Raw genomic sequence first — 70,262 nt, 5'->3', positions numbered from 1 at the left:
CCAGATTCAAGGGGATCTGCACAGATCTCTTCTCTCAATGGGGCTGTTGAAGAACTTTGGGTGGCATCCTACAACTTCCACAGCACTTAAAACAGCTCAATAAGTTAGAGGCATTCTTCTCAGAAGGGAAGACACAAGATACCAGCAGAGGATGTCACCCCACTTCCAGCTCCAGGATGGGGGGAGGGGTCAGGTAGGCAGTGCCCCCTATGGCATACTGTGGAAAGTGATTGTTTGTTCACCCACACACTGACCTCTTCTTCCTGCTTTCAAGTATGGAGTTTTGTGTAAGATTTATTTTGAAGACAGACCTCCCCAGGGTAGCCCTACCCCTCAAAAAATCCACTTTGAAAATGACCAGAGAGTCCATAGTACCTGTTGTATTTGGAACACTGGCAGGTTAGATCCAGATACAGGGGACGGGAGTGTAGCAATCCCCAGAGCAGAGTGGCTTGCAAGAGCAGGAGCCTGTGGGGGAGGGCAGATGGCAATGTGTGGCCATACTCCTGAGGAATAAAAAGAAGAGGTGCAGGGAAGGACCCTGTTTTGCACCTTTGGCCAAAATACAAAAAGCTTCATTATCTCATACTGGTATCTCATATTTGGCCCTGGTTCCTTAAAACCCAGTGCACTTTTCTCAAGCTTGGCCAGCAGGAGTGCTGGGATCTATGACTGATGTCTGCGGTGGGTGTGGGTGTGAATGGGGAGCTGGATTTGCCCCATTTTTACTATCCCCTGGACCTGATTATGGTTTTCTAAACGCTGCTCTCCTCTGACATTTTATCTTCTCACCAATATCCCTCTTCACCAAATGTAAGCTGTTACGGTTTCAGCCACACAGGCTCTTTTCCTGGGGAGCTGACCCTCAGCCTTTCTTGCTTGCAGCCTGGGTCATCATGTTTCTTTCCCCTGCTGCGGCACCTGAGAGCAGGTCTGTGTGTGTCACTGGAGGGGAACCAGGGCGGCCAAATGATGGCTGAAGGACGACAGCAGGGCCAACCTACAGAAGCTGTGGCAGGATCCCTCCCCTCAGAGTCTAGGGGGGTTGGCTCCCCCACTTCCTGGCAGCTCAGGGGCTGGGGGCTGGGTTGGGGAGGGTGTGGTGTGAACAGCGTCATCTTGGCTCCTTTGCTGGAGGTAAGGTACAGTCATCCCCTGGTATCTGTGTGACTGTTTCCAGGAGCTGCTGTAGACACCAAAACCCACTGACGCACAAGTCCCTCGTAAGAAATTGTGTCATACAGTCGGCCTTCTGTACCGATGGGTGATGCATCCTGTAGTCAAAATTCTCAGTTGGTTGAACCCAGGGATGGTGAAGAATCAGCAGGTGTGGACGGCCAACCCATAATTCAGGAAGCCGGCAGGGTTCTAGGGGCAGAGACTGGGGTCCCAGTGACCACTTCACCTCTGCCTGGGTCTGGAGCCTTGAACAAGCCGGTCACGCCTTCTGAGAGCCCCGTTTCATCTGTAAGTCGCCCATCTGCTGGTGCAGGTAAGGCACTCTCAAAAGTTGGAGCTGTCGTCTGCTGGGATGTGCAGTCCTGGCCTTGGGGAGCCCCCAGTCCAGACGACCCAGGTGTGAGACAGGGGCAGAAGTGGGCAGAGACCTGAAGTGACCATCTGTACCAGGCTCAGCGCTGCCAGAACTGGCTGTGGGGCCAGGTGGGGGGACCACTGCCCCCAGGTGGCCCTACTCTTCTCATGTGCGGAAATGGGTAGAACGCTGTGCACTGCTCCACAGCTGAGACAGTGTCTGCTGGGGCCCGGGCCCACAGAGAACACGCGACACGTGTACTTGTCTGCGCTGGGGGCCAGACTCCAAGAACTAGGATGGCCACGCTCACCAGCACGTACCGAGGGGCCACTAAGCGCTACCCTGAGCAGCCCAGAAGCCGGTTTTAGACACAGGAGACACATGCTGTAATACTCCAAAAATTATGTAAGTAATACTAAATAAAACCGTCCATGCATAGTGACAGATTTTAGAGAAAACATATAGAAATCACAATGCAGAAAACACAAGGGTTAGCCTGGAGAAGCGCCCAGAAGACAGCTCATCCTGGAGGGCTCGTATGGATTCCAAGGGGGATGAAGGAATAAACTCTCCCTTAAATTCAAGGTCTTGTCCATCCCTTCCTAACCCAACATTAGAAAACATTCTATTATCTCCAAATTCCTTTACATTTATTTTTATGTTTAGATATTTAATTAGCCTGGAATTTATTTTTACACGTGGCATGATTTAGCATAACCGACATAATGCACATGAATTTGAGCAAACTCCGGGAGACAGTGAAGGGCAGGGAAGGCTGGTGTGCTGCAGTCCATGGGATCGCAAAGAGTTGGACACGACTTAGTGACTGAACAACAATGATTTAGAAATCCAAGCTGCTTTGTGTCACCCTTCAAAACAACAAATCTAGAGGCGATCCCGTCACTATGTCCATTCACAGCTGAGCCCGTGGAAGCTCAGAGAGGAGGTACCTGGCAGCGGTAACATGGATGCTCTTGGCTGAATCTGTGTAGTTCTGAAGCACACGTGTTAATGCTAGCTGTGTTTTAACACTGTGCAGGGGAAAGACCAGAGGTAACTAAGAGGCAGTGTCAAGGCTGCTTATGCGGTGGGGTGAAGGATGACACCCTGTGTACAATACTTCTGACAGCCCCAGACTTCCAGAATGGAAAAATCTAAGTGATGGTGAGCAGTGAACCTCAAAAGAAACAGAATGTTAGAACTGGCCGGGCCTTAGAAACAACACGCTCGACCCTCTCGCTATAAAGCCGAGGACACAAGTGCCCAGAGAGGCTCCACGACGCGGCCACATCATAGGAACTGAGAGCGGAGATGGCAGAGCCCCAGGACCTGGCCCCCATGCAGAGCTGAGGCTGGGTTTCTGGAGGGGTGCTGCTCCGGGCATGGTCGAGTCTCCTCGCATCGCAGGCAGAGCTGCACCGCTGCTCGGGAAACAGGATGGGACCCAGGAGTCACGGCAGAGCCACTTAAAAAGGTTCACGCAGTCTCAGCAACTTGTCAAGTGCTCATTTTCCATTATTCTCTTATTACGTGAATTACACAATAATGACACTGACAAATACTCAAGAACCCTAGCAACAAAAACCGGGTCCCTGGTGCCCCTCCTGGCAGGGCTGAGAACTCTGACTCCAGGGCTGCCTGAGGCAGATGGAGGGGAGGCACGCACATGACACATCTGGGGGGCTGCTATTTCAGGCCCCTGGTCCTGTCTCCCACCTACTAACCTACTGTCTCAGATATGAAGACGATGAATACATTATCTGTGTATCAACACACCTGGGTTCTCCTGGCTAAAAGTGACAGGAAGCCCACAGGGGTCATCCCTGACATGCAAAGATCAGCAGTCTGAGGAGCTGGCTCCAGGCTCACCAGACACCCGACCCCAGGAGTGAGACATGGACACAGCCTGCCCCTCGGCTCTGACTGATGGGTGGCGGAGAGTACAGGCAGGGACAGGCTCACTTCCTATCCTCCCAGGGCGCTGCTCCAATGGTGGCAAACTGACAATAAAAACATCAACAAAAACTGAGCATGTCAAACACAAGAGGTGTTCTGGGAAAAGGGGGAAACTCAAGGGCAGTGAGGAGTTCAGATACCAGGCCGCTACTCTGGATTGGGCGGTCAGCTGGTCTAGAATGGCCAAGCTGAACACAAGTGACCCAATGAAACCAGCTGAGGGACAGGGGCATAGGGTCAGGCAGAGAAAGGTGAGCCCAGATGCTTGACAGCCTGGCCTGCGTTAAGATATTCTACTCCCTGATTTTGTCCACGAAAGTGTGGAAAGAGGCGGCATTTAACGAGCAAATCTAAGGGTCAATTCTCTTCCCAAAGTCTCCACCAATGAGAAAATGCTTTTTCAAAGAGAGACTCAGTGCCTTGAGAACATTTTCTTCAAAGTGAGGGTAAGGCCTGCCCCCTTGAGGAGTATTGATGGGTTCAAACCATGCTCAGTGAGACCTTCTGGTGAAAAAATAAACACTTCCAATGAATATACATTAAAAAAAAAAAATCTCCACTTAAATGCTTATCTTGACTTTTCAGGCAGGATCAACTGCAGAAGCGCTTCTGTTTACAAAGCACAGTTCAGCCAAAGTCCAGCTTGATTTTTAGGAACAGAGAAATGGAGGGAAAGATGCAGAGAACACACAGCAGTGGGCAAATGAGTGTGAGAGCATCTGTTTGGCCTCGTCTGTGACACAGGCCGGGACCACTCACTTTTCAAAGCCAGGATCTCCTAGAGGCAGAGCTTCCTGCTGTGTCGGGGCAGCTGGCCGACAGCAGGGGTGGGGCGGGGGGTTGTTCACCCAGAGGGAGGAGCCCGGCTGCGACGGTGAGGAGGGGACAGAGGTGAGACCACAGGGCCAGGGGGCCCCGCCGGACTGGCCGCCACCTCCAGCACCAGGGCTGAGATGAGACGCGCAGACTGTGGCCCAGCGCCTGGACTGAACCCCCTGCTTCTCTGGGTTGACTGCACCTTTTCCCCTCCAGCAGTGCGAGGCCAAGAAGTTAGGAACACAAGGGTCACTTCTGGTTCCACCCTGCTGTGCCTCTGCGCTGGTCCCTGCCAAGGCCTCTCCTGGCAGACTCTTCCGTCCACCTCCTCTTAATCCCCCATGCCTCTCAAGTTCAGAACACAGACCCCCTAGACTGCTGTCAGAATTTACTCCTGCTCGTTTATTGCCCACTCAGTCCCCTCAACCAAGAAACCAGCAGGGCTGTGACATTCCACAGGCTGAAGGACCAGGATGCGCAGAAGCCTGAATATGAACTTCCTGCCTCCCAAGAGACTTCAAGTGCCTCACGGGCTGACTTCCTGCCCCCAGGAGACACTGGGCAGCAACTGAAGCTCTGACTTCCCAGAAAGGACCAAACTCAACAGCAGCTCAGGCAGCAACGGCTCCACCATGCCCTGCTGTGCTGGGCGGAAGTTCGCTGGGGATCATAGCAGGACGTCGTCATGGGCCAGCAACGGCCGATGGTCAGGGAGTGGCTCTGCGGTGTGGCCGCCCCCAAGGTCACCGGCCCTCTGCTGCCTGGCTAGCACCACCCTCACTGTGCTGGCGCCCAGGCGGAAGCCCTGCAGGCAGGCGATGGCCTGCTGGGCCTCGGCCGGGTCCCGGTAGTGGAGGAAGGCCCTGTGCTGCGGCCCCTGCCAGGTGAGCCGCGAGGGCACCACGCCCAGTGCGCTGAGGGCCCGCTTTAGCTGGCTCACCCTGACATCCCGGGGGAGGTTCCCAATCTCAACAGAGCTGGGAGGCACGGAGCCCGATTCTGGTGGGGCCGGGTCCTGAGGGCTTCTGGCGGTGCTGGGGGCGGCCTGGGCGCCTGGAGTGCTCCGGGGCCCATCTCGGAGGGTGACGTCCTTCCCAGCCTGCTCCTCTCGGTGGCGCAGGCTTCTGAGGATAGGTATCTTCTCCATCATCTCACAGCTGATCTGAAAAAGCAAAGCAGTTCCAGCTATTCTTGGGGCATCCAGGAGGGACCACGGCTCGGTCACAGGGAAGAAGCATCAGTCATGCAGCGGCCTCTGCCACACGTGCTCGCAGAAGACTCAGCACCCTCAGGCCAGCCGTCTCCCTCTGCCACTCTGAGTCTGCCCAACAGGACACGGCACCTGGTAGGAGCTGGATGGCCTTCTCCATTTTCCTGGGGGCACAGAAGGCAGACAATGAGGCGTCCTACGCAGAAGTGGAGCTAAGATCACTGGTATGAGGGTTACAGGGCTGTAAATGGCAACTGCCCTGGCAATGCCACAGGATTACAGGGCACTTTCTACCTCCATATCTGTTCTCTCCCCTGACCTACGCCTTGGGTGGGGTGAGGTCTTTAACGGGGCTGTGGGGATCTCCTCCTCCTCCTAAGGGCCAAACCCATCTAGGCATCATTGAAAAAGCACAATCAGGGCAAATGTGGAACAGAATGCTACACTGAGAACACTTTCTAGCAATGGGTCATCAGGCTACAAAACAATGGATTGCACACACAATGTTATATCTCAGCCAGTAGGACTTTCATACAAAGGACACTTTCGGCTTTTTGACTAAGTTGATCAAAGAGCACTTGTAGCAATGGAGGTGACAGAAGAGCCCCAATACTCGAGGCGGAGGCCCTGTGCTGTGCGCCGGGGACACTGGGGGCTGAGCAGAGGCAGAACTGGTCTCATGGGTCTTAAGGAACCACACGGCAGAGAAGGAACAGAAAGATATGCTCAGGTCTTTTTGACAAACCATTCTTTAGAGGTGCATTCTGGCTTCTGTGGGCACAGAGCACGTAAACAATCAGTCACCAAGGGAATTCCCTGGTGGTTCTGTAGTTAGGACTCCTCGCTTTCATTGCTGAGGGTGCAGGGTCAATTCCTGGTCAGGGAACTAAGATCCCGCAAAAAAAAAAAAAAAAAAAGTTCAGTCACCAAGAGGCAAGCAACGGTTCTAATGCAGGCTTCCAAGAGACATGAGTATCTCATCACGGATCAGCACACAAGATGAACAGGTCTAATTTTTCTACAAAAATAAATAGTTCAAATAGTACCAGAGTTCTCAGTATATTCAGAATCACATGTGACTTAGGGCAATAGTTCTTATCCTTGGCAGGTGTCAGAGACCCTGGAGAGAAGCTGAGGTTCCCCCCCACAAAGGAATCCCCTACAGCTGTGTACAGTCTCCCAATACCCGTGCATGGACCTCCAAACTGCAAGAGGCACACAGGTCCCAGGTTGAGAATCAATGGATTAGGGTAAGAGTGAGAAGAAATGAGAACACCCAAGCTTGTCAAACGCCCTCCCAGAGACCTAGAGGCTTCTAGTCCCCACTGGCTCCCACTGCTATGCAGGTAGGTGACTCCACCGCAGCAGAGCCTCCCGGGGGATTAGCGCCTCCCCAGCCAGACGCTGTCCTTGTCGCTGGCACAGCTGAGTCAGGAGCCATGCGAGTCTTCAGAACAGAGCACAGAGAAAAACTCCCTCCTCCTCACATTTCCCACTGAAGTGAAGTGAAGTGAAAGTTGCTCAGCTGTGTCCAACTCTTTGGGACCCCGTGGACTATACAGTCCTCGGAATTCCCCAGGCCAGAATACTGGAGTGGGTAGCCTTTCCCTTCTCCAGGAGATCTTACCAACCCAGGGATCAAACCCAGGTCTTCCACAAAACAGGTGGATTCTTTACCAGTTGAGCCACAGGGAAGCCCAAGAATATTGGAGTGGGTAAACTATCCCTTCTCCAGCGGATCTTCCTGACCCAGGAATCGAACTGGGGTCTCCTGTATTGTAGGTGGATTCTTTACCAACTGAGCTATCAGGGAAGCCCCACTGCTGAGATGCAAAAAGAAAACAAAAACCATGTCTATGCCATGAAGACACCCATAAGATGGGGCTATGCTTCCTGATCAAAGGGCATTTTCCTCCACTAGAGGCTCTGAGTCCCAAAGAATCCCAAAGACATCCTGAGTCCAGCCAACTCACTCCCTCCCACATCCCTGGTCTGCGTTCTTAAGGAGTTCAAATTCTTGCATTCTTTTGAAGTGTTTAGCAGCAAATTTAAACTGGTCATATTTAGAGTCTTAAGGATTTTTTAAGTTACTGGATCATTTAGAAAGGATGATCAAATTTAAAACAGTAATCACAGTCAGATGAAAAGTGTGTCTATGTCCCTGTATGGAAGAACGAAACGTTGCCCCAGTCCCCGCACCAGCAGTGGGAGCCACCAAGGCCACACCTCCTGGTAAACACCGTGTATCCACTGGGCCCGCTGTGGGGCCGTCTCGGCTGGAAGACTGCCCCTTAAGTGCTGAAACTCCCGTGATTTCTGCCCAGTGGATCCACAGGGCTGCCTCGGGTAGACATGCACGTTCTCAAGAAGCCTGGCCCCGTGGGGCAAGGCTCCACACTCACACAGCAGATATCCATCCTAGAACGTGTGTGAAGCACACACGCATCCTTCTGTGCACGTCCCCGGAACTCCCTGACCCGAGCTGGCACTCGGACAGACTGCAATCAGCGGCAGGGCAAGGAATGCCCTCCAGCACACCGCAAACCGACCGAGTCCACAGCATCGCGATGCTGGCACACACTAAGGGGTCTTGGGAAGGGAAGTGCAGAAATGCGAGCCTTTTATGTAAAACTGCTCATTTTGAGAGCGCTGTGTTCTTTAGGACAGCAAAGCTCAAAGTTAGTGCCCTCTCTGCAGCCCTGCCGCCCCACGCCCCACGAGTTCTAAAGGCAAAGCCTCTCTGACGCAGGGGCCTCTGCTACTTCCCGTCCCAAGCCCTCTGCCCGCACTGTGCTCCTTGCAGAATGGCACATGTGGGCTGATGGAGGCCTAGAGCGGATGGCCTCTGAGAGCCCAGTTGACAGGCTGGATTCCCACATGGGGACCCGCAGGGGTGCTATTTTTCCTGGCTGGCAATTAGGAACATTTGTTAGGTTTTTTGTCAATTTGCCATGTGAAATAAAAGATTGTGCTTGTTAATTAAACAGGAAAAAAAAATTATGCCTTCTGTAACGAATCACTCCATTTAAAAAGCTGGTATAAAGCAAAATTTTTTTTTTTTGTATGCCCCAATCACTTCTTGCTGAAGCATGCAGATGGCGGTCATTTATTAATGCATGTTCCCTTTAGGGATTAACTTTAAAACCTGTCCCCTAGAAATGCATGCTAAGCCCAACACAATCAGAAATCTCACTCTCGAGGCGTCTGCTGCCAACCCAAGACGACACTGGCTCTAACCTCACCCCCGGCCCACACTGGGGTCACGTGAGTCTATGTGGGGAGCATCACAGAAGGATCAGGATCTATCTGTATGTGCCCAGCAGCCAACCCGAAATAGCACTACAAGCAGCACTGAGCTGCCCCCACCACCTCCCCGTCCCCAAGGTGCCCTGGCTGCACTCACTGCAAGGCCAGGGCAAGACTCCGGGGGCCAGAAAGTCCCCACCCTCACAGGACCCACCCACACAGAGGGACGACCAGCTGGTGGCAGAACTGAGAACTCAGGACCCACGGTGAGGGGTTCTCGCCATGGCCTCATTGACGACTAGCACCCCCCAGGAAGACGGTGAGTGAGCCCAGGTCCCGGCAAGCAGGCGTTGGTGTGGCTGAGGGGGTCTCAGGAAACTGGCTGGACTGTTTCTCTCTAAGAGGGATTATATTCATCTAACACAACAGATAACCTAACTTGTTCCTGTTTTCATATTTTTCTTACTAAATTACGGGTATTCTCCGAGGCAACCATCTCCTCTCCCTGGCGAGGCCCCCGGAACCCGCCCTCCCCACACTGCAGCTGGCCCTCAGCTATGAAGAGCGGCCCCGCTGGCGCATCCTCCCAGACCACACGCTCAGCTCTGAGCACAGCCACCGCGCTCCCACGGCCACTGTCTCGGCCACCACTCATCTAAAGGGAGCCTGTGGGCCCGGATCCCAAGGAGCCCTGAGTTCTAAACACCCTGAGCAATGTCTCAACAGTCATGAAGGATGCTGCACCTTCTCCCTGCTCTCACCAGGGGTGAGTCCAGCAGGGGCGCAGGTGTTCTGCAGGGAGGCCCTCGGGGCGGGGCGAGAGCACAGGCTGTCCCCTCTGGGCCATCCGTGGCAGTGGACACTGCTGATTCCCACGCCCAGGGGAGAGCAGCCTTCCAGCCCTGGATGGCTCAAGTGTAAGGAATGTGAAACATGGACAAACGTGCTAATTTGACCAAGAGTTTCAATCCAACTGGAGCACAACTTCTCCAGCTTTCTCAGTAACTCTGGCTATTTTCCAGCAGACAGCATCATACCTAGAGGCTGGCTTCTGGCGTCAAACTTCTATTGCAGACCAGCCTGTGATACATGCTACTGCCTACTCTGGAGATAAAGTCACCATGGCATCAGCATGTGAAGCTGTGGGTTCTGCCTCCCACCCTATTCAGTTCTGCACGGAGATGCAGATGGCACTGAGAAAATCTGGGCTTACAAAAGGAAAGCCTGATGATTAGGACCATGTGTGGCTGGGATGGCAGAAGACAGCTCTTACAGACGAAAACCAGCTGGCAAGTAGAGTCAAGGCATTGGCTCTCCTGGTGGAGCTGGTCGCCCCCTGCCACCACCGCTGGTGTCATGTGCAGACCTTGGCTCCTGCCTGCTTGTAGGAACTGGTGGGCTCCTTAAGTATGTTCTCCAGGCCACGCCTGGAGACTGATTCAGAAGCTGAATTGTTCAAAAGCTCACGGGTGGCTCTAACACACAGCCACGCAGGCCTGGGAACAGCAGTCCTGACAGACAGACAACACAGGGAGAGAGGAGGTGTCTGTGAGCCAGGGGCCAGCACTGGCCTCCCTCCACGTCACGGTGACCCACCTTGGACCATGCGATTCCCGCTGGCTTGGGGCGCTCACACCCTGTGGTGATGACTCGAGTTGGAGTAAGGATATAGTCCACAGTGAGGTCGTGGTCCTCGAGGAGTGCTTCAGGTATGTCAACAACCTGGTTGAACAGAAGCAGGTGAGGGAGCTAGTGGGGATACAGCCCCGGCCGCGTTCGCCACACCGCTTGATGGAAGGACGATGTCCCCCAAACCTGTCCTGCTCAAGGCTAAGCTGCTGCACCACCAAGCGCATCCGGCCCGGCCGAGCCACACCTGACGTGGCGCAGAGTGAAGGCAGAGACCCAGCTGCCCCGCCCCGGCCCCCACGCTCCATGCCCAGTGGTGGCTCTGCTTGGCCTGTTCCCAGGAAGCACCTGGCAGTCATGGACGATGGTGACCACTGGCGTCCCCTGGCTGACTGCTCCCATCGACACCATCATGGCGTATTCAAGGTCGGCATAGCCTTCTCCCTTCCCAATTCTCCAGCCTAAGAGGCAATGCAGAGAAGCAGCACGTGTGGGTTCTGGGGAATCAGGCAGGAGCACACTTCTCATCGTGGACTTGGAGGAGTTCAAGGGGAAGCACCACGCGGGACGGGTACCGCGGTTAACACACAGTCAAGGAACTTGGCACCCTGTGCACCTTTACAAAGGAAGTGGAGCTAGCACTTACATGAGCTTTATGTTAACAGACTCACATTTAAAAGGGATGAAAGAGTAGTTTTTAGAGCACTAAAAACAAGTTCTTACTAAAGGCAAATCTTTGTCATTGTGCAGGGAAAGCAGGAAGTCTGCATCAGGGACCCAGATGTGAGTTGGCTCAGCCTTGCCTGTAAGGCACTAAGGAGGGACCTCCATGGTGGTCCGGTGCTTCGGACTCTGCGCATCCACTGCGGGGGGCGCCGGTTCAGGCCCTAGTCAGGGAACTAAGATCACAGCCCCACAACTTGGAAGGAGGCGGTTTAAGCAGGGCTATGTTGCAAATTCACACATGCGGCACAAGAAAAGGATCTGTTACCTGAAGCTCAAGGACAAACTAAGCAGGGGGAAAGGACGCAAGACAGTGGACGTGAGCGTGCTGTGAGCTCCCAGCCAAGTCCAGTCACTCCTCTCAGTAGGACGCCCAGGCCAGCCAGGAGTTCTGACGTCAGCACCATTATCGAGCTCGGAAGCACCATCACTCAGGCATCCTTCTAAGAGTCAGACCTGACTGTGCCACATTTACAATGAGAAGTCTTCAATCATACATGCAAAGAAGTGAAAGACAGTTCAATAGCAAAGCAGCAAAGGGTACGAACAGACCAGAGAGACGGGTGACAGTGTTCACAGGAGAAACGTTCAAGCTCACCCAAAGCAGATGTAAATCAAGAGGCAACTCAAAATACCATTGCTCACTATCAGACACAAAAAGTGAGGTGGGATAATCCTAGTTATCAACAGGGGAAGAGGGAGAGAGGTAAGGCAGATGGTGTGCAAGGATGTGAGGTGGGCACCCCTGCTGCAGTGTAACTTGGCGACATCAGGATTTAAAAACCCACTGGAAAAAAAAAAAAAAACAACCCATTGGTCCGGTAATTTCTCTCCAAGAAGTCATCCCACAGATAGTCCTCAAAGGCTCCCCTACACCACAGGACATGACTACACTACACCCTCTGTGTGTCTGCACGCAGAGGGTACCCTGAGGACACAGGTAAAGCATCTGTAACAGGAACACGTGGAAAACAAGGAACCCACAATTTTAACATCCACTCCTAAGCATCTCACACAGTAGCTCAGAGCAGGAGCAGGGAAGAGAGTAAATTTAGGGTGATAATATTAAAGGCTGACACTGAGAAACACAATGCTCAGGCCTGGGAAGCAGACTTGGAGCACTTCTCACCAACGCTTTACTGGGAACCTACTGAACGAAGAGGCTTTGGCTGATTAACTTCCAAAGAGAGATTTGGGGATGAGCATCTCTGGACATTCTCTTGGCGGGAAAGAAGAAAGAGATGGCTTTCCTGGTGGCAGGGGCCCCAATGGTACACACAGGTTCAAGTCTGTAATGTGCTGACCCCACTCCAAAAGCAGCAGCTTGTTCCCAGACAGCACCAAGCCAAGCCTGGAGTGGGCAGGGCAGAGGGGAAGAGGCCCCAGGGACGAGTCCAAGGGCAGCTCAGCCCAGCACACAGGCTGGCGGGGAGAAGCCTCAGGCCCCACAGGCAGGCTCAGGACACCCCACACTGACCACGAGGCTATTGCTGCACAAGACAAAAGAGGTTCAGAACCCAGTGTTTCTCCGTTTACTGGAGGCTCTCCAACACCAACTATTTACTGACACACTGCAAATAAATCCAGCCCCAGTTCCAGTTAACTTAAGAACAGAGAGGAAATCTTTCACCACCTGAAAAGAGATGACCTCATGTCCTTTCTCCTGTTAAGAAAAAGTGGAAATGCTGTAAAGGTGTTGAGTGGGGATAAGAGTGGGAGGGACTGAGTTAATTCTTCAACATGAGTGATAGATGCAGTGGTTTCGAAGCCAGGCATGCATCCAGAAAGCTGAAATTACTCACTGTCAACATCTCTAAGGCAACCGGAGCGCTGGGGGAACAGCAGGCTGCAGAGTCAGTGGTCACATCTCAGAGTTTCTGTTCTTAATCTTACCTTTTTCAGAAACAGCCACGGACCCCACCACAACCAAGTCCACAAGGACCTTGGAGTCCAAGCCCACGGGAGTGCTGTAGTTCCTCACGCCCTGTGAACAGACACGCGGCCTGAGAGCTCCTGCCTGCCTCAAAACCCACGGAGATGCACGATCAGGGTCTCAACCTCCTGCGGGAAGCAAGTGGGCCACCCCACAGCAAACGACGCAGCACCGCGGAAGCAGTAGCTCAGGAAACCATGGATCAGAACCATTTTAAGGCAGTTCCCACAATCCTTCACCAGGGGGAACTGACAGCAAAATGAATAGGATATTCATTTCATAATATTCAGCAAATCATTTTCCCCCAGGAGGCAGGAGAGCGCAGTGATTAGAACCCAGGGTCGGGAGTCACAGAAACGGGTCCAGACCCCTCCTCTGCGGCCTCAGCAGAGGAAGCTCTCTGAACATCAGTCTCTTCCTCCGTGACACAGGGACAACAGTCCTGCCTCGCCCTGCACACTGGAATGAGACGACAGAGTGCAGGCAAAGCGTCCAGCAGGTAAGACACGGCCGTTAAGCATGTGGGACATTTTAGCTCACCGTGAACACTGGAGGCCTCTCTGCATGAACAGCCAATCATTCAACCAAAGACCACCCAAAGCACACCCAGTTATCCTAACGAGGCCTGAGTGGGGGCACAGGGAGGCCACTGCGGCCATGACTCTGATGACAGGCACGGGGGAAATCTAGGGAACTAGAGTCAGACACTGCGTGGCCCAGTACCCCGCAGGAGTGGTCACCAGGCAAACGACAAGTCCACGACAAGTGACTGGTCCAAGGACCAGTACTATGATTAGCTTGGGGCCTCCCAACAGTCAAACCACAGTCATTGGCCCCAGGTGCCCACACTGGGGGAAAGCCTGTCTTTCCTTAAGCTCACCACACCCAGGCAGCCAGGCGTTTCTCGCCCATGGCTGGCATCTTCAAGCCTGTTTCAGGGGGCTCAGCGCCTGGCAGCCTTGGGGAGCAGACACCGGCATCAGGTTTTCTGTGCTGTAACCTGTCTGTCAGGCCCCCCTTCTCTCAGTGGTCAGCCTCACCAGACAGAGCGCGAGCAACCAGGAGTCTCCCTGACACGCCAAAGTCCTGTTCTATTTAACCAAGAGTCACCAGAGGGGCAGAGGGACTTAGGCAGTTAACAGACACTTCTGCCTTCCCCCTGGAGTGGTTCCCAGAACACTCCTGAGTCAAAGAGTAAACGCAGAGACAATGAGGGCAGACACAGGTGGCTGGGGCATGACAGTGGCAGGAGGCTGAGGCACAAACTCAGAGACTTGCCTGCCTTGAAGTGAGGTGACATCACAGTCTCCTCAAGCGATATGCACGGTGGCAGCATTTCACCACTAAGCTTTGGCCACCTAAATAATCGTACTAAATCTGCATCTGCATTAGACGTGTCTTTATGACTCTCTATTTGCCATTTTCCTCTACCACAGAGAAAACAACACTCTCTTTGAGGTTCATGACCCTGGATCTCTGATTTCTAGCCAGTATCTCATGATATAAAAGAGCCCAAACACTGTCCAATTTGCACTTAAGCTCAGTCGTGAGAGCTGGCCTGGCTTTACTCTGGCCAGGCCATACTTTCAGGAGTGCCCGTGAGAGACCGGCCAGTGCTGGCGTGTCACAGAGCCTCCCGGGAACGAGCCGAGTGTTGGTCACCTTTCACAGGGGAGGGGGATGCTGTGGAGGGGGATGCTGTGAAGGGGGACACAGCCACATCTGACCTGGACTTCAGTATGAGGAAAAGGACTGCTCTTACTGTCCAGAACCCATGATTATAACTGACAAGATTCCCTGCCGGCCCTCAGAAGTGTGGGGTTGGGTCTGTGGCCACGTCCACCAACTGCAGGGGAGCATATGGTGGGCACTTTGAACACTGACCAGAATCAGGGTCATCTCTTATATTCTCACACTTGTTATCCCTTTATTTTTTTCCCCACATGTTTTGTTATCTTCCTTTATTGTATGTATTTTTGTATGTCATGCCAAATTCTGTTTTTGCAATAAGACAGGTTATCAATAAACGACAATAAAGCATTCACTTGTCATACACTAGACTTAAGTGGAAAATCCCTTTTAGAAAGGTATTTCTTAATGTTCCATTTCTCCTTTCCACCAGATTAGGAATCAAATGACCTGGGGTCAACTCTAGAACTCTGAAAAAAGTCACCAAATTCTATTTCTTTGTCTATAAAATACCAGACAAATTTCATTATAAGGCACCCTAATGTAATGTTTACAGTATACTGGTTTCATGGCATTAGGAGGCAGTTAAAAGAAAACATATTGCTAAATTACTAAAGCCTTTATTGCTTCAGTACTTGGTGAGACAATTTCCAATTGAACATATTTTGGAAATTCTGCCACTGTTTCTGGTGGCATCTGAGAAAATGCTCTAGGACACTGAACAGCATCAAAAAGTAACTCTAGAGGGCGCCAGAGTACCAGAGAATTCGCTTTTCCTTCTCTCTTTCTTACTGGGAATTTACTATTTGTCACCTTGGTGCAAAATAAAAACCAAGTGCTTGGCAGCTTTTCTGCTGGGCTCCTGTAACGACAAGATTGCTGAATACCTCACACCACTCTTCATTTGGTTTTGCTAAACCAGGCTTCAACCCTATGGCAGAGTCACACTGTTCTAACTCACCAGAGGGCACGGCTGAGAGTGGTTCTTCCCTGCGGCTGGCGCTGCTTCTCAAACTCACCTGAGAGGTGGCACATTTTCTCAAGATGTCTTTAGTTGCCCCAGGGGGTGGAGTGATCTTATTAAACAACCCCGTTCTCAGTCGCGGTGTTGGAACCAATAATGTTTTTTTGCTCTTTTAAAAGAAAAGACAGTGAATCAATTACAAAATTTAACATGGGAACTTTCTTATGTATCATTTTAACATTTCAGGAACAGAAGCAAGCTACTATTACCTGTATTTTGGGGTATGTGTCAAGAAGATGAGCTGCTTTGCAAACTCAACTGAATAATACTTGGCCACGATTTTACTTAAGAGCAGTTATACTACCCTGACTCAGAATAAAGGGGTGAGGGTTTGTAAAACTGGCTGATTCTATTCTACTTGCCATTCAAAGTTGTTCTGAGTGAAAATGATGATGCAAATCCAAAAGAAGTCTGTCCTGAAGAAAATTCCAACCATACCTTGCTGTGCCTTACGCTCCTGGCATTAAGCCCTATCCAGGTACAATGATGTTTTATTTTGAAGCCACGTTAAGACATTACCCCATCAAGCACTTATATCTAGTTTGCTGCTCAGTAAATCAGTCTGAGAGATCAGTACTCATTACAATCAATATTTTATACTGACTTGTGTCAATAGCCGTTTTCTTCTATTTAATTCTCAAATGTTTATTGCAAGACCTAGAGCAGAGGTTTTCAGAGTGAGGGCCCCTGGGCACTGTTTGACATGACCAGAAGCTGTGGGGTGGGGTCCAGCAGCCTGGTGTAATAGGCCTAGTCAGTATTCCTGATGCACAGGGTAAGTTTGAGAACCACGGCCAAGGACACTGCTGCAGATTATACAGGGGTGGGCCATGAGGCAATTATGAAATTTATAAGCTCTTTTATGTAAAAAATAGCAGATTTTACTTTTTGAGCAGGAGATGACAGCCTAAGACCAATAAAAGTCCTATAAAATTACAGTTTGGCTTTCTTAAATAATGGTTTTCAACCCCAAGAAGAGTATTTCAACAGAAGTAACGACAGAGGTGGGTGACTTTGTTTGTAGTCTCCAGACTCTGGTGTACTGCCTGACACTCTGCTAACCCATTGGTTGTAAACTAGAGGTCCTTGGGGAGCTCTGAGGCTCACCAAAGTCTGGGTCCACTTAAGCCTGACTCAGACCTGGACATCAGCAACAGTCTTTCAAAGCTCCCCGGCAGGTGCTAACTTACAGATAAGGAGCTCAGACCTGGAGATCTCATAGCTTCATCAGTGAGTTTACTATGACCAATTTCTAGTAATAGCACCAGATGAGGATCTGGGGTTGAGCCTGGGAAGCTGTGCCCCCAGGCATGCTCTGCGGCCGTGTGCATCACCATCCTAGCCTGATCGAGTATGCACCCCCCCACCAAGGACGGAAGGTGCCTGCAGAGCAAGGCTTCTCAGGGAAACTGAGAAGGGAAGTAGGGAAACTGAGCTTCAAGATGTCTTGAAGCACCTGAAGCCCAGCAGCATACGGCAGGATCCCACAGACCCCACACTGCCCCAACATCAACCATTACATGAAATAAAGGCTGTCACCTGAATGTTACTGCTTTTATAGTTTTGTTTATATTTACATGTGTATTTTGATTTTATAATCACACTGGAGGTACGAAATTAAAATTTATCTCAAGTTTTATATTTATGCTATTAAATGAAATTATAAATTAAGGCAACCCTGGGGAGAATTTTTCTTCTTGAAAAGGGGCCTATTATATCTAAGTTAAGAAACACTGCTCTAATTCATGTGTTTGGGGGACACATTTATCAGATTTTTAACTCGTAAGTCATCAAGTTTCAAAGAATTATAGTATCACAAATGTAGTAGAAGAAATATACATATTGAAATCGTTCTCTTCTGGAGAGTACATCAACGCCTTTTCTCTTTGAATTCAGACACGTTCAGGACTTCTGACTGACTGACGACGAAAAAGTTCTAAATGTCCTGGGAAAAACAACTCCACGGACACATTCTGCATGGAGGGAGTCAGAACCCTCCCTCCAAATGCAGGATGGTGCCCACTCGCCAGCCACCTGAAGAGGGCAGGCTGGCCAGCAGCCAGGGCTCTGGCTCACGGAATGGGATTACCTGCAGCGCCAGCAACCGGACGCCTTCCAGTGGTTTATCAGGGTCCACTTTAAGTTCCTGCGTTCTGGCAAAAACCTCGAGGTCTCTGATGTTTTGGCAAGCCAGATAAGAGCCCTGGTTAGGTACAAAGACAGAGGTGCACTTACTTCAAGGACGAAGAAACGGGCATTTTTCTGGGGAGCATCAGGGTTGACTTTAATGGTTCTGGCCATTTTGAACGCCTGCAAACCTGGGAAATGCTCAGCGGCCCGAGAAGCACCCTGTTTTTAAATGCAAGTGCAGGTTACCAAGAGGCCACTGCCCTGAGCCACCTGCAGCCTGACGCTCCAGCACCACCCCCTCACAAGCACGGGGGCCAGTTCTGAGACCAGGTCTGGGGTCACCCGAGACATGTCTAAGGGGGCAGCCAGGGTACAAAGGTCTTAGAAGCCAGCCCCACTGGCTGGGGCTCCTTCTCAGAGTACGTTGGCCCTTAGGAGCCAGCTGTGTGAAAAGGCACCACAAGGATCAAGGCTTCCAGCCGGGAGAAATATTCCACTCTGTAGCAAATGGGAAGCAGTAGCCTCAGTACCACCTCAGGGCAAGATGCAACCCAACCACCAATTCTGCACAGAAAGGCAAGAGAGCTTGAGAGTAAGTGTTAAGTATTAATAACATGATGAAGGACATCTCTAAGAATAGAGACAGCCTGGCCAGCTGGTTCAGATTTCACACCACTCACTGTTCACCGAGTTCAAATTCACCGTGAAGCGGGATGATAACTGTCTTACTACTGTTACTCATTCAGGAATATCCCAATTTCCTTGTGAATGCTCCAGGAATGCTTCAGTACCTTGAAGTTGGGAATCCTGTGATGAACAGGCCGGGGAAAATCAGCTAAATTTTGTGACTCCATGTAGTCCCAAATCTGCTCTCGAATGTCCTGTTTGGAAACACCTATGGCAATAAAGGGTGTGACTGATAAACATACAGACAGGAACCCCACAGCGCAGCAGTCTCAGGGCCCAGAGCCTGCCTGCTCCCACTGCACCCTCAGCTCTGCCATGCCAGACAGAATCTAGGGCTCCTGACCCCTACGTCGAAAAACCAAGGTCGGTGACGTCCTACACCTCAACAAATTGTTATAGTCCAAACACAGTGTACATTTAACATAACCCAAGTGCTTAATGAAGCCTATTCTATGAACCTGTAGGGGCAGCACAAACACCACTCAAGCCACAGACCCAAGCATTCCTAAGTCCTTTTTTGGAGACACGAGTTCTGCTCAGTCAAGGCTCTGTAATCTCACTCTCAGTCTGTCAGTCTTGAGATAGCTATGACTACTTCTCTCCTTCTGCAAGGCCTGTTTGCTTGCCTGAGTGATGTGTAAGCCAGCTGCTACTTTGGATTACTTACTACAATCCACTTTATTGCAAGACTCTTTATTCTAGATCTCACTTTGGAAATGAATTTTCAGGCAACAAATACTCCTTCATTATTTGATTAGGGAAAGCCCTTAGAAACCCTGCATTAACCACATGCTCCTCTTGAAATGGAGAACTACAAAAAGCAGTTTCCAGTCGAGTGGGAAAAAAAGTGGCACATTCATATAAATGCATTTATATGGAGTTTTGTTTTTCTTAGTCCAAAAGGCTATCTTTGCACCTATGCAGAAGTTTGTGCCAAATCACTCTGCTGTGACATGGCACCTCTCAACACCTGGGCGGGAAAGAGAGGCAGCTTCACCCTCTCAAGTCCTCAGTCTCCCTTGAGTGAGCAAAGGCTGCTCAAAAGTGACACAGGGCAGCAGTCCCACAGCAGAGACCTGGAGCCACCAACCCAGGCAGTGGGATGTGACTGGTGGCTGGCTTCTCACCATAAACATTTATGAATTATGTGACTTTAAATCTTGTGAATAAATTATAAATAACTTTTTGGTAAATGTACTTTTAAAACACACAAAGGCATCTATATAATGAAGAGCATCACTGTCTACTGAGTACCAGGTCCCTTCCCCTCAGATAGTCAGTTGTATCCATTTGTTCTGATGAATTTTTCCCCAGGCATCTCAGGCTTCTCACAGGAGACCCTCCACTCTTGTCCCTCATCCTCTTTCCCTAAAAGGGTACCCGAGACAAGCAGCTACAGATACTGCTTTGAGTTCTGTTGCTGTTTACTTATTATCCTGCAGATTGGCCCATATGGTATAGAAAAAGTACCCTCATACTTTTCTGCAGTTGCATAGTATTCCACGATGCAGGCAGGTCAAATTTTACTCAAGCAGCCCTTGACTGATGGCAGGGGGGTTTCCAACCTTGCTACTGACGTATACCTTTACAGACCTCACCAATTTTATAATGATTTGTTAAACTTTTACATGTAGTTTTACCATGTTAAGGGCCAGAGCCAAAGGTTTCCAGTGCTTATGCCCTCAGGTTAGACACAGATCCCCTAGGAATACCACTCATACCAGGCCCTTCACAGGTAGACCCCAGAGCGTTCTGGAGCCCACTGCAAACACTCTGGTGCCTCTTGACCCTAGCTGTGCTTCTGAACCACAGCAGAAATCAAGACTGCAGATTCATGTGTATTTAGGGAACAAGCATCTCCGAGGATGCAGGACTATAGTGCTGTCAGCCTGGTTAAGGCCATGCAGGCAGTTTCCAGGACTTGGCTTGTTTCTTTCCTGCTGGGAGCTCTGCATTTTCTGGTCTCTGCTGGAAGTCTGTTCTACTCCCTGTCTGTCAGTCAAACCCTGACTCTTCAAGGCCCAGCTTCAGCACCCCCTCCAGGAAGTCTCCAGTGCTCTGAGGATCCCTGGACACAGAGTGTGGAATGAACTGCAAAGCCCTGCTGTCCACTTCAGCCTCATCTCCTGTCACCCCCCACCATGAATTTAAAAAGTGGCCCAATGTTGGTCCCTGGCCCCACACACTCTGTACCCCTGTCTTTTTCGGGTCTTTGTACCTCCTCTCCTCCCTTCTCCGGTTCACCCCTCCTCTCCTGTCAGGGCTAGCTGAGACAGACATTCCTCCTTTGGGACCCTTGATTCTTGAGGAACCCCAAACACCCTCAGTTTTTTTTTTTTTTCAAAACAGAAACCATTAAAACAAATTCCCTGGTGGCGCACTGGTAAAGAATCTGCCTGCCAATGCAGGAGACACAGGTTCGATTCCCCGTCCATGAAGATCCCACATGCCGAGAGACAACTAAGTCCAGGAGCCACAACTATTGAGTCTGTGCTCTAGAGCGGGGGAGCCACAACTACTGAAGCCTGAACGTTCTGCAGCCTGTGCGCTACAAGGAAAGCAGCCTTAGGCCTGTGTCCAGCATCTAGAGAGTAGCCCCTACTTGCCACAACTAGAGAAAAACCCCTGCAAACAACGAAGACCCAGCACAGCCAAATAAATATACAATTTTTTTAAAAAGCTATGACATTACTTTTCCTAACAACTCAGAGGTCTAACAATATCCCCCAGCACTGTGCAGGACGCTGTGTGGGACCCAGGAATTGTAGGAATTGTGGCCCTTGCTCCAGAGTCAATTAATCATTACATCTGAGTGACTCCCATTTAGAAAGCAGTGGGCTAATTGCAAGGGGAGGGAGAGAATAAAAGGGCAGGTCTCTGCCCTTGGAAAGTTACCAAAACATGGGAAATAATTAGGATAATAAAAGGTGACATATATTAATGTGAGAAATGCATGAACCCTGTTCTGTAACTGCCCGTCAGGTCAGCCTGGGTCTCCCTCCTCCTTCTACCTCTAGCCTGGAGCGCAGTCCTGGCACTTGGCAGGCGTCTCCAAAGGTCTTTGTTACTATTCCACTGAGCTACCAGCACCTGTTTCCTGTGCTGTTTCCATACTGCCCGGGCAGTAACGGAGGAGGGGATTTATTCACATTTCTCGAACTCGGCTTTAATAGACCGTGGGGCAGCGAGAGCCTCAGTACCATCTTTGCCAGGCAATGCTGCAATCAATCACCGAAGCTCAGGGGCTCTGGGGGCGAGCCTCCTCAGGGCCTGGGGCAGACGACACAGGAGGCAGCTCTCACGGTGGGGAAAGGGGTCCGGAAACTGACACCACCACCTACCCAGAAGGCAGTCCCACTTCTTCTTCTACCTACTCCACCGACAGCGTCCCAACCCCGCTCAGAACCTTCGAAGACCCCGCCCGTCCATGTCCCCCCTTCTGTCTCTGGCGGTTTCTCTGCCCAATCCCCGGGGACTCCTCCGCGACCCCTTGCCCGTCCCTCACGTGGCCCCTCCGTGACCCCCGGTTAGTCTCTCAGGCGGCCCCTCAGTGACCACCGGTCCGTCTCTCAGGCGGCCCCTTCGCGACCCCCGGTCGGTCTCTCAGGCGGCCCCTCAGCCTTCCCTGGCCCGTCTCTCAGGTAGCCTTCAGCGTTCCCTGCCCGACTCTCATGAGGCCCCTCCGTGTTCCCCGCGCGTTTCTCAGGTGGTGCCCGGGGCGGCCCCTCACCCGCCCTCGGCTCCATGGCGACGCTGTCAGTCCGCGACGCCTCCCTCGGCGAAGTCCCGCACGAAGTGACGTCACCGGTGCGCGCACTTCCCGCGCCTGCGCACTGGTCTGGACCGGGGTGGGTTGGGGCACGGTGGCCTCGCCGCAGAGGCCTGGTGGGAACGCCCCGCTGTACGCATGCGCGTGCGACTCCGCGCGCCGCGAGGAGGGCGGTGCGTGTGGCCCTTGAAGGTTTATTCTCAATCAGGCCGGCACTGAGCGCTAGGTGTGACGGGCGTTTGCCAGGAGCTGGGTGGGCAGAAGAGGGGGCAACCGAGTGAACACCCGTAGCCTGTCCGAGCCCACCGCCAGTTCAAACACACCCACCTCCACTTTTAGTCCCCAGAGGCCCCCTACTCCGGGAAGCCGACCGGGGTTGCTCCTCCATGACTCAATTCCTCTCTTGTGAGACTCTACAGATGTTAAATGGCACGGTCTGTTTTCTGCTCCCTCTCTTCTCTCCCCACCATCTTCACACAAACACCTCCTGAAGTGCTAAAAAGTAAATAAATAGAATAATAAATAATTCTAATAACAACAGAAGCTAGCTCCCGAGAAGCTAGATTCCCTTCCCCCTGGGGAGTGAGTCACTCTGATTCGTTTAGTCCTTTGTAGGCCCCTAGGATCTCCCTCTCTTATGGTCACCGTGAGACCCAGTGGTCACTTTGAGGGAGAGTGGTGATTCTAAGCCTGATGTATTTCCTGGAGCTCAGAATACCCAACCCACAGTCTGCAGACTCGGTGAAAAACAGCTTCCTCACCTCTTTCTTTCCCTGCCCTGTCCAACAATCAAAGCCCTGTCTGCACCTCCCAGGGAGCAGTCTGCTTTTTCTGGGCTCTGATACTGAATCCTTTTACCCCACAGGGTTAATTACAGGCTTGTAAGTTGGTGGTATAAAAAACTAAAATGTCATAGACATTGAGTCATGTGTTCAGAAGTCATGCCTTCACGCATACACTCTTGACTGTGTATATATATAGTCATGAAATTATATAAATGTATGTTTCCACATAGACTATTTACATAGAAGTTTGTATTTTAACTTTTTAAGTTGTCTCTAATTTCCAAGACACTAACCCTAATCTTAAAGAGGCAACAAAGTAATGAGTTAAGAGATCCCAATTCCCTCACTTGTAGCTGAAAATTTGGGGTTACTTAAAATCTCTAGACCTACGTTTCCTCACCTTTAAAATGGTGATATTAACAGTACCTACCCCAAAAGAGGATTAAATGAGATGTCACAGGCAGAACATCTTGGTACATAGTGGGCATGCATTATATTTTCTCTTTATTTATTAGGGAGAAAAGTCTTGGAAAAGTCATACATTCATACAATAAACACTTCCTGTCCACCTGCTCCAAGGTACCCTACAAGGCACTAGGGCTGCAGAGAAACAAGACAGAGTTGCCACTGCCTGGAGAGGTAGTACTTGTGTAGCAGACATGAGGTTGCTGAACAAAAGTCAGCTCATCATCTGCCTGGGCCCAGGGAAGACTGAACTTCCCGTCCCTGGGCTGTGTTGGGGCCGTGTGATCAGCTCAGTGAGTTGCAAATGGAAGAGACGTGTCACTTGGACAGTTAATTCCCAGGGCAGAATCTCCCTCTCTTGCCCCTGCCGAGGTGACAGGAGAGGCAGCCTTTGAAAACCCAGGCTCCTGAGTGACACCCTGCTGTTGGCTCAAGATTATGAAGTCAGTGAGACTTGGGTTATCAATGCAGCATATACCAGCCTCAACTGACTGATACACTGTGTAAGCAAACCAACTATACAGCAACAAGGAAAAGGCCAACTATAAAGGACTGGCATGCATTTAGCTCTCTTTAAGAAGAAACCCTGGTGCTTGGAAAGATTGAAGGCAGGAGGAGAAGGAGATGATAGAGGACAAGATGGTTGGATGGCATCACCGACTCAATGGACATGACTCTGAGCAAACTGGGAGATAGTGAAGGACAGGGAAGCCCAGTATGCTGAAGTCCATGGGGTCACAAAGAGTCAGACATGACTGAGTGATGGAACAACAACAAGAAGAGCATATGTATATCTTTAATACTCTGTTTTGGAAACATCTACAGTACTCTATTAGATTTCTCCAATGTTGATTGTGCTAATTGGGGCAGTTCTTGAATTAAAAGATAGATAAGCTCCTTAGGGGCTGCCCTGGTGACTCAGATGCTAAAGAATCTGCCTGCAATGCAGGAGATCCAGATTCGATCCCTGGACCGGGAAGATCCCTTGGAGAAGGTAATGGCGACCCATTCCAGTATTCTTGCCTGGAGAATTTCATGGCTTGAGGAGCCTGGTGGGTTGCAGTCTATGGGGTTGAAAAGAGTTGGACATGACTATATTTTTGAGGTCAAATCAGTGGATCCTAAAGGTAATCAACCCTGAATATTCACTGGAATGACTGATGCTGAAGCTGAAGCTCCAATACTTTGGTCACCTGATGGAAAGATCCAACTCATTGGAAAAGACCCTGATGCTGGGAAAGATTGAAGGCAAAAGGAGAAGGGGGCGGCAGAGGATGAGACAGTTAGGAAGCCTCACTGACTGAATGGACATGAATTTGAGCAAACTCCGGGAGATAGTGGAGGGCAGCGAAGCCTGGTGTGCTACAGTCCATAGGCTGCCAAAAACTCAGACACACTTAATGACCGAACAACAACAACAAGGCTCCTTAGACAGTCAGCTTTAAACAAACAAACAAACAGAACAACCACAAGTTAACGTGATAAAATCCATGGTTGTTCAAGATTGTTTTTCAGAAACTTGGAGAACACAAGGAGAAGAGACACTGGGGCCAGTTGGGCCCCCACAGTAGTGTTTGCAATATGGAAACCCTAATTTCCTTCCATGGAAAGATGTTTGCTCTGTGTCACATCCCTTTTTAATTTCCAAAATAACAGAAGTGGTTTCCTCCCATTTGTTTTTAATTTTGAGAATTCTCAAAGTTAGAGAAAAATTGCAAAATCAATAAACAATGAATACCCACATACCATGGGTCCAGCAATTGGCCTCATTTTAGATAAATTTCTCTTTCCATCTCCTCTCTATACACACCCTCCCTCTTAGTTGAATCTTTTAAAAGTTGCAGAGATGATTAATGTCAGCTCTAAATATTTTGACACGCATCTTTTAAAAACAAGACATGCTCTTACTTGATCACATATAATTATCACACTCAAGAATTTCAACCTTGATATAAGACTACTACTGAATATGAAGCCAGATTAAAATTTCTCCAGGTATTCACAACCCTATCCTGTATTAGTGTTTTTTAAAATTTTCTCCATCTAGGATTAAGTACTGCACTCAGTTGTCAAGTTTCTTTAATATTTTAGTGAAGAATAGTCTTTACCCCTGTTATTTTGTTGTTCATGGTGCTACCTTTTATGAACAGTGGTTTGGAAAAGTTTCTAGCAGTGACCCACTTTTTGCCCTGGAAAACATTTCTAGGTGCTGGACTGCAGTGGATTTTTAAGAAACAGCATTGACTGTGATGAACCCAAGGGTTCATCAGATCCCACGTAGCTTTTGGAAGCCTGAGACTGCTCTCATTCCTGGACCCTTTCCCTAAAACCTGGAGAGCCCAAGAGAAAAATGTACTGAAAATAGTGAGAAGAGACACAAAACTCCTTTCACTTGTCCAATCTTTGAGTTCTCTGTTGTGCCTCAAAAGCAGAAGTGGTTGCAGAGATGTTTAAGTCTCTTTTAACTTTGGTTAAGGTTATGGGTTGTTACTGCCAATGTCAGGCACACACATGCAGCAAAAACATTTTTGATGAATTCCCTGAAACTCACGCTACACATGGGGCAGAAAGACAGCTGCCGCGGGGAGACACGGAGGAGAGCAATTTGTTAACAGCCCTGGAAAAAATATTGCCAGACTTGTAGACACCTAAGAGGAGCAGGTTTTATTTGCTTAAAACCTCAGCAAGTCTCCCTAGAGAGGATTTCTTGCTCCCCAAGCAGTTTCAAAGACATTTCTGTTTTCCAACACATCATGTTCTTGACACATTGCAAAACTATGGAAAATGTTTTGTTTTTTCTTGATCCACGCTCGCACAGTTTATTTAGCCTCTCTCTACTTTATTCCTGCCATGCAATGCTAAGGTGCCTCCATAAGGTGTCAGCACCTCCATTGTAACCAAAACGGTTGACTCCCCCTCCGCCCAACACACACACACCTCCCCCCAACTATTTTAAGGGTAGTTCCCTAGTAGGCCTCAAGGTGGCGCCGACACCACGGGGCCGCCCCAGCTGCCTCCAGGTGCAGGAGCCCGAGGCGCCCAGACTAGGGCTCCATGCCGGGTGGCGGGGGATTGACTTGGTATCTTCTGCCGTTATCGTCGCTTATTATTCTAGTGATGCACGGGGCCCTCTGGGGCCCGATTAGGCTTTCAGCTCACTGACAGCAAGGTCAAGAAAGGAAGAAATCAGCAGCCTCCAATCCAAAATACTTTGGCAGGAAAAAGAAAAGATCGGAAACATGGTTTTTGCAAAGTCCAGGTGTGTGGAAGGTGTTGTTTTAATAACCTGAACAAACATCTCTCCCGGAGTCCTACTGAGCGGAGAAGAAACCTAATTCCAGGGGCAAAGGAAAATGTCTCTCTCACCTCTTCTGTCTTGATTATAAGGAATTTTTCCCTCCCACCCCACTTTTTTTTTTTTGCATTGGGGGGATAATTTAGGCAGTTCAGCCTAGTTCTTTTCAGATGTCATCGGTTTAAACCTGGACACCCTTGTAAATAGAAACTCAGGCAGAAACTGCCATTTGGGGATTTATTTTCCGTGGTCCTTAGCTATTTTGGTTTTTGCCCTGTGATGTGATAAGGCTTTAAAAATTTTTTTTAAACGCACCTCATAAAAGCAGAGTAAATAATATTCCTGCAGGAAGTCTACAGATTGAGGGGTGTTTCCTGATCAATAGTTTGCATTTCCAGTAAAATTGTGAGAACTCGGGCTGCCTGTCACGTAGTCGAGGAGAAAGACACTTTTTGCTAAAGGTTTTTTTTTTTTTTTTTTTAATAGATGTGAAAATACTAGAGGTATGAAAAAATAATAAGGTTGTAATGGAAGCTGAGGGGTGGGAGTTCAAACCATTCACCTGTGAGCTGAAGAGTGGGCAGCCTCATTTTACTTCGTTGCCCCCCTAAAATTCAAATTAGAGAAAGAACCCGGGGCGCCCATAAAAAATGGAGTGAATGTTTCAGAAGCAGAATATTCTAGGTAATAGGAACCTATTTTGTACTAAATGCTTTCCCTTTGATTTTTAATTTATCAGGACATAATACCATTCATCGGTAACGAACATAAGTATTTTTTTTTTGTTCCGTTTTTGAAAATGAATTAAGTGTCCCCAGCGTGTTCTATTCACCTCTCCAAAAGCTAAGACTGACAGTAGATTCTCGAAAACCCTTTTCTTGGGAACCTAATAAACAACTGACGGGGACATTGAGGAGGGGGAAAGGAATCCTGAAATACAAAAGTTTTATCCGAGGTCTTCTTCCCTACCCAACCGGATAGACAACTTCAGAAGAATTCTGACCAGCGTTTAGCCCGTCACAGAGTGTCCTGCCCCTTCGGGGAAGCGAGCGAAAGGGGACCTGATTATTCGAGGTGTTGAAGAAATAAATACTCAGTGCACAAATAAACAAACTTCCCGGGATTCCTCGAGAGAAGGAGAAAGCTCTGAAGGGCGAAGACCTCCGAGTCGCTCCAGGTTCGTATCCAGAATAATACCGTCTCCCGAGGTGTCTTGAACCATTTGCAATCGCTTATCCCATCCTCACACGGAGCCCGGGTGCCCAGACCACCTTATCAAACCGCAGCCAAACAAAAAAGACTAACAGACAGAAAATCAACGCGGGGACTCCCTCAGGGGCTTCGCCAGGAGCGGGAGGCGGGGGCTGCGCGCGGGGCTGCGGGTTCCTGCCGGCGGGGCCGCGGTCGGGAGCCCGCGCTACGGACGCGCGTCCCCGGCGAAGCCCCCGCCGACTGCGGCTCGGGTTTCTCCTCGCGGGCAGGGGAGCCCGGCTTTGCCGCAGGGCCGGGTGGCTGGTGCATTGTTCCCGGCTTCGGGGAGCGCGGGAGTCAGCCTGTCAAAGGGAATTTATCTCTGGGAAAACGGAGCTACGCGGCGAGGCTGGGGTTGGTGGGCTGCGAGCGTCTACGCGGGAGGGCAGAGGGGGAGGTGAGCTGAATTATTTCCCTCTCTTCCCCAAACCCCACAACACCGCAACCGATGTCGGGGATGCTTTACCGAATCCACGGCGAGTTTAGAGGATTATATTCTGTAGGCATCGCTACGTTCCCCGCTTCGCTATCTGCCTATCCCCTATAGACGCCTGGGCCTCCCTCCTCAGATGGGGGTGAGGGGCACTCGGTTTCTATAATTCGCCTCTTAAACATTTATAGGTTATTCTTGACGGCCCTGAACCTGGAAACTCCCCGTTGATTATTAATTATTTGCTTAAATAATGACCAAATCCAGAGGAGGCCTCTCCATTCCAATTCAGCACATTTACTTGGAATCCATTACACCTGGGCCCCCACAATTAGGAAATCTAATTATTCGCCTCATCACTCATTAATAAGAAAAATAGTCCCAGGTTCTTTGCTACTTACAAGGTCTTTGGGGAGATATTGGACTACATTAATCAATTCGGTTTTATATCTCAAACTCACTTTTATCTGCAAAGGAGCGCTAGTTGTTTTTTTTTTTTTTTTTGCTCTGGGCACGTGGGCCCATTAACCAAAATGTGATAATAAAATAAATTTTAATAAGATATAACTCTTTTTAAGAAAAAAAAATCTTTTCAAGTTAAGACTGGGCTGCAGGAAAGTCTGGTTCTGCGCGGCTGGGTCTTAGAGCCGACGGATTCCGGCGCTCGTCGTCCTGATTGGTGCCAAGTCCCCACAGAGGCCGCCTTATTGGTCCAAAGTTCCCGGAGGGGGCGTGGCCGGGGGAAAGTAAAACCTCGCTTTCAGCAAGAAGACTTTTGAAACTTTTCCCATTCCCTAAAAGGGACTTTGCCTCTTTTTCCGGGCTCGGCAGGGCAGCACCCTGGACCCCGGCTCGCCGACCCTCAGGGCTGCCGATTTGCTGAGTGGGGGGGCTTGGAGAGCCGCCTTCCCTTTCCTGACGCGGACCGAGCGGCCAGCGTTGGTCCACCGCGCGCGCGGCGTCTCCTCTCGGTCCCCGGCCGCCCGCCGAGTCCCGAGAGCGCGCGAGGAGTGAGCCGGGGCCGGCGCTGCGTTCGCCGGGGCGAGCCTTCCAAGATGCTGCTCCGCCCGGTCCGCTGAAAGCGAGCGCCCCTTCCCGGTCCGAAGGCGGGCGCCCCGCGCCGGCGCCTCCTCCAGCTCACCCCTGAGGCTTCCAGGCGCCCGGGGCTCCCCCCACCGGCTCCCTTCTTCCCTCTCTCGCTCGCGCTCGCTCTCGTAGGGCCTTCCTCGCGGTCCTTGCGCGCAGGCGGTGGCTAGCCGTCTCGGACGCAGCATGCAGGCGCGCTACTCTGTGTCCGACCCCAACGCCCTGGGAGTGGTGCCCTACTTGAGCGAGCAGAATTACTACCGCGCGGCGGGCAGCTACGGAGGCATGACCAGCCCCATGGGCGTCTACTCGGGCCACCCGGAGCAGTACGGCGCGGGCATGGGCCGCTCCTACGCGCCGTATCACCACCACCAGCCCGCGGCGCCCAAGGACCTGGTGAAACCGCCCTACAGCTACATCGCGCTCATCACCATGGCCATCCAGAACGCGCCCGAGAAGAAGATCACCCTGAACGGCATCTACCAATTCATCATGGACCGTTTCCCCTTCTACCGGGAGAACAAGCAGGGCTGGCAGAACAGCATCCGCCACAATCTCTCGCTCAACGAGTGCTTCGTCAAGGTGCCCCGCGACGACAAGAAACCTGGCAAGGGCAGCTACTGGACCCTGGACCCGGACTCCTACAACATGTTCGAGAACGGCAGCTTCCTGCGGCGCCGGCGGCGCTTCAAGAAGAAAGACGTGCCCAAGGAGAAGGAGGAGCGCGCCCACCTTAAGGAGCCGCCCCCGGCGGCGTCCAAGGGCGCTCGGGCCGGCCCCCCTCTAGCGGACACCCCCAAGGAGGCCGAGAAGAAGGTGGTGATCAAGAGCGAGGCGGCGTCGCCGGCGCTGCCGGTCATCACCAAGGTGGAGACACTGAGTCCCGAGAGCGCGCTGCAGGGTAGCCCGCGCAGCGCGGCCTCCACGCCCGCCGGCTCCCCTGACGGCTCGCTGCCGGAGCACCACGCGGGCGCGCCCAATGGGCTGCCCGGCTTCAGCGTGGAGAATATCATGACGCTGCGAACGTCGCCGCCGGGCGGCGAGCTGAGCCCCGCGGCCGGGCGCGCGGGCCTGGTGGTGCCGCCGCTGGCGCTGCCCTACGCCGCCGCGCCGCCCGCCGCCTATGGCCAGCCGTGCGCGCAGGGCCTGGAGGCTGCGGGCGCCGGGGGCTACCAGTGCAGCATGCGCGCCATGAGCCTGTACACCGGGGCTGAGCGGCCGGCGCACATGTGCGTCCCGCCCGCTCTGGACGAGGCCCTCTCGGACCACCCGAGCGGCCCCACATCTCCCCTGAGCGCCCTCAACCTCGCCGCCGGCCAGGAGGGCGCGCTCGCCGCCGCCGCTGGCCACCACCACCAGCATCACGGCCACCACCACCCGCAGGCGCCGCCGCCCCCGCCGGCTCCCCAGCCGCAGCCGGCGCCGCAGCCCGGGGCTGCCGCGGCCCAGGCGGCCTCCTGGTATCTCAACCACAGCGGGGACCTGAACCACCTTTCCGGCCACACGTTCGCGGCCCAGCAGCAGACTTTCCCTAACGTCAGGGAGATGTTCAACTCCCACCGGCTGGGGATTGAGAACTCGACCCTCGGGGAACCCCAGGTGAGCAGCAACGCGAGCTGTCAGCTGCCCTACAGATCCACGCCATCCCTCTACCGCCACGCGGCTCCGTACTCCTATGACTGCACGAAATACTGACCTGCCCTGGCCCTCCTCTGCCCTGGCCCGCTCCGGCTTCGCCTCCCAGACGCGACCCTCTCAGACAGTTCAGGCTGCAGAGACGCAAAAAGAACCAAAACTTGCCCGCCGCTTTTTCCGCAGACCCGGGAGCAGAGAGCGCGCGCGTGCCAGCCTCCGCCCTCTGCGAAGCTGCAGGTAACTTTAACTCGCCGCCCCGTTTCTGAGATCCCAAGAAGCCCCAGTACAGGGACGCGGCCCAACGAAATGAATAATGATTTAAAAATCCCCCTCCCCTTCCAGGATGGCTGTGCTCACTGCTCCATTTGGGGTTTCAAAAATTATAACTTATGGACCAAATCCCATAGCGACCCAGTAATGACTCTCTGTAGAGACCCCCATAGGTCTATGGGGCTCTCTATAGATTATGTATGTGCTGTGTGTAATTTTAAATTTCTCTAACCGTGCTGTACAAATGTGTGGATTTGTAATCAGGCTATTTTTTGTTGTTTTTCAGAGCCATTAATATAATATTTAAAGTTGAGTTCACTGGATAATTTCTCATCTTGCCCGACCATTTCTAACTGCCAAAGTGAAAATTCAAGAAATCTATGTGGGGTTTCCTCCTTCCCCTGTACAATTATGAGACATAATTCTTTTCCCAGTTGTAGGTCTTTTACAAAACAAGAAAATAATTTATTTTTTTGTTGTTGTTGGCTGATAAAGAAGTCAAGTATCTGATACTTTTTATTTACAAAGCGTGATGGTGTTGTATAGTAGATTCCTCCCCCAGCATTCCTAAAAGAAAAAAAAAAACACTAAAAATTTAACTTCACCTGTGTTTGTCTTATGTGGTCTTAATTGTTGTACTTGCCTTAAAATAAACCCATGTTGTTTTTCTGCCCAAAGTCCGGACGGTGTGTTTGTATTCTCGAATTTTAAAAAAATGAGGTGTGTTCACCAATCCACCTGTTTTGATTATTTTTGTTACACAGGTGGGTAAATGTGTAGACATCTACAGATGAGCACAGAGGACTGAGGGAACTCCCCTATTGTCCTGCTAGTGTCAGAAAAGGCTTTTGAGTAATTCAGAATCCCACCCTGACCCTGGCAATTGAGAACCAGTCCTGGTTGGATGTAGCTGCCTGAAGGGCTGTGAGCCGTAATGACAGTTGCTGTAATGCATTTTGTTAAACGCAGAAAAACATGCCAATAGTCAAAACAAACACTACCATTCCATCCCAATGTCCAACCAGCTCCAATTTAGGAGGTGAGGGAGGGGAAGATAAACATTTTCCATTAGCTACCAGCAAACCAGGGGGAGTCCTGCTTTTCCTCAATTTCCTAAAATGCGGACTTCCTTCCCCACTTTAATAGTACTCCAGAAAAGGATCTGAACCAGGATTTCGAAAATCCAAAGGGGATTGATTCTGTACCATTTAATGACTGTCCCTGGGAGTGGCCAGATCAGAGGTGAATTTTAGACCTCTCTACTTATGGATTTGATTTCTAAATCTTTACCCTATTGCAGTGAAAAACTTTAAAGCCTCGTAGCACTTCAAAAATAATTTACAATGCTTTTAGAGTTTTAAATTTGTCAACTTTTCCAGGATTTTAAGTGACACATGACTTTTCAATTTTGATATCTCATCCTTAAAATTTTAAATAGCAACACAGCCTCTATGAGGTACAGCTGCGGGGGAAAATGACTTTACTGTTTCACTAGCCGAAACATAGCTCCCCTCCTGGTCTCTCTGTGTGTGACTTTGGGGTCCAGAGTTCCAAACTGGGAATGCGTTTCCCACCCCAGCAGGTGAGCTCTAACCTTCCCTGGAGTGCAGCTCTCCTGAACTTAACACTTCAGGAGATAATGATTTTCCTGGATATGGTGGCCTTGAATGTAACCTGGGTATTCTGTTGTTTTTAACATGCCATTTTGTCTCTGTATTATGCTGAAATAGCACTGGGGAAAGTTTGAGCATAATAATTCCCCCCATATGTGCAACACAGATTCTTTCAATCTATGGCCCCAGAGGTGGCAGCTGGTTAAAACATGAGGGCTGCATTTTATTCCTTTTCGTGACCGCAGGAGGGGTGAGCCAAGGTGCTTGGTGCTCAGTGAGTGGGAAGGACCAGAGACAGAGAGGGAGAGACCCCGGAGACCATTCTCTGAGCGGCAGAATGAGGCCGCAGATCGCTGCTTGCGGCTCAGGGCACTGGGGTTTCACTTTGCTCCCCTCGAGGAGAGGGTTCTGGCGGGTTCTTCTTCCCCAGATGTTTTAAAGAGTTCTCCCTGAAAGCCTGCTCTCACCTTAAGATCTGGAACTCAGAGGAGGTCTCAGAGACACAGGGAAAACAACGGAGATAGAAGTGGAACCCACCGGTCTGAGACCCGATCTGCCCTGATACCTGGGGTGTCCTACCTTTGCGAAAGTCTCTTAGAGAAGTCCCCGCTGTGCGTGGGCCGCTCACCTGACGGGGTGGCTCCAGAAGGCCATGAAGTCCAAGGCAAGGGCCCTTTCCAGTCCCCTGGGAACCTGGGCATCTGGGGACTGTGTTGGGAGCTTCACCCGGGGCCTCTGGAGGCGGCGGGGTGGAAGCGAGTCGAGGCCTTGGGCGCGCGGAGGCCGGCGCGTGCGGGGCCCGGCGCGGCTCTCGGAGCCCGGCCCAGCTCCGGCTTTCGGCCTTCCGCAGCCTGCGCGGCCGCCAGGCTCCGCGGCCTGGGGCGTCTGTCGCTCCGCGGAGTGGTAAGGGCAAGCCGATGAGGCTGAGCGCGGAGCCCAGGCACCGCGGGCGGCCTTGCTGGTCTTCGCTTCTGCCGCCGGCGCGCACAGACGGCGCGCGACACGGCGCGGGGGACCCAGGGCGGGGGACGTCCTGGCTCCACGGATCCATCCACATGCAGCTCCTTCCCCCGCCGCTCTCCTCGGAGGCTCGGGGCCTTGGAGGAACTGGGGAAAGGAGGCCGGGGCTGGAAGGGCCGGAACGCCGGACTCAGGCTGCCGGGACTCCTTGCTTGGGCGGCTCTGCGGTCCACAGACGCAGTTTGCATGAAGCCACGTGTGATAGCCATGTTTCTTCCTGACCCAGTAAGATACAGCCGGGCAGGTCTCAAAGATACTGCAAATAAAACAGAAGCGACCCGAGCACCAAGACAGAGACAGTTTCCCATAGACATAACCCTGCGTCCCTCACTGGTCTTGGTTGGGTGTACTGTGTCTCTCCCCAGGGTCCGGTTTTGACAGATAAAGGCCGCCAGTGAGACCCAGTGGGCTTTGAGCATCCTGGTTCTCAGCCCTGGAGGGCCCGCAACTGGAGTAGCCTCTGCTTCTTGTGAGACTCAGAGAAACTCAAGTTCTCTGCTTTCACCCAAGGCTGAGAGCTGGGCCTCTCTCCTGCAGCCAGATTTGGGTGTGCGGCCCAGCGGCCCTCACTGCCCTGGTTCAAGTGGCTGTCCTGGAGGACGCCAAAATCGGTGTCCAAATGCACTCTCCAATTACTAGAGCAATGGGCCAGGGGGTCGTAGGACCACATCTCGCTGTGTGAACAGGGGCTTTTCCTTCCTGGCCTCAGTTTTCTCATCTGTAAAATGAGCAGGTGAGTGCAAGGGCAGTGCTGGCTGTCCGGTGTGCTTTTTCCTTCATCCCCGGCTCCTGCGATGGGCCCAGACTTGTCCTCGCTCCTCTGCTCTGCTGCTCGTAAGAGGTGACGACCAGAAGTTAGAGGGAGAAGAAAATGCAGGGTCCCAGGAACGTCAGCATTTGGCTCATAGATCTTTGGGGGTCCATCTCCTCCCAGTTACCCAAGACTGCCTGGAAGATTGCCTCTGAGCCCGTGAGAGGTTGGTGAGCTTAACCCGAAGTACAGAGCAGAGTTCCCAGGTCCTTGGAGGCTGAGTGTTCACTGCCTCCGACCTCATCTCCATCCTCTTCCGCAGCCCCCATCCAGAAAACTGGACAAGGGTTTTGGCCAATGGGAATGTATGTGCCCAGTGGCTCAGTCGTATCCAACTCTTTGCAACCCTACGGACTGTAGTCCACCAGGCTCCTCTGTCCGTGGGATTTTCCAGGAAAGGATCCTAGAGTGGGTTGCCATTTCCTTTTCTAGAGAAGCTTCCCTACCCAGGGGTAGAAACTGCATCTCTTCCATCTCTTGCATTGGCAGGCAGATTCTTTGCAGATGAGCAGGAGAAGACTCCCCTGAAGAATGAACAGAGGCACTGGGGGCTCGGAGCCTGTTCAGGGCGTCTCAGGGGATGTGACAACCTGCATTGTCAGGACCCTGGGCTCCTGCGCTCGGGGTGTGGGGTCAGTGGACAAGTAGAGCTCTGAGGTTCGGAGCCTGTAGGTGCGGCCAGGCCAGGGGTGCTGGGAGGCCAGACTCCAGGTGAGTGGGACACACTGGTCAGAGCCAGCCAGTGTGCCTGCTGGTACCACATATTTGAAATGCTTTCCCAAATCTTGAGAAGCATTCCCTGCCGGCCTCTGTCTTGCATGGTCTCAGCTCACCAAGGCATCTGAGATGTTGCTTTTTGACAGAGGCATGTGAGGAAGGGGGCGAAAGCTTCAGGCAGCTGGGAAGGCTGGGACCTCAACTCATGCAAGGCTTCCCCTCTCCGCTGCTGCAGCGTTTCTGCTCTGCAGCAGAAGGACGGCGCTTGTGTGAAGTTCGGTTCTCGAAGGTGTCTTACTGGTGCTACGGTTTTTGCTGTAGCAGGTCTGTGGGGCTCTATTCTGGGGCTGTGAGTGTGTGGAGGCTGAAACGCAGGAAGGGGGTGGGTGGCAGCTTGACAGGCTTGCTGGCATCCATGGTCCCTTGGAGGGGGATGGAATTGGGGAGCTCTGTGCTCTGTCCATATGCCCACCCAGGCTGGGAGGTCACAGAGGCCTGAGAGACCGCTCTGACCTCAGGGAGGCTCAGTGGCCCTTGACCTTGGGTCCTACCTTCCCAGCAGCCCCTCTGGACACTCTCTGTGCCTTCACGTTGTTTTTCCAGATGGTCTCCCCAGAGGAAGTTTTTTCTCTAACCGGAACCCACAGGCACCAACTCAAGTCCTGCGCACACAGGCCAGCTGAGGGTTCACGCACCTGGGCCATGTTACCTCAAGCTCTCTGAGCCCCTTTCTCAACTGAAAAAGTGGCAGGATCATCGAACAGGGCTGTCGTGAGGACTAAGGAACCCAACACCCGTGTGGAAAGTGCTTCCAAATGTCCAGTCCATCGTAAGGACTGTTGCTATTAGGATGTACCTGGACAACAGGAGAAAGGATCCTTGGATCTCAATTAGCTGCGTACATCAAGCTACATGCTGATGCGCTTGGGCAGGGCAGTGCCCGGGCCTACTGCCCCTGCTCTCTGGGAATAAATCAGCATCAGCTGACCAGCCAGCCCTTACCTTCGTGGCTCACGTCCCCTGAGAGAAGCAGACGACACTAGTCCCCATCCTTTCAAAGTGGGAGAGGAGGGCAGGGGAGGAAAGAGTCTCCCCGGTTTTGGAAGGGTGTAAGTGAGGACTCTGGGTCTCCTACTTATGATGCCCGAAATCTCCCAGCTCTGGGGGGTGGAACGGCACACAACCTCTCCTCTCCAGAGGGCTCCCCTTCCCCCCCACCTTGATTACTCCAGACACACCTCTCAGCTTCTGTGCTCAACTGAGGGTGTCGGACTGCAGTAAACCCACCTTTGGAGGAAACCATGTGGATTCCAACCTGTGCTATTTACTACCTCCATTGTTTTCTGGTGCTCTCTGCCAGGCCTCAGTCTCCTCATCTGTAAAATGGGCAAATCCATCCTCCCATCTTCTGTAGATGGTGGCAGGGTTCTCAACAGAATTTCCACAGGGTCCTTGGCATCCACACACAGTAGCTATTATAATGTGATTGTTTTCCTGTCTTTGGAACACTTCCTCTTGGAGACCTGAGGCAAGTCAAATTCCTGGCCTCAGTTTCCTGGCCTGCAGAATGGGAACGATTTTTTTAAAAGTTCTGTTTCTGAGGATTACTGTGAGAAAGAAGTGACTTAATACAAGGAAAGCACTTAGAAGAGTGCCAGCGCATAGTAATTCAAGACAGATTTAGCTATTAATGTTATCCTTATTACTATCATTCTCCTCAACATTTTAGATTGTCAGTAAAGCGATCTTGCATCTTTATAGCGCTACTCTTCTCAGACTTAAGGAAGAATCATTCATTCACCCTACCTCTACACACACACACACACACACACACAACGTGTTAACTGTCTTCACACTTAGAAAAGTGAGGCGGATATTCGGGAGTACGACGCAGATCATGGTTCACTTGAATGTCAGCCTTCTTTATTTACCGGTGAAACAGAAGAAGGGCGTGTGGGGGTGGGGCACAAGAGCAGCTGCTGTCCCCCCCCACCAAGCCTTTCTCTGTGGGGCCTCTGTGGTCCCGGCTGGTTGCCTGACCAGCCCCAGGAGCAGGCTTCCTGCCAGGGAGCTGGGAATGGTTCGCGTCCCACGCTGAACCCAATTTGTTCTTGGGCCCCGGAGTTGGAACTGCCGCGGTCCTTCCGGAAGCATGATTTCTGGGAGACCCGCGCCCACTGACTTCACAGATGAATGTGCTTTTCCGGGATCTGAAGACTTCTGAACCTGCAGGGAACGGTCAGTGTCTCCATCTGGCTCTCTGAGTCACCCTGTCTCCCCGCCGTCTCCCAGGCTCGGCCGGTCCCCCAGTGAGTCTCCCGACAGAGCTTCCGCACGAGGGCGCATCCACACTCGGCTCTCGGCGCCTGTGCCCGGCGCTCCCCGGAAATAAGCCCCCACTCGGGGCTCCTGCCCGCGGCGTCCTCGGCTTCAGTTACACACTTCACCTGGGAACCCAGGATCCGACCCCTCGCCGGAGCCGGGTCGGGGCGCCGTGCCGGAGTTCTGTGGCCAGAACCTCCCAGAGAGGTTGCTAGCTGCTGCCAGCACGTGGAGCGGGACGCGCCTCTCCAGACGGCCGCTAGAACTGGGGTTGTTTTTTCTTTACTATCAGTGCCCTGCCCACCAGCCGCGCGTGTCTCCGCCTGCGTCCCGCCCATGCCCAAATTGGGCGGTGTTTATCATTGTGCGAATTCAAGCTCAGATTTGCCTCCTAGTTTAGAAGGAGCGCCGCGGTGGCGCGCCTCAGGCAGGACTGTGCGTGCTGGACGCTGGGTGTCCGGGAAACTCCAGGGAGGGCTCGGGTGAGGAGGTGGGGGGCGAGGGACCGCGGAGTAACACCGGTGTGTCTCTCGCTCTGGGTCTGTTGGAGCCGGCACCAAGGCCGGATGCAAACTTGAACTTGCAGGAAGCGCGCTGATTTGGAGGGCTGGGGTGACTCTGGAGCCCGTGGAGCCCGTGGGCTGCAGAAGGGCCGACATTGAGGTTCTTTTTCCATCCCAGGATTGAAGGGGGTGCTCCGATGAAAGCCAGGGATCCAGAAAGAATACAGCGGTCCGCCCCCTCTTGGCTAGAGGGCCATCCTCGAGACCCAGGCGGGGAACAGCGGGACACTGGGCTTAAGTTAGAAAAGCAGCCCTGGGGACAGAGGCCTGAATGTGTCCCGGGGCCTGACCTGGCACTCCCTCAAGCCCTGCCTGCACCCAAACCGGGTTTTCGACCCTGTCAGCGATTTCCTTTTAGATAAACGTCCCTGTGGTCTCTCCAGAACCCCCAAACACAGGCTTTACCTTCTGGATCCTCCATTGTAGAGTTGGGATTCTCCCTGCTTTTCCACGTTCAGAGATGACCTGAGCCCCGGTGGCCGGTCCCCAGCATGGTGTCGCCTCTGTGACAGTGGGACAGCCCTAAGGGGTTAAGCAGCAAGCTGCCTTAAGGGACCTTTAGTGCCCTTCCTCAAGCTACCACCACGTTCCATCTTCTCCCCGCCCTCTTCTTCTTGGGCATCCACATGGTTTACTCAATGAGATGTTAATTCAGTTATCCTGAGCTTTTTCTTTCTTTTAAAATATATCCAGCAAAGATCATAAACAGGAACTAGTCACGTTAAGTGCCAATCCACCCCCCTCCCCAAAGGCGGCAGAGTAGGGGAGACACCTCCTTCTAAATCAGTATCATCAAGGTTTTTGATTCAAACCAGGACGTGGCTAAATGTAAAATGAGTCAGGGTGGGGAGTGCTTACACCCCAGGGTGAGTGGGTGGGGGGGGGAAGCGAGCAGGCTTCCCAAATGCTTAATGTAATCACGGGCCAGCTGCGTGCACTTGTAAAGTTGTTATAACCCCCTCCTTGTTATAAACAGGAAAGCGCAGAATATAAAGCAAGAGACCCGCATTCACAAATACCAGCTCTCCCGCGCCAGCTGCCAAATTCCCCTTTTATGGTGTTCCTCCTTGCAATCTCAGCCCCATCAGAAAGACCGTAGCTTCTCCCCCTCGACTCTCCAAAAGGGGTGATTTTGAAACTTGCCCCCAACCAAGCTGTGGACCCGCTACTGCACGCCTTCGCCAACTCAGTGCCCCATGCCATTGGCATCAGAAAAGCTGGGCTTCTGGGATCGTCTTCTTGGATCCCCAGGGAGCCCTAGGGGGGCAGGCCTGCCCATTTTGGGATGTGAGGCCCCTAGGGAGTACACCCCCGCCACCCGTCAGCCCAATTCCTCCAGGGCATCCCGAGGATGTCTCAGAGGAGGGCTGCATCCTCTTCTAATCAGGCGTTCATCTATCTCCTCTCCCCTGCTAAAATATCTGAGAGCTCTCCAAGACCTCAGAAGGCATTTATGAGAGTGTGTCATCTCTCCATCTCCTACTAAGCCTGGGAGAAGAAAAGGTCTTTTGTGGGAGGCCATGGGATTTCGGGGCTCCCCCAGGCCAGAGGTAAAACTCACCCCTGCGCCCCTCCCAGCTCCACCTCTTCTTCCTGGCGGGGCAGACCCTGCTCCCGAGCCACCTCGATCCACATCCTGCCTGACTGACTGTGTGTGCTTACAGCGTCAAGGGGTGGACGTGATATTTCAAACATCAGATCAGTGCGTTTATATATTGGGTGCCCGGAAATTTTTCCAAATAAACACAGCTTGATTCAACTTGGGTGGGCGGACTTATCAACAGACTAATTCTATAAACAAATGAAGGAATAACCCTGAAACCGATTGGCTGGTATCAAAAAGACACGTGGAGGGAAAAGCTTGGAGTTTTTCAGCAATGAAATTTTAATTAATGTGGGTGGGCTGAGAACACAGCGACTGTTTATCATAGACAATTTATTTTCCAGCGCTAAGTCAACATATAATAGCAAACTTACAACAATTATTTAACATTTTTTAAAGCCATGAAGAAGGGACAGAACGCGGAGCGGCTGGGGAGAGCGGCAGAGCGGGAGGCAGACGCAGGGCAGGCTCCCCGGGAGGGCCCTTGCGGCGCGGGGCGCAGTCCCTAAGCCGCCCGGGTTTCAGGCATCGCCGGGAGCGCCGCACGGGCTCCCGCTCGCCATGAGCCACCTCTTCAGCCCCCGGCTGCCTGCTCTGGCCGCCTCGCCCATGCTCTATCTGTACGGCCCCGAGAGACCCGGGTTGCCTCTGGCTTTCGCCCCCGCGAGCGCGCTGGCGGCCTCGGGCCGGGTGGAGCCCCCCCAGAAGCCGCCCTACAGCTACATCGCGCTCATCGCCATGGCGATCCAGGATGCGCCTGAGCAGAGGGTCACACTCAACGGCATCTACCAGTTCATCATGGACCGCTTCCCCTTCTACCACGACAACCGGCAGGGCTGGCAGAACAGCATCCGCCACAACCTCTCGCTCAACGACTGCTTCGTCAAGGTGCCCCGCGAGAAAGGGCGACCCGGCAAGGGCAGCTACTGGACGCTGGACCCTCGCTGCCTGGATATGTTCGAGAACGGCAACTACCGGCGCCGGAAGAGGAAGCCCAAGCCCGGACCGGGGGGCCCGGAGGCCAAGCGGGTCCGCGCCGAGACGCAGGAGCGCGGCTCAGAGGCGCCGCCGGAGGTGCGGAGCGCGGGAGGGCGCCCCCGCCCCGCGACCCCCATCCAGGAAAGAGCGCCCGCGCGCCCCTCGCCCCTTCGGGAAGCCTCCTCTCCGCCGCCAGCGTCCCTCCCCTGGCCCGGGCCCGGGTCCCCAGAGGGGGACGCGGGCGACGCGCTCCAGGGCGCAGCGGCGGTGGCTGTCGGCCAGCCTGAGCGCACTGTGGACGGCCCGGAGACTCCTCCGCGCCCCGCCTCCCGCAGCTCTCCGAAGAGCTCGGACAAGTCCAAGAGCTTCAGCATAGACAGCATCCTGGCCCGACGGCAGGGGCAGAAGCCGGCTGGAGGGGGCGAGCTCCTGGGGTGCGCCAAGCAGGGGCCCGGCGGCTGTCTGGGCGCCTCGCTTCTGGCCACCTCCTCCAGCCTCCGTCCGCCTTTCAACGCTTCCCTGATGCTAGACCCGCACGTCCAGGGCGGCTTCTACCAGCTCGGGATCCCCTTTCTCTCCTATTTCCCCCTGCAGCTCCCGGAAGCGGTGCTTCATTTCCAGTAAAACAGACGGCGGCTCCTTTCCCTCGCCCTGGTCTGAGCTCCGTGTGAGCGAGCAGGGCTCCCACCGCTGAGAAAGTAGTCGCGTTTTAAAATAAATGATTTCCTCTGCCTGCGTATGGATCGTGGGAAGTATTAGCATCCTCAGCTGCACGAGTGGGCACACTTCCCTGCCTCCTGCAAGATGAACCTTCCCAGAACTGGAACAGCTTCGGAGATTTAAAAGACCATGCCCACGCTGCGACTTGGGCATCTCAGACCTCCTACCGCAGGCGCAGGAAAATTCCTTGAACCTTAGGTCAGTCTGATGGCATGATTTTCCACTAGCATCCAGACAGGTCCTGCGCGTCCGGAGGGAGTGGGGGAGAGCGCAGACAATCGGAGGGCAGGCAGATGGCCGCAGTGTGGTCCTTTCTGTCTAAGAGCCACGATCTGACCATCGCCAGCTCGGCTGTCACTGTGGCCCAGGTCTTGGCTTTGGGCTCCACGGAGTGATGGGTGTTCACAGCTGGGTTTGAAGCTAAGGTCCAGTTGTGGGGACACCAGGGGCAACCTGTTTTTTAGGTTCTTTAGCAGATCCTAGGGCTTGGTGAGGACTTAAGACCAATGTTCAGGCGGAAGCTGAGAGACCACACTTTCATTGTAAATAGAGAAATTTTCTCTCTTTTCCTTTTAGATAGTAAAAGGAACACGCTATATTCTTTGGCTAAAAGCTTGATTCTTTTTACTATAAGGGTTGCCCTGTGAACATCTGTATTAACAACCTCTATTTAAAAAGTGCACTCTGTGTAACTTAGCATTTTGTTGCATTACAATAGATAGCTCGATAGCTCCTTAGTCAATACACGTGCTCTCCAACGCCTGTTACCAACCACAGACATCCTCCTATCTCTTAGCTTTATTGTTTAAGGGGTCAAAACATTTCTAGGGACACCGGAAGTGCATGAGGGTTAGGGAAGCTTGATTGTTGCCACATTTTCCAGAACTGTGTGGTGAAGGACTATTTTTAATCTGAAGAGTTGGGTGAAATAAGCACATGGAAAGCAAGTGGAGGCAGGGATGGGTGAGCGCTCAGAAGAGCAAGGGAGTCCCCTGGGGTCTGGGGGTGGTCAGCTCTCCCGGCCCCCAGGAACAGGAGGCTTGGTGGGAGGCTCCCTGGCCAACTGTAGCCTCCTCCTCCCTCCAAGCGCCAGCCAGGCAGGCCCAGAGCCTGCAGCTAAACAAACACCTTATGGAGGTGACTGCAAGTCTGGGGCGAGGAGTGGGTGGGAGGGCAGGGGGCTGAGACAAAGATGTGGTTATGGAAATTGAGATTTTCACAGCCCACTTCAGCTGGGAACTTTGGGGGAATGCATCTAAGCTCTCACGGTATCTCTTTGGGTTGTGGTGGTGGTTCTGAGACTCGATTTCCTGAACCTCCCAGCTACTTTAATTTTATCAAATGTGGGAAAAGCACAGTAAGTCAGTAGTTCTGGAGGGAGGCAGAGTGGGTCTTTGAGATAATTTTTTAAAGCAGATTAGTCCAGAACTTATATAAAAGTGAACACAAACATCACATCTGAGAGCCTGTTGGTTAATATGTTGGAAAGGATATTTCAGACAAACAGAATAATTTACGAATTAGCAAACACAGAGGTGACTGAGAATTCGTGCTGAAGGCCATTTGCTACTGACCCCCAGGAGCGTCCATGTCCAAGTTCTGCCCGGGCTGGTGGGAACACTGTGGGCGAGCTTCAGCGTCCTTGATGTTAAGAACTCTGATGAACCGTGTTGAGACCCAAGATCACTGTGATTAACTTACAATGTGCTGGAAGGGCCGTTTGTTGGCTATTGTTATCCCGAAGTCTCAACCTCTGTGAATAAAGTTGTTTTTTTCATTAACTTCTCAGGGACTGGTTCAGTGGATTACTGGGGGGAACAAAGAGTGTAACAGAAAAGGGGAGACTGGGATCATATCTGGGAACCCCAGCAGTGTTTCTCGGGCTCTGGCTTCTGAGGGAGGAGGGCTCCTGCGTGGACTGGAGGGCAGGACAGAAAACCCCAGGACTGGAGGGTGTTGCCTGAGTGTCCCAATAAGATGAAGATTCTGCTGAGCGGGATATGCTTTTAATGTTTTCTCTTTATGTTTGATTTGCTCTCTTTTGTTAACTTATGATGGCTCATTTCTGGAGAAGCAAATATTCTAATACTGTCATTTAAAAAGGATGGCATTTTAGAGTTACAATTCCAAAAAGTCTAGTACAAACATTATGTTTCTGGCACAGAAGGAAAAAGGCAGGAGTATGTGTCACTCTGTTAGTGTTTATACATACATAAGGAGGAATTCTCTTACCTCAGCCCCACATTCATCTGGTTGAGGAAAGCAAACAGAAATGAACAGCAGGGTCGTTTTCTGTGGATTCTATACAATCCCATGTGCGCCACTCCCTGCTAAGGACAAAGAGGGGCTTTGGGACTTGGTTGTCCAAATAGCTGTTCCAATGTCCCAGTTTTAGTCATGTGCTCCTGGTTATAGATCAATGAGACCAAGGAAAGGTTTCCCCTCTTAATAAAAGCAAAATCACCTAGATTTTGAGTAAACCGGAAGCAACCATATTGTCCTGTACTTGGGCAATGTAAAGTATGCCTCTGTGTTCTCATCTACACAAAAGGAACAGATTCTGTTTCCTGTAGGTGATCTTTCTCTCGTGTACACACACAAACACACATACACGAATACACTGATCATAATGGGGGATATGGCAGGTGTATGTACAATGATAAGTAAGTGTATATGTATGTATGTACACATGTACATATCTGTGTATGTGTATATATAAATGCATATATATTTTCTACACACACAGATGGTCAGAAATTCATCTCTTTTGTGTAGTTGAGGCAGATAGACTCAGATCAAGTGCTGATTTCTTTTAGAATAACCCAAGTACTGGCACTTTTGGAAAGATTTTGTTTCGCTATAGAATTTGAACACGGAATAATTTAGTTTCTTGCACTATTATAGTGAAACCAACAAAGACATTATAAAAGAGTCTTGGAAGACATATCCCCCTGAGACCCTTACTTCCCAGACTTTTGCAAGGGTGCGGGGACTCTGCAAAGGCCTTTGTGTTGTCCGCTCTGGGGTATTTCCTGGCTCCTGTGGAAGCTGATGGCCTCCTGGTTCTCACATGCCCCATGAGGTTTTCCAGAACCAGAGGAACAGGATGTGTCCTGCCATTTTCCAGTACAACCGCACCTCTCTGGAAAGGCGCCTACCTGCGGTCTCTGCCGTTTCACTAAGAGTGCTCGGTGTCTGTCCACGTGTGGGTTAATGAATCAGCGGCACTGGATTTTATTGTTGCAGCTGAAGGCCGGAGCCCGTCCGCCAGGAATGCACCGTGTGAGTGCTATGACTCGGTGTGCTTCACAGTGACTGGAATGTTATTTCCACGAAGCAGGGGCTGCTTCATACAGTCAAAAATACACATGATAATAATCCAGCTTCATTATTAAAATTGAAGAGCATGAGTCTGTTGGAAAAGTAAAAGCTTTTTTTAAAATCCACATTTCAAGCAATCTGTATGCCTGAATACCCAAGTGGCAAGTTCTCATCTACATTTGTCTTTATCCAGAGGCCTCAGACTCAGAGTTCTGCAGAGTCAGACAGATCCCCATAGATGGTACAGTGACCTAGAGAGAGTCACAGTGAGTGGTGGGGCCAGGGCCCGACTGGGTAAAGATTTGTCACAACTTTCCTTTTCTATCAGTGTGAAGATCAGGGTTCCGGGAGGAAACAGAACCTGACTTAGATGAGCCACTGGAAGAAGACTGGGGGAGAGGGACTATTTTCAGGGGAGTGGGCGGAATGAGTGTAGATGCCACCAGAGCACTGACAGGAGCTGAGCAGAAACACCCAACTCCTCTTCTGCCTTCCACCCTCACCAAGGTGCTTCCAATGGCTAAATCCACCAGAAGTCCAGCCACAGGGAGCCCAGGTAACAGCAGTCCATGGGCAGAGAGGGGCACAGAACACGCCACGGTGGGGACAATTCAAACCGAGCGTGGCCAGGACAGTGGAGGAGGGGTTCCTTCCTCTGGGGCCCGGACCACACTGTTGGCATCCAAGGGCCGAGACCAGAATGTCTTGCTGAGTTGCTGGGGCCTGGGATGACTGCACATAGTTGGTATCCATTTGTGTTTGTTGAGCATTTAAAACAAAGCTGTTCCTTCCTGGGTAGTAGGCAGAACATGACAGATGCTGTCTAACTCTTCCAGAAAGTGTCCCAGCCTGGCAGCGGCGAGGTCGAGCCTCTGGAAGGGGGGGGGGGGTGGCCCTCTGCTGCTCACAAGCCCATGTCACCCTGGACAACACCTAGCTTACAGCTGGACTCAGGACCCGTCTTGTGCAAAGTGAACACTGCGCATACCCTCCTCCCAGGGTCACACTTCTTTCCCAGGCAGTGGTCACCTTCTCCTGCTCCACACGTTCCCAGGTCTCTCCAGACACACCTACTGTGAAGAAAACCCTCCCATTAATGTCTTAAGACTCGTTACCATTCAGTGATTCAAGGTTCAGGTGAAGGAGGGGAGGAGTGTGTTAACCTCATCAAGACTGTGCCCACCAGACAGAGGCTAATAACCCAGCTCTGCTAATAACCCAGTCGCTGTGTGACATCAGCAAAATGACTCATCCCTTCTGTGCCTCAGCTTTCTCATCTGTACAGATGAGGGCAATGTTAGTAACCGCCTCTTCAAGCTGTTGTAAGGAGTAAATTTTATGATGGGTCTAAGTTCCTAGTTCTCACCAGCAAAATGGACTAGTACTAAAGCCTTCAGCATCGGGCAGCTGTCAGAACTAAACTGGTGACCCCATGGACTGTAGCTGCCAGGCTCCCCTGACCATGGGATTCTGCAGGCAAGAATACTGGAGTGGGTTGCCATGCCCCCTCCAGGGGATCTTCCTGACCCAGGGATTGAACCTTTGTCTCCTGCATTACAGGAGGATTTCTTACCGTCTGAGCCATCAAGGAAGCCCAAAACAGTTAATATATATATACATAAAATATCTGGCGTGCAGGAAGCATTCGGTAAATGGGAGGTCTCATCTCTGTATACAGGCATAGCCTCTAATGTAAACACTTTTGTTTTACGAGTGCATTTGTGATGTCTCGGTTTCGTAACAAAATCATGAACCCACAGTCCTGCTCGCGTTCCATAATTCCGAGGTCGCGGGAGCCTCCTGGGCGGACTTCTTCAGCTCTTCCTCTGGGGCAGGCTGGCAGCCATTTCATCTCTTCCTTGCAGTCTGATAGCTCTTGAGATGATCCAACCGTTCGAACACGAAATCAAAAGCAAAAAAAAAAAAAAAAAGCTGCCATACCCGTCAGGGGATCCTCGGAAACCACAGGAGAGAGATTTCACAGACAGAGGAGAGCCAGTCCTTTGGTGTTTCCTTCTTTGCTGAGAGCTTAGAAGGGGCTTCCCAGGGCTGGCCGTCCAGGCATTGTGAACTCAAGGGCCTTGGGAATGAATGCAACTCTTTATTTTTGCCCCCTCCCCCTGCCGCCCCTCCCCAGAGCACCAGGACCACGCGCCTCTAGGTCAAGGAGAGGCTCCACCCCTCTCCCAGGGACAAAGGGACCAGACTGGGGAGCCGCTTTTCCTAAATTCATGTTTCATGGCCCGCCTTATAAAGGGTAAGGAACATTTCTTTAAATGCTGTGGCTAAATATAGCAGGGGCTGGGTCAGCTAGAACATTTTTAGAAAGCACATTACAAATCAGGAATGTTTTGGAGAAATAAATAAACTTTCCCACATTTTTGGACTTTGTGTCGGCCCTGCGGGCTCCATCTTGAGAGCATGATTGGGGGGAGGAGGCAGTGATGAATAATTCATGCTGGGCTCTTGCTGGTGCCCGGAGCACCCCCGCAATGACGGCTCCTTCCCTTCCTTGGGCATGGGCTCTAGGGGGTGGGGTGGGTGTGGGAGACACTGTTACCTTAGGGACAGCGCAGCATCCGAGTAAGGGCCACTCAGTCACATAAGAAAGATGGGACTCAGGAGAAATACATCTATTTCCAGTGTGTTTCATTTCTTGTCTCTGCTGTTTGTTCCAGGGGTTCATTGGCTTTCCATGTGGGGTGAGAGCAAACCCAGGGGCCGCGTGTTCACCTCTCTGATAGAGGATGACCACCCAGTGCTTGCCTCCTGCTCCCAGGGGTCCCCACTCCGCTGGCCTGTGGTGGGACCAGATGGCATGTTTCTGAAAGCTCCTCAGGAGGGTCTGCTCTGCAGCCAGGACCGTGAGCCACATAGCGAGGTACCAAGGCCCTCAGGCACATCTCCAGGGGTTGTTAAGGGGTTGTTCACCTCTTACTCTTTCTTCTTATTTATCCACATTTGTACTTAATTTCCACTTGATCAAAATAGTCTCCCCATGTGATGGAGGACGAATCAAGGCCACTGGGTCCTAAAGTGCCTGATCTCTTTCACACTATCTTTGCTGCCTGAGCTAGTGCCTCACCAGTACCAACCCATGCTCAGCTCGAGGTAAAGGATGCACATATGTTTAGGGATTCCCAGAAAGGAGTAAAAACGTTTCTATTTTCCCACAATCAGGAACTTGTTCCAAGTGCCTTTGTCATCAGAATAGTTTGATATTCTCCATCCACCAAATAGTTATTAAGTGCCAGGCCTGTGGCACACCTTAGTCATACATAAACAGCCCAGACCTGGGTCCTGTCCTTGAGGGGCTTATATTCACCTGGGGAGACTAGCGAAGTATATTGACAGGCATCAGTGAGGGCCCTTTTGATATTTATGATTACTCAAAATCTTTTCAACGCTTTCCAATTCCTGATAGATTCCCATTCTTTCTATCTAATCTTTCAAATACTGAAAGAAGAGGAGGAGCCCCTTGCTCACCTGTGTGCTAGGCCAGGGCCCACCACCAGATGTACAGGTGTGACCTTGGGAGCCAGGGGGGCCAGGAGGCGGGGTTGTGTACCTGCTTGGATGCTGTGGACCACAGGAGTGGTCCTGGGACCCGGAGCTGTGAGAACCATCCAGCTCTCGGGTCCTGCTGGAGGCAGCGGCCTCTGCGGTGGCCAGCTCTGTGGTCCTGGAGGCTTGGGATCCACGGCTGTAGCCTTTGCAAAGATCCTGTGAGTGGCTTGCAAATTCTCCCTGTACAATTGAAGGAGTGTTTGCAGTAAAAACTTAAGCTAACAAAAGAGTGATAAGATCTCTGAGGGCTAGTCATCACTGCAGTGTTTGCGGAGCACTCAGTCTCTGCTGGGATCTAAGGACTCTATGTGTATTATCACTCGTTTACTCTTCCTGGGTTTGAGAGCTAGGGACAGTAGTTTCCCCTCTTTTACAGGTTGGGTAGCAGGTTCAGAGAGCTTAGTCACTTCCCAGGGTCCCGTGACCCATGCATGGCAGAGCTGGGTTTGGCTCCAGGCTCTCCGGCTCTGTGGCACCCTCCTTCATCATCAGGATTTATCCTGAGGTCTTGTGTGCACAATCTCTTTCATCTTGAGGCGAACTTGGGAGCTGGGGAGCAGTGTGTCCATTCTATTACTGATATTTTACCAGTACCCACCCCTCTCCCCCAGGTTGCAAAGCAGATCCTTGGCAAAGCACCACGCCCAGGCAAGCATTCCTGTCTTTAAAGCTCTAGCCACTCTTTTGTCTCACCCGACCAAGCGTGAAAGCAGGGAGCCTACAGGGCGAACACCTCCTCACCTCCTGGAGTGGAAGAGACAGGCAGGGGACACACCCCCTAGCAGACAGCATCCTCCACGAGGCCTTCAGTGGGGCCTGCACGTCAGAACCTCCCAGAGAGCTTGACAAAATGTGCTGCCCAGACCCCTCTACCAGAGACGCTGGGGATTCTAATGCAGAATGTTCACCTGGTCCCACACTGGTCGAGCAGGATGGTTCTCACCAGTGCAGTCTTACCCCTGGGCCAGTTGGCAGTGTCCGGAGGTGTTTTAGGTTGTCATAACCAGGGGAGGGGTGCTAGCGGCATCTAGGGGGTTGAGGTCAGACACGCCATGAGCATCCAATAGAGCACCGGACAGCCCCTCACAGTGGGGAATTATCTGACTCTACAGCCCTGAGGTTTGAGAAACCCCAGAGAGTCCCTCTGTGTGATCTCCACACCCGAAGAACAGAGCTAGTGGCATAGGGCACATTTCTATCTCCTTCCCATCTCTCTGGGATTTTCAAGCTAAAGGGCCATAGAAAGCCTCTTGCTCAGGGATGCATTTTTGGATCTTCCAGCCCAGCGAGCCGAAGAGGAGTGATTTGACAATTTTTAGGAGCCACCTTACAAAAGGAAAAGTGAAAAGAAACAAGTACAGTTCATTTCAGGGGTCTGTTTTATTTAACCCCACCTATCCAAGGTACTGGGCTTTCCTGGTGGCTCAGAGAGTATAGAATCTGCCTGCAATGGCAGGAGACCTGGATTCGATCCCACTTCAGCATGTGGTTTAATATAAAAATTATTGACGTGCTTTATATCTTTTTGGCACCAAGTCTTGGAAGTCCAGTGTGTATCCTGTGCTAACCACACATCTTAGTTTAGACGAGCCGCATTTCACGCACTCTGCCTCAGCCCGAGGGACGCACAGCTTGATTCTCTTCGCTTGCCCTTTCACACACTTTAAGAGGATTCTGCAGCTCTTTAGAGTACTTATCCCAACTGCAATTAAGTAATTACTTGCCCAGTAATGAGTTTTGCATCTGTCCCTCCCCACGATGCAATGCGCTCTTGAGGGCAAAGGTCACATCATTCTCTGTTGTGCCCTTTTTCTCCTATCATGTCCAGCCTAGAGCCTGCCACTTAGCAGACCTCCAAAAATGTTTGTTACAGGATTGCATTTCTCCACGCCTGGCTCTCCTGCCAGAGTGAGCGTCCCTCAGCTTGTGATCCAACGCTTGGTGCAGAGCAGACAGTGAATATTTGTAGAACGATCCCAGGAGAGTGCTTGTCTGACTCCTGGTGCTTTTCTCCACACAAGGCTGCTCACCCCTTTACTTGCTCAGCCCAGGGCGGGCGGGTGGTGGGACTCACCTGATGGGTAAACCTGGGCAGACCTAGACAGGCATCCAGGGTCCCAGTCTGGCTCTTTTTCCCTGGGAGTGAGCTGCCCTCTGTTTTGCTCTCAAGGATCTGCCCACTGCCCCCAGTCCACAGGGTTGGGGCTGAATCCAGAGAATCCAGAGCAGCCGCTGACTACTGGGCAAATCTGCTGCTTGCCGTGGGTACAAGCCCCCGTCTCCAGTTGAGCTTTCAAAATACATATTTTTGACATCTCCCTTCCCAATCCTGTCATTTCCCGAAGGGTTCAGGGTTCAGGCAAGCTCCTAGTTTCACTGGCAAGGACCGCTCCAAGAAGCAGGGAGAAGGCACAGAATTACCCAGTAGAGGGTTGCATGGGGGCCCCCAGCTCCCAGTCTGGAGTGCAGGAGGGGGGTTAGGCCACAGCTCATGAGAAAAAGGCATGTCTGGACTCTGGACGCGCCTCTGCAGGCAGAGACCTCCCCGAAGAATCAAAGGGGAGGGCGGTCTTCACAGCGCAGTGGACGAGACCCAGGGGTTCCATATTTAATCTCTGCGACTTCCCAGAGGGGCAGGGAGAAGGTTCAGACTGCAGGCGCGACCTCTGGATTTATGGGTTTGCGAGTGAGCTGTATCCCAGTCCCCTCTGGCGAGAGGATGCTCCTTGGAAGCTGGAGTTGAGGGGGCGGGGGCGGGAGGGCTGGGATCAAGGAGGCGGGGTGGCAGCTGGGGACTGTGAGAAACAGGAAAAGTCCTTCGAGCTCCATTAAGAGCAAGCGGTTGTCTTTCCCAGCAACAGAAATTCTCCATGGGCCCCATAATTCATACCGCAGAGCTGAGCCTGAAATCAGCTCCGAGAAGCTGCACTTGGTATGACAGCATCATTAGGATGTGTTGTGTGGTTGCATGTGTGTGTGTGTGCGTGCGTGCGTGTGTGTGTGTGTCAAAGCTGGGAGGCAGAAAGAGACCTGTGGGAGAGCCTAAATACTCCGTCCCTGATTCTCCCTCTGTCCCCAGATCCCATCCCCCCCAGCACCCAGCATAGTTCCGTGAGGGTCATAAGGATCCCCTCAGTGTCTCCCAGTGCTTCCCAGGACTTTGTTTTCATTAGCAAAGCAATATGTAATAATAGTTGTTAAAATAATTGTATTTCTGTTTTTACATCTGTAAAGATTAAGTTAAACAGTATGAAGCCCATTAAAGTATTTCATGACACGCTGCTGTGAACTGCCCTTCATTCCCACTGCTACTATTATTCCAGAGTAAACTTCAGAGATCGGGCGGCTGCCATGGAGGGTTATTTATAGCGGCTCATTCATCAATAAAAAAACTTCAAAAGGAATCTGTTACTCTTCTATTGGGAAGCCAAAGAAAACTCACATAAAGACAGCCCTGTTAAGAGACAAAGCGGAGGCGACCGCAGGACGGTTTGTGAAGTGAAATCCTGATTTCTAACAAATACCATGTCGCAGAGAGAGATTGCTGGCAACGTGAATACATTTAAGCAACTGGGTTCCCATTGGATAGTTAAAATAAACTGTTAAACAGTTGTATTTACGTTGGCTTCAAAGGGCCCGAGTCTCCTCTTTGGGTTTTAAAAGTGTAATAGGTTTGTGATCTTGACATAGCAAAAGCAAGCTCTTTTCATCTGAAGCAAGCCTAAGGCCAGGCTCATCCCTGCACTTTTGGGGTATGGTTTGATCTACAGTTTTCTTGGCGCTTGGTGTGAAACTGGATGGAGGATTAGAGTCTCCCATGGCAGGTGGATCATTTACGGAGCACTTGTTGTGTTTTGGGTACTGCCCCGTAGAAGCAGGTGTTACTGGCTCTGTTTTACTGTGGGAAAACCATGGTGGGGGGAGGCTGAGTCTATACCCATCAGGTGTCCCATCTGTAGGACCCCGTCTTTGGTGGCATCTTAGAATTGTAGTGACTTGGTTGGTATCGGACTTTGAAGCGTGACGAGATATAGCCAGTTGCATGTTCACAGGCAGAACAGCCAGGCAGGCCAACCTCAGAGTGTCAGTGGAGACAGACATAGGGAGCCCCAGCATGTCGTTGCTTTTCTGTGTCTGGACCCTAGACAGGTTCTGGGAGGCACAAGGCTGGGCTACGGAAAGGATGCTGTTGCCTGTGAAGGACTCTGTTGTTGAGACACCCCGTCCTCCTGGAGGCGGAGGCTGGAGGGTGGGGGACAACGCAGGTCTGAGCCTCCGTAATTATCAGGCAATTAGCCATGCTGGGAACTCTGCCCAGTGAGAGAAGCACAGGCCTTCTGTCATTTATTTTTCCCAGCCTTATGATGTAAATACCAATGACAGGCCCATCTTACAGATGAGGGGACTGAGACTCAGTGAGCGAATCTTCTTGGGGTTACCCAGCGGGGGTGGGGGGTGGTGGGCTGGGCTTGGGCTCTGCACTGAAGGTGGCGGGGTGTCTCTCCTTCGCCCCTCGGCCTCTCCTCGGTGAGAGTGGATGGTCTCCTCTCCTAAAGAGAGTGGATGGCCTTGGATTCAGACAGGCCTGTGGCGACTGGTCACACAGCTGGTCCATGGTGCAGAGCTGGTCGAGGGGGCTGAGCCCAGGCTGAACACCCAGCCCATGCCCCTTGGAGTGGCGGCGCCTTCGGGGTGCAGGCGGCTCGGGAGCCGGCCCTATCTGGAATGGAAATCTGTCTGTGCAGCTCATTAGCAAGTTACTCAGCCTCCTGGAGCCTCGGATTTCTCAGCCCTCAAGTGGGGGTGACGACATCAAGGCGGTGGTGAGGATGGAGTGGGGTGAGGTCATTTATCTGCAGCGGCTGGCACAGTGTCACCGTCAGCACCGTGGGCATGCATGGCGGGTCCCTGGGCCTGACCGACGCCGACAGCCTCACGTGGAGAAACTCACGCAGTCCCTCCAACCGCACTCGGATGGGAGCGATTAGCATCCTCGTTTTACAGGCGAGCCAGCTGGGCCACAGGGTCCCTGGCAGTTTGCTCAGCACCGCAAGGCTCTGGCTCTGCGTGGTGGAGCTGGGGGGCGGGCTGGCCCTGCTTCCGTCCTCTCACCGCTCTTCCCATCCACCTCTTTGGCGGGTCCTCTGTGGACAGGGTGGATGGGGTGCCCCCCGCAGACACGCAAGATGAGAACTGGGGCTTACTCTGGGAGCAGGGGGCCACCGATGGATGTGTTTCTGCGCCTCTCCTGGGACGCCATCCTCGAGGACGCTCGTTGTCAGTCATGCTCCAGAATGGTTCCTGGTTGTGCAACACGTGCTCTGAGATGCAGCCTGAGTGTGACCTGGGGATTGGGAAGCTCAGCTCCCACCCCCGGCGTCTCTGCTGTGTGTCTCGACAGGTGACCCCGGAGGCCCTGTGCCCTTGGCACTGTCTCCTCACCGGCAACAGAAGTAGTTCTCTGGGGCTGGGTGGGGGCTGCCCTGATCTCACATGCCTGGGGTCTGCGTCTGAGCTCAGAGGGACCCCCACGTATACGCCTGGCCACAGGCCTCCCTCTGCAGGGACCTTCTTACAGAACACGTGCTGGGTTTTTGTCCCGTGCCTGCGGCAGGCCCATCTCAGCACAGAGCCGAGATTGCACTATTTTCTTTAGCTGAGAGCCATCGGAGTTCCCCTAAAGGGGGCTTTGGCGGGGGTGGGGAGGGAGACTTGGAGGGCATCTCTAATCGGAGGCGGGACCTGAACTGGCAACTTGCTCAAGTGTCCTTGTCCGGCAATTCTATGGACAGAGGAGCCTGGTGAGCTGCAGGTCATGGAGCCACAAAGAGTCGGACACGACGGAGCACGCACACCTGAACAGAATGGAAATGCTGCCCTTTGCAGTCGCTCTTAATCTCCTGCCACACAGTTATCAAGAAGCGCGGGTGGCTACACCGACCAGAATCCCTTTATGGAGCCGTCCGCGTGAGTTCTCTGCTCACAGAGCTCTGGTGTGTGGTGGGGAGGCCTTTGCTTGCCGGGGGATGGGACGCTAACAGCAGCCCTGCGTGGCATCCCCAACTTGTGCAGTGGGTCCTTCTCGAGACCCGCTATTATCACAGGATGAATTCAGCTGCATGTTGGGTTTGCCAACCGTCTCGCACTGTTTTTAAAATGCTTGGGGTCTGATAAAACCAAAAAAGATATTTGCCAACCTCCATTCCCCTTCATTTTTTAAACCCATGTGGATTTTAAGGGGAATTTAATCCATATGTTTCTGATTCATTTGCTCTTAACTCATCAAAACCTTGTTTTGAAAAAGCTATTTGATGTCCAAGGAACTTTTGGAGTTGGGTTTTAAATCTTTTAAAGTTCTCCCTTCCTGGCTTTGAAATGAGATGTTGCCGTTTGCCAAGCATAAATGAGTTCCCTAGCTGAAAAAAAGTTCATGTTTGGTTCATAATTAGAGAACTGTGAATTCTCAGTGGGCTGTGAAATGGGCAAAACCTGTCCCCTTTGAAGCCCCATCAGGACCCCCTTCCCCAAATCCAGGACCAGGGCCCCCCGACTCTGTGTCCAGGAGCCGTGCTATTGGCCCGGTGATGGACAAGAATGATGCATCTTCTTACTTCAGCACCTGGAAGATGGTTTTGAGGACTGGGCTCCACACACTTAGGAGAATGGAACTTAGGAGGGGCTTCCAACATGTTTACAAAGTCTGATTTATTTTAAACTTTTTATCATAGAACCTTTAAAATACATAGAAGAGTAGAAAATGTCCTCATGTCCTACTTACCAGACATCAGCAGTTATCAGTTCCATATCAACTTTGCCTCTGAGATGAAGGCTGGATTTTCTATCATTTCATTCTTCTATATTTCTGTCCATAGCTCTAAAACATGAGGGAAGACTCTTTAAAGGTCCACAATACCCTGATTACAAATTGGCAATAAATTCCTCAATATCATAAAATTCCTGAGTCATTTTCCCCCATTTTCTCATAATTTTTAAAAACCGGGTTCTTTGAATCAGGATCTAAATGAGGCTATACATTGGGTGACATTTAGTCCTTTAATTTCTCTTTTTTTTTTCTTTCGGCAATTTATTTGTTGAAGAAATGTCATTTATCATGTGGGATTTCCCACATTTTGGATTTTTATGATTACATTCTTATAGTTAACAAGTTTCTCTTCCCTTAAAAAATGCAATTTCTTAGGGTTTATGTATCTTCTTAAAAACTTCATAGAGTCAATTCTAGTAAAACAATTTATTTTACATTTTGATAGCCTTACTATTTCCTTTTTTGTGCCTTAAAATATCCCCTGTGGCCCTATATTTAACTCTATTCTCTGAGTATTAATTCCCCCTCCAATCTCTCTCTCCCTCCCCCCCCACCCCACACACACTTTTTTACTTACTTGGCACCACAATTACAAGATATCAAATGTTGCAGTGGCAGGCCCTTGTTCCATCATGTACTAAGACCCAGAAGGAATGAGGGGGCAGGAAAAAGCAGAGATACTCTGAAAATGAACACACAACCATAATAAACATGCTTTCCCATATTTGATTTTGAGTGTTACATATCATGAGTCACCCAGTGAGAAAGTGAGAAATGCCCCTTCCCATTCTCCTCCACTCCATCCAAAGGCATCAAGGTCGGACCATCTTTCACTCCCTCTAACACCTGCGGATCTTCTCATGTAAGGAAAGCAGACCAAGGCCTGGGCGTGGAGGTGGAGCTGTGGGCAGGTAACATCGTCTAGCTAAGGCTGAGTAACACTGTTTTCCCTTTCTTGTATCTGCTTTTGGTTATAATCTATATATCAAATAGGTACTGATAGTCCATTGTCAGCAATCCTTCAAAGTTCACTTTTAAAAATTATTAAAGTAAAAACCAGAGTCAACCTAGAGGAGAATATTAATGAGATCATGGAGCGGTGGTCTATGCTTTGGTAACCCTCACACTTCCCCGCTGGCTGATGCTTTGGCAAGCAGGGGAGGAGGGAGGAGGGAGACTGGGGGAGGCAGCAAGAAAGTCTGGGTCCTTTCCCTCCTCTTCTTCATAATCTAAGCAGTGAGTACAGGCAGGCACTTCACCTCCCCTATGTCTGTCTCCCCTGTTGAGTGGGACATAATCCCTACCCTGAACCCCCTCCTCATCTCTCAGGGTTTTGATGGAGGAACAGAGAGATGAGGACTGTGATGCCTTGTAAACAATAATTATTACGCATAATCTAATTGTCTCTTTTGCAGCCCTCCAGACACCATTTCTTCCCTCTGAGTCTTCCCCTTCTTCAACAGTCTTTACCCTTCTTGATGTCCCCACTAACTCATCATCCTTCCGTAGCTATAACAGGAGGTAACAGCAGGTGTTTGGGGAGAGACTAAAAAGAAAACCACAAATCCTTGTTGGAGGGACCAGAAAAAACTGGGACTGGCAACCTGGGATTTTTTCAGGGGTTGCAAGTGGATCGGGCTCCACCTCTGGGCCACAGTGATTGGGCCCAGCCTTAAACACGTGATTCCTGTTGGGCCAATCAGAGTCCACCACAGGGTTTCACTCACTGGTGCTGAGGGGGAAGTGCTGTTTTCTTGAGAAACATGGGAGCTTGGAGATGCCTGTGGCTGTGGTTCCTGCCTTCGGTGGTTGGAGGGAGCTGACCCAAAAGTCACCCAGGGACAAGTTTCTCCTTTTTCAGTTCTCTCCCACACCATCTGACTGTATCAAGAAGGACAGTGTCAGTTTGGCTGTTTCTTTTTTCTTGGATGGAGAGGGGAATGGCAGCTCACTCCAATATTCTTGCCTGGAGAATCCCATGGACAGAGGAGCCTGGCGGGCTTCAGTCCATGGGGTCACAAAGAGTCGGACACAACTGCGTGTCCGACTAAACACACACTTCTTCTTGGAAGAAAAAAGAGAAGATGGGGGGTGGGGCGGGCAGAGAACAGTACTTGAGTCTCTGAGGCTCTCCCTGCCCCAGACATCTGATTAGAGGAGCTGATCAATTCTTAAGCCAGTTTACAGGGTGTGTTGTGTTTTGGTCATCTTCAAACCAAAGAGTCCTAATGAAATGCGTCTGTTAAAATTACATTTAAAAGCACGTATTGGATGGTGACTGCAGCCATGAAATTAAAAGACGCTTGCTCATTGGAAGAAAAGCTATGACTAACCTAGACAGCATATTAAAAAGCAGAGACCTCACTTTGCCAACAAAGGTCTGTATAGTCAAAGCTATGGTTTTTCCAGTAGTCATTATGGATGTGAGTAAAAGTGAGTCACTCAGTCATGTCCGACTCTTTGTGACCCTATTGACTATACAGTCCATGGAATTCTCCAGGTCAGAATACTGGAGTGAGTAGCTGTTCCCTTCTTCAGGGGACCTTCCTAACCCAGGGATTGAACCCAGGTCTCCCACATTGCAGGCAGATTCTTTACCAGCTGAACCACAAGAGAAGCCCATATGGATGTGAGTTGGACCATAAAGAAGGCTAAGCACCAAAGAATTTTTGCTTTCGAGCCATGATGCTGGAGAAGCCTCTTGAGAGTCCTCTGGACAGCAAGGAGATCAAACCAGTCAATCCTAAAGGAAATCAGCCCTGAATATTCATTAGAAGGATTGATGCTGGAGCTGGATCTCCAGTACTTTGGCCACCTGATGAGAAGATTTGACTCATCGGAAAAGACCCTGATGCTGGGAAAGACTGAAGGCAGGAGAAGGGGCTGGCAGAGGATGAAATGGCTGGATGGCATCACTGACTCAATGATATGAATTTGAGCAAACTCCGGGAGATGGTGAAGGACAGAGAAGCCTGGCGTGCTGCAGTCCATGGGGTCGCAGAGAGTCAGACACGACTTAATGACTGAACAACTACAATATACGTAGGTATAGAGGCACAACATCCATAACATTTTAGACATGTGGACATTCTCTGGGTCACCTCTGGGGTCATGATTTGGAACACTTCCATCACCAGAGAGTTCCCTTGTGCCCTTTCCCAGTCAGTACTCCCCCACCCTAGAGGTAACTGATCCTTTGACTTCTGCCATCATCAGTTAGCTTTATCTGTTCCCGACTGTCGTATAATTGCACCTACACAGCATGAGCTCGTGTCTGCCTTCTTTCCCTTGTGTTATGATGGAAGCTCACCCACGTGGTTGTGTGTGGCAGTGGCTGGTCTGTCTTCACTGCCAAGTAATATTCTCCTAGATGAAGAGACCACGACCTCTTCATTCTCTGCTGGCAGGAGCCTGGGCTGTTGGCAGTTCCTGACTATTGGGAGTAACGCTGCTATGAGTGGGCTTGCACATGCCTTTTTGTAGAACAGAATCCTCCATTCGACTGGAGACACTCCAGAAAAGGAACTGCTGCTTATGGGTTCTGTGTTCTTGGAGGTTTGTCCTGCCGGACAGTATCCCAGTGAGACAGAACTCTTGATCCTCCATGTCTTGCTCTTTTCAGAGGGGGTGCGTTTACACTCTCTTTCTCCTCCTCCTTTCCCAATACATGGCGAGCCCCAGTATGCAACAGGTATTCAGCTAATTCAGCTCAGTTTTGGAGAATGAATACTGATCAATCCCGGTTCCCATCACCCTGCCATCACAGTCACCGCCAGCGCCCTGATCCCCATCACAAGGGACATTCAAGCACCGCCCGTCATGAACCTGATGTCTAATTTCCATGGAGCCCTGAAGGGTTGGCAGACGAGGAAGCTGAGGCCCAGTGAGCTATTCACTCTGTCCCAAGCTTCCTAAGTGGGGCTGGAAGGCAGGTCTGCCCAAGGCCCGTGGGCTGTCACCACACTGTCTCCTCCGAACACCTCCTTCTCCTCCGAACACCTCCTCCACCTCTGGTAGTCCTGCAGCCCATCTCCCAGATGGCTCCTGTGCCTGTCTGTTCCCGTGGAATGGTTTTCAGGGCCCAGAGAATTTCTAGACAGCTCGGCTTCCCCTGGGATGTCTCTAGGGGTTATGGACTGTTTATAAATGCCCCCGGGTCTTTTCCTTTATTGGCCTTTATTGACAAATAAACGGCTGACTCACAAGAGTAAAAATATACTTCTGGTTGAGAGTTGTGTAGAGTTATTAAAAGTTTGTTGTGTCTACTCAGATGGTACGGCCACTGCCCGAAGACAAGGCAGCTGATGTGACTGTAGGACAGACACAGATAAACGTTCCCTCTCCTGACTCTGTCACATATGTTGCAGGTCACAGCGACAAGGCCCGCGAGGCCCTAGGGTCAGGCCCCGCTGGGGTTTGGGCGGAGTGGCAGAGCGCTGGGTCTGGAGCTGGGGACCTGGGTTGATGCCATAGCTCTGTCATTTCCCAGTTGTGTGACCCTGGCCGAGTCCCCTCCGCCCCATTTGGAAAGTGGGAATCACACAGCTTGCCTCCAGGGTTGGTAGGAGGAGTGAGCAGTTTCAAACAAGTTGCCAGAGTGGCCATTAGAGGTACGAAGGGTGGGCCTTATATGAGCTGGGAGAGGAGGGCTGTGGCCAGGAATGCCCTCGGGCTGGCCTTGGGAGCTTGCCCTGGGAAGCTGTTGTGTGTTTAGGCAGGGCGCTGGCAGCTTCTGCTGCAGTAGAGGTGGTCGCTGGCCTGCCAGAAAGCTGCTCAATCCCAGAGGCTGGAGAAGAGCCCTGCTTAGTCCAGACCCCCTGCAGTTGGGTGCCCTCCTGCCACGAACTTCCACGGTGCTTCAGCCCCCTCAGTGGGCAAGCGCCTGATGCTTTGAAAGAGAGATGGAATTTCCCACACAAGTGAAGTGAAAGCCGCTCAGTCCTGTCTGACTCTTTGCAACCCCATGGACTACACAGTCCATGGAATTCTCCAGGCCAGGATAATAGACTACTGGAGTGGGTGGCCGTTCCCTTCTCCAGGGGTCTCCCCAACCCAGGGATCGAACCCAGGTCTCCCTCAGTGCAGGCGGATTCTTCACGAGCTGAGCCACCAGGGAAGCCTTTCCATGCAAGGAAAATGATACATACTGAAGACAGGAAAAGACCGCAGATGCACTTATCCGCAAGCCGGCAGATATGGGCCAACTGCTCAGGCCTTTCCACCCAGCTTGCTCCTCCCCAGCCTCTGGGCCTCCACTGGACCCTTCAGGCTGCACCGCCAGCTCCAATTGGCACAAGCGAGCGCTCCTCTCCGCCTCCCAGCCCTGGTTCCCAGAAGCTCACCCACCGGGCTGCATTCAAGCGATGGGCTTTGGCAACTGTGGTGAGACGGCATCTACATTTCCGAGACGGAAAAGGCTAAAATGATATGTTTTGGCCCCGTCTCTAACCTTTGGAAGGGTGCCCAGCTTCCGACAGTCTCTGACGCTGTTTTGGGGGAGGAAACCTTATGTTGAGGAAAAACATATTGCTTTCCTTCAAGGCTGTTATTTGCTCTTTTTGAAACTCTCGTTGCAGGGGCCACAGACGCTGTGTCCCATCATGTGCCTCACCACCTCCCAGTGGGGCATCCCCTGGACTCCCAGGTGGTCAGAGCCTGGATATTAGTTTCCAGAAAGGCTTAAGGAGGAAAAAGTCTTCTAAGAAATAATTACTCCTCTGCCCCAAACATTCACGGGGTGAATGTGCTCCCACCGAGATTGGAAAAAAAAATCACCCAGTAAAGTCCTCTTATCAGGAAGGGATTTATCCCTCAGTGACCAACCTGGAGAAGACAGACATGCTCTGTGGGTCCCAGGACGAGCTCTGGCTTCCATCTCTTGGCTCTTACAGACGTTTTCATCAACGCCCCCTTTACAGTCCTACCAAGAATCTATGCATCTGAATCAGATGCAAAATATGGCTTAACTTGGGAATGGAAGTGTGAAAGTGTTAGTTGAGTGGTGTCTGACTCTTTGCGACCGCATGGACTGTAGCCCATCAGGCTCCTCTGTCCATGGAATTCTCCAGGCAAGAATACTGGAGTGGGTTGCCATTCCCTCCTCCAGGAGATCTTCCCTAGCCAGGGATGGAACCCATGTCTCCTGCATTGGCAGGTGGGTTCTTTACCACTGAGCCACCTGGGAATAATAATAATTAAAAGAAACCAAGCACTGTGTTATTTAAAAGGCAGGTGGTTGAATCCATTGAAAAATCAATTCTAATGGGTTATTTACAGGAATAGCTACTTATTTGTTTTTCTTTTACCATTCTTAATGGTTCTTTGTTTGTTTGTGTGGGTTTTTAATGACTTAAAATTGTTTCCTAGACTAGTGTCGTACTTGATATGAAAATAAACATTTTTGATTTGGACTTACTAGATGACTCAAATGAGAGGAGGGAAGTGACACTTGGCCTCGTTGGGCCCTTGGGTAGTCTTGAGTCACTATCTGAATCTGGGTTTCAGTTTCTGCACTTGTAACACAAGTGACCTGGGGACTTCCCCGGTGGCCCAGTGGTTAAGAATCCGCCTTGCAACGCAGGGCGCCTCGGTTTGATCCCTGGTCAGGGAACTAAGATCCCACAGCCATTTGGAGCCCAGACGCCTTAGAAGTCAGTGCAGACAGGCAGCTTCCATCAGTTCTAGAATAAACGTTTAGCCAAGATACAATACTACTTCAAATTTCAAAAGATGTGAGACTGACCTGAAACCCAGGGCGTGGGCACTGAGTCCCCCTGGCAGAAAGGCGCCCTTCCCCTGGCAGGGACCCACCTCAGCTCCAGACCGGCTGTTTCAGCTCAGGCATCGCAGTGGCTTCTGGTAGGAAGGGCCTTTCTTGGGGCCTTCTGTCGCTAGAATGACAAGGTGGTTTGGGAAGATTTTGGTCATGGGTGGAAGCAGATCGTGGGAGTCAGGGCTCTGTCCAAGCAGGTTGGGGGACAGGCCTGGGGGAGGGGTCAGCGATGGGCCAGAGTCAGGCTGAGCTCAGGCCGTTTGTGGTGGTCAGCCCCCAGTGGGGAACCAGTGATATCGCCAGCCTGCTTTGCACACCGGGCACAGAGATGGGGCAGCTGGGGGTGGAGACATGGGGAGAGACACTGCGACACACACTGACACGTGAAGAGGAAATGCCAGATGCTGACCCAGAGCGCCTGCATGACGTCAGCCTAACCAGGAAGCCAGGAAACGGTAAGACGCTTGCTGCCTTCGAGGTGGAGGAATAGAGTGAGTGGCTGACTAATGCTCCTCTGTAGACAGGACAGGGGGGCTGGGCCCCGGGGCTCTCCTGCAAGCCCCCTGTGGGATGGAGACCGACCTGCCCCCGAGCCCACCACACACAGCCCTCCTCGCCCCACTCCCGCTCTGCATGGCCGCACCTCGCAGCTCACTGCCCTGACCGGAGCTGTACCTGTTCTCGGGCTCCCTGACACAGGCTGTCCAGGAGAACCTTCTGCTATGATGGAAGCTTCTAGAACCTCGCTATCCCAGGTGGTGGACACGTGTGTCTCCTAAGAGCAGGGACAGGGGGCTGGAGTAACAGAGGAACTGAATCTTCAACGTCATCGGGTTTCAGTGACTTAAATGTAAACAGCCACACGTGGCTGGTGTGGGGGTGGAGGGGCTCCATGTCCGTGGCACGGTGGGGCCCTTGCCCGCCAGCCCCTGCCTCCTTGTTCATCTATTTCTCTGTACCGAGGGCAGTGACTGGCGGATAACAAACTTGCATTGCACGAAGGTCTTGTTTTGTTTTTCTCTCTCCTGCTATTTTTTTTTTTTTTGGGGGGGTGGGCGGTCTTGGAGATCCAAGAAGTAAATGGAAGCCACTCTCTCCTCAGCATACATACAATTCATGAAGGACCTCAACTGGCCAGGCCTGGCCATAGGTCTGCTCTCTGGAGAGAACCATTTTCACACCTAAAAATGAATAATTCTTCAAAATAATCAAATATCCAATGATGGCTCAAACCATCCCAATTGCCATATATACATATGTCCATATAATCTGTTATCCCCATCTAGTTACCCTATTATCTATCTATTATCTACCCACCATCTTTCTTTTTTTTTTTTCATTTATTTTTATTAGTTGGAGGCTAATTACTTTACAATATTGTAGTGGTTTTTGTCATACATTGACTTGAATTAGCCATGGGTTTACATGTATTCCCCATCCCAATCCCCCCTCCCACCTCCCTCTCTACCCGATCCCTCTGGGTCTTCCCAGTGCACCAGGCCCGAGCACTTGTCTCATGCATCCAACCTGGGCTGGTGATCTGTTTCACCCTAGATAACATACATGTTTCAATGCTGTTCTCTTGAAACATCCCACCCTCGCCTTCTCCCACAGAGTCCAAAAGTCTATTCTGTACATCTGTGTCTCTTTTTCTGTTTTGCATATAGGGTTATCATTACCATCTTTCTAAATTCCATATATATGTGTTAGTATACTGTAATGGTCTTTATCTTTCTGGCTTACTTCACGATGTATAATGGGCTCCAGTTTCATCCATCTCATTAGAACTGATTCAAATGAATTCTTTTTAACAGCTGAGTAATATTCCATGGTGTATATGTACCACAGCTTCCTTATCCATTTGTCTGCTGATGGGCATCTAGGTTGCTTCCATGTCCTGGCTATTATAAACAGTGCTGCGATGAACATTGGGGTGCATGTGTCTCTTTCAGATCTGGTTTCCTCAGTGTGTATGCCCAGAAGTGGGTTGCTGGGTCATATGGCAGTTCTATTTCCAGTTTTTTAAGAAATCTCCACACTGTTTTCCATAGCAGCTGTACTAGTTTGCATTCCCACCAACAGTGTAAGAGGGTTCCCTTTTCTCCACACCCTCTCCAGCATTTATTGCTTGTAGACTTTTGGATAGCAGCCATCCTGACTGGTGTGTAATGGTACCTCATTGTGGTTTTGATTTGCATTTCTCTAATAATGAGTGATGTTGAGCATCTATTCATGTGTTTGTTAGCCATCTGTATGTCTTCTTTGGAGAAATGTCTGTTTAATTCTTTGACCCATTTCTTGATTGGGTCATTTATTTTTCTGGAGTTGAGTTGTCGAAGATAAGGTGTCCATAGGTTCGTGGATTCATCTCTGGGCTTTCTATTCTGTTCCATTGATCTATATTTCTGTCTTTGTGCCAGTACCATACTGTCTTGATGACTGTGACTTTGTAGTAGAGTCTGAAGTCAGGCAGGTTGATTCCTCCAGTTCCATTCTTCTTTCTCAAGATTACTTTGGCTATTCGAGGTTTTTTGTATTTCCATACAAATTGTGAAATTATTTGTTCTAGTTCTGTGAAAAATACCATTGGTAGCTTGATAGGGATTGCATTGAATCTATAGATTGCTTTGGGTAGTAGAGCCATTTTGACAATATAGATTCTTCCAATCCACGAACACGGTATATTTCTCCATCTGTTTGTGTCCTCTTTAATTTCTTTCATCAGTGTTTTATAGTTTTCTATGTATAGGTCTTTTGTTTCTTTAGGAGATATACTCCTAAGTATTTTATTCTTTTTGTTGCAATGGTGAATGGTATTGTTTCCTTAATTTCTCTTTCTGTTTTCTCATTGTTAGTGTATAGGAATGCAAGGGATTTCTGTGTGTTAATTTTATATCCTGCAACTTTACTATATTCATTGATTAGCTCTAGTAATTTTCTGGTAGAGTCTTTAGGGTTTTCTATGTAGAGGATCATGTCATCTGCAAACAGAGAGAGTTTCACTTCTTCTTTTCCTATCTGGATTCCTTTTACTTCTTTTTCTGTTCTGATTGCTGTGGCCAAAACTTCCAAAACTATGTTGAATAATAGTGGTGAGAGTGGGCACCCTTGTCTTGTTCCTGATTTTAGGGGAAATTCTTTCAATTTTTCACCATTGAGGGTAATGCTTGCTGTGGGTTTGTCATATATAGCTTTTATTATGTTGAGGTATGTTCCTTCTATTCCTGCTTTCTGGAGAGTTTTAATTATAAATGGGTGTTGAATTTTGTCAAAGGCTTTTTCTGCATCTATTGAGATAATCATATGGTTTTTATCTTTCAATTTGTTAATGTACCCACCATCTTTCTATCTATCCACTATCTATCTACTCTCTATCATCCATCCAGCTGTTCATCTATCATCTACCTCTGTCTCTGTGATCTGTTTATCCATCATCTATCTGCATCCACGCATCCGAGTCAGGGTGCATGAAGGCCCGCGCACGCACTTGGCATCTGAATTCCACCTCTTCCCCGCGTGGCCGATTCTTTCATCGCCTGGTTGGTGACACAGAGAGAATTGGGGGCCTCCTTCCAGGTCCAGTGCGGCTTCCTACGTGAGCTCACCTGGGAGGTGATGACTTCTCAGCCCCCCGCTGCGTCTGGCCAGCTCCCCGGCTGATGGCTGTCAGGCCCGCCCTCCTATCTCCCCATCGGTCACCGAGGATGTGCTCGCCGAGCATGGAGCGTGGAGCTGGCAGCCGCACAATCTGATACGGCTCCGTCTCGGGCAGATTTCAGCACTCTGTCATCCTCCCAGTCCTGGCGCCAACGCGTGGCCCAGCCCACTGCCAAACGGAGCTGTCAGGCCCCATGGTGGAGTCTCTCATGCTCAGACATGGCCAGGCCATGTCTAGACGATCCCCAGCACCCAAGCAAACACCCTGGGTCTGGTCAGACTGGATTGAGCCTGGCTTCCCAGAGGCCCACAGCTGTCGGGGCTCTGACAACCCTGGGTGCTGTTTCCAGGGCCCATGGCTCCAGAAGGCGGCCCTTTCCTGCTGAGTCTGGAAGCCTGAGGGCGGGGCTGTCGCAGCTGAAACAGATTTCCACTGGCAACATTCGGGTGTTATCTGAAATGTTGAAAATCATTTTCTTTTAATTTCTCCATTTTTCAACCTGACCCCCCAGTCCTTCTCATTTCTTAATACCTATCTCATTCAAGCCAGTACAATAAAAATAATATATATCATGCGCACATAATGCCTCTTCTCATCCTCACAATGATCTTAGAGGGATCCTTATCATTCCTGTTTTACACAGATGAAGAAAGGAGCCCAGAGAGGTTAAGTCACTTGCGCCAAGGCCACACAGCAGGGATTGGGCTCTAGCCTACGTCTTTTCCAAGATTCCAAAGGTTCGAAGCAACTGATTGTCCCAAGTGGGGTCCCTGGATAAGCAGTACACCCGGGAGCTAATAAAATGCAGAGTCTCAGGCTCCACCCAGACCCCATTGTTTTGAAAACAGTATTTTTCCCTATCACCTTGGGCACTGGAATCACACTTAGTCACAGTCAGTGCTCCTGCCCTGACCTACCGCACCCCCAGTTCTGCCTGAGTTGGCTGCAACCTGTGCATTGGGGTGGTTAAAACCCTTCAGGCAGCTCCAAGGGGCTGAGAAGTCTCGTTCAGAATCTCTGCTGAGTTTGACTTCTGAGAATGAGGTGGTCCTTACCATATCTCTTTGGGGTGAAGGACTCTTTCTTCAGTATAAATAACATTTGTATTTATTGATGAGCAAATGAAAAAAGTCACAACAAAAAAGTGACTCTCCCTTCTCAGGACTGTTGTCCTGAACTTGGCTTCATTAGCTACAGGACGTCCCTATATATCCTCTCCTCCTGGTCAGCTTGACAAGAACAAAGCCTTGACCACGAGATTCAAATTTAGGGAAATGAGGGTTTAGCAGTAAGAAAATGTTAACTTTGGGGAACATGCTTTACACCTCAGCCTGGCATAGCCAGAACTATGTTCTTGCTACCCCCAATACGGTCTGCTGCAAATGGTATCATTCTGTTCTTTCTTCTGGCCAAGTAGTATTCCATTATAGAGGACACAACTTCTGTGTCTATTCTTCTGCCAGTGGATATTTAGGTTGCTCCCATGTTTGGCTTTTGTGAATAGTGCTGTTGTGAGCATAGCAGTGCATATATCTTTTTGCATTAGACTTTTGTCCAGATGTATGCCCAGGAATGGGATTGCTGGATCATATGGTAGTTGTATTTTTAGTGCTTGAGGATCCTCCATCCTGTTTTCCATAGTGGCTGCACCAATTGACATTCCCACCAACAGTAAGCGTGTCTATTCTATTCTACTTCATTAAAGAAATACAGGAGTGGGATTGCTGGATCATATGGTAGTTGTATTTTTAGTGCTTAAGGATCCTCCATCCTGTTTTCCATAGTGGCTGCACCAATTGACATTCCCACCAATAGTAAGCGTGTCTATTCTATTTTACTTCATTAAAGAAATACTGCTTATGAGCCATACAATTGATTTTCATAATTCATTAGCCCCAAGTGTTCCAAAAATGTGTGTGTGTGTGTGTGTGTGTGTTTGTAATGGAATATTACTTGGCCATTAAAAATAATGGAATAATGCCACTTGCAGCAACACAGATGGACCTAGAGAGGATCATACTAAGTGAAGTAAGTCAGAAAGAGAAAAACCAGTACCACATGGTATCACTTAACACATGGAATCTAAAATATGGCACAAATGAACTTATCTACAGACCAGAAACAGACTCACAGACATAGAGAACAGACCTGTGCCATGGGGGGAGGGGGTGGGAGAAGGATGGATTGGGAGGTTGGGGTTAGTGGATGTCAACTATTACATGGAGAATGGAAAACAACAAGGTCCTACTGTACCGTGCAGGGAACTATATTCAACATCCTATGATAAACCAAACAGAAAAAGAATATGAACAAGAATATAGATGCATAACTGAAATTAACACAACATTGTAAATCAACTATCCCTCAATTAAAAAAAAGGACAAGACTAGAATAGAATAGAAAATTTCAGACCATAGCAGGGACACAGCTCTGGCTATGCCAGGCTGAGCTGTAAATCATGTATCTCATCACACATGGGGTACAGACAGGTGACCCCCGAGAGTAAGATGTGGTTATGCCAAGCTGTGCTGGGGTCCTGGACTGGGAGAACGATCAGGCTAAGTCCCCTGGAGGTGAAAGGTCAGCCAGCAGATTAATTAGTGGCTGGGGAGGGGGTGGTGAGCTGACTGCAGGTCACCCCCACCACCACTACTAGGATCCCACAATTCTTCCCAAAGGGCAGTCTCCCCTCTTTGGAGGCCAGCCCATGGGTTATACTGGGGGTGCTGTGTGGTCCTCCTCTGGGGCACCAGGCACAAGCCTTGTGTGACTGCAGCCATTGGGCGACAGGGAGTGCTGTCCCGGGCCTCCTGAGGGGTCCAGGGAGAGTCAGTCACAGAGCAAGAAAATTCCAGCCCCCAGGCTGCCCTCCAAAGCCTGGGGCTGAGAGGCTGGTCTGGGTGGGAGATGCCAGAGAGCAAGCCTACGTTCCCAGGCTGAGGTCCCCAGGGTGTCCGAGGCTTCTTTGATCTGAACCAGATCCCTCTGTGTCCCCAGCGGCGCCCTGCTGCGCGTCTGTCTGCTCTGGGTTGGAAGCCTGACGTCTCGGCCTCATTTAAAGGCGTGGGGCCCTCACTCCCCATGTCTGCTGCTCACTTCCGCAGAGGCCGTGCGACTGGGGTTGAGGGCTGAGCAGGAGCCCTGTCCCGTGGTCCTGGGGACAGGCGCCTTCCCAGGGCCCCTGGGTCCTCTTGCCAGGGCATGTCAATTTGCTGTGACCTTCACAAAGCATCACTTCATGTGGATAATATGTGCCTCTGGTGACATCTGAATTACTGCCTCGGGTCCTGGAGAAGCTCTGAGCATCCTCGGGGCCTGATTGGCCCCCTCGTCTCCACTCACCCACGCCCTCCTGACTGCCCATGCCTCCAGCCCTTTCGGCCCCGACAGATGTTGTCGGAGCTCACGGGCTGTGACCCGTGTGTGACGCTGGCGCGCGACAGGGCCCAGCCTGACAGGTGGGGGCGGGACGGGCAGACTCCAGGCACCCGTGAGTCTGTGACCCTCGCAGCTGATGGCGGGGGTTCCCCAGAAACCGACTCTGGGAGAAGCATCTGAGCACACCCTTTCTCTGGTCATCACTGCCTTGTAACAAACAGCCCCAAACTTAGCGGCTTCAGACAACGGTTGGCAGGCGCTCCTGTAGTCAGCAGTCACCCCCACCTGGCGGGGGCCCGGGGACATGCAGCAAGGCCACTGCAGCTCTGTAGTCTTCCCGCAACTCCGGCAAGCTGTGCTCTCACGGATTTGGAAAACACCTCTCCAGCGAATATTAGAGACTCTCAAGACAATAATTGCCAACAGACTGGGCATCCGGGTCTTCACTTCACTGTTGACGGCTTTAACGATGGCGCTTCTGCAAGGCTGACTTCCATCGAGACAGACTGCAGATCTGTGTCTTCACTGTCACGGGGAGGGGGCTGGCCAGGTGGGCCTGGAGGTCAGAGCCCTGTTGGACCTATCACCTTCCAGCAAACAGTACAAAGTGGAGGGTGTTTTCCTTGATAGGAACTTTCGAGAGCAGAAGCCTTTTGCCCCTCTCTCCTCGGGCACACGTCGGCCTGCAGCAGGCCCTCTAAGAGAAATACACACTCACAGGTTCTAGCAGGGAGAGGAGCCCACAGCCTCTGGGTGGAGTAGGGTTAACCGCGAGCTCAGCGTTTTCAAGGTGCCTCACAGTGCCACCATACGACCTTCTACCTCTTCCCTTA

General features: G+C 51.2%; 3 protein-coding genes across 11 annotated transcripts; 2 read left to right on the top strand and 1 right to left on the bottom strand.

The window, feature by feature from the left end:
* Positions 1-4,687: 4,687 nt before the first annotated feature.
* MTHFSD (methenyltetrahydrofolate synthetase domain containing) lies at positions 4,688-22,436 on the bottom strand. 9 transcript variants are annotated; one of them, XM_043435434.1, is made up of 8 exons: positions 22,308-22,436; positions 18,682-18,785; positions 17,996-18,109; positions 15,756-15,869; positions 13,008-13,098; positions 10,740-10,852; positions 10,359-10,484; positions 4,688-5,468 (listed from the first exon to the last, which is right to left on the bottom strand). In XM_043435434.1, exons 1-8 carry the CDS (start codon positions 22,321-22,323, stop codon positions 4,974-4,976), a joined length of 1,173 nt encoding a protein of 390 aa, XP_043291369.1. In that variant the 5' UTR covers positions 22,324-22,436; the 3' UTR covers positions 4,688-4,973. The 9 variants fall into 9 exon arrangements, with proteins under 9 accessions (XP_043291369.1, XP_043291368.1, XP_043291367.1 ...); XM_043435433.1 differs by lacking the exon at positions 17,996-18,109 and adding an exon at positions 17,850-17,963 and having other exon boundaries at positions 22,308-22,435; XM_043435432.1 differs by having other exon boundaries at positions 22,203-22,338.
* Positions 22,437-29,346: 6,910 nt separating this feature from the next.
* On the top strand, positions 29,347-32,240 carry FOXC2 (forkhead box C2). The gene has a single exon (XM_043435441.1). It carries the CDS (start codon positions 29,845-29,847, stop codon positions 31,351-31,353), a length of 1,509 nt encoding a protein of 502 aa, XP_043291376.1. The 5' UTR covers positions 29,347-29,844; the 3' UTR covers positions 31,354-32,240.
* Positions 32,241-39,479: 7,239 nt separating this feature from the next.
* Positions 39,480-43,695, top strand: FOXL1 (forkhead box L1). Its single transcript, XM_043435442.1, has one exon. It carries the CDS (start codon positions 40,774-40,776, stop codon positions 41,812-41,814), a length of 1,041 nt encoding a protein of 346 aa, XP_043291377.1. The 5' UTR covers positions 39,480-40,773; the 3' UTR covers positions 41,815-43,695.
* The last annotated feature ends 26,567 nt before the right edge of the window (positions 43,696-70,262 follow it).

This window comes from Cervus canadensis, chromosome 18 (assembly GCF_019320065.1).
Source record: "Cervus canadensis isolate Bull #8, Minnesota chromosome 18, ASM1932006v1, whole genome shotgun sequence".
NCBI classification, from domain to species: Eukaryota; Metazoa; Chordata; class Mammalia; order Artiodactyla; family Cervidae; genus Cervus; species Cervus canadensis.
Note: the sequence above shows the minus strand (reverse complement) of the source record. Positions and strands in the feature narration are given on the sequence as shown.

Coding starts and splice junctions, on each gene's coding strand:
- MTHFSD (XM_043435432.1), bottom strand. CDS start 22,323: ATGGAGCCGAGGGCGGGTGAGGGGCCGCCCCGGGCACCACCTGAGAAA. Junction 18,110..18,681: donor ACAGGATTCCCAACTTCAAG/GTACTGAAGCAT, acceptor ATTTAAAAACAG/GGTGCTTCTCGGGCCGCTGA. Junction 10,485..10,739: donor CCATCGTCCATGACTGCCAG/GTGCTTCCTGGG, acceptor CTGTTCAACCAG/GTTGTTGACATACCTGAAGC.
- FOXC2 (XM_043435441.1), top strand. CDS start 29,845: ATGCAGGCGCGCTACTCTGTGTCCGACCCCAACGCCCTGGGAGTGGTG.
- FOXL1 (XM_043435442.1), top strand. CDS start 40,774: ATGAGCCACCTCTTCAGCCCCCGGCTGCCTGCTCTGGCCGCCTCGCCC.